Source organism: Siniperca chuatsi, linkage group LG13 (genome assembly GCF_020085105.1).
Source record: "Siniperca chuatsi isolate FFG_IHB_CAS linkage group LG13, ASM2008510v1, whole genome shotgun sequence".
Classification (NCBI taxonomy): Eukaryota; Metazoa; Chordata; class Actinopteri; order Centrarchiformes; family Sinipercidae; genus Siniperca; species Siniperca chuatsi.
The window spans coordinates 2,144,280-2,211,250 of record NC_058054.1 but is presented as its reverse complement, the minus strand read 5'-3'; the positions used below and the strand labels follow the sequence as shown (position 1 = coordinate 2,211,250).

Genomic DNA, 66,971 nt, shown 5'->3' with positions numbered 1-66,971 from the left:
TGGTGAACAGACATCCACTGAGAGATGTCAGCCAGACACACAGAGATTCGTGCTGCCAGCTGGATTTCAGATCAGGGAAAGACAGAATTAGTTGAGTGTCATCTGCAAAGCTGTGGTAGGAAAAGCCATGCGAGTGAATAACAGAGCCGAGTGACTTGGTGTGATGAGAGAAGTGAAGGGGACCCAGAACAGAACCCTGAGGTACCCCAGTAGTGAGGCTACAAGGTTCAGATACAGATGATCTCTAAGTTACTAACTACAGTCCTTGAGGCAAGATGTGAACAGGGAGAGTACAGAGCCTGAGACTCCCAGTTCTTGCAGGGTGGAGAGGAGGATCTGGTTGTTCACTGTGTCAAACGCTGTTGAAAGGTCCAGCAGGTTGATGACAGAGAAGAGGGAGGCAAGGAGGGCAGTCTCAGTTGAGTGGCCTGCCTTGAAACCAGACTGGTGGGGGTCAAGGAGGTTGTTGTGGTGGAGATATGCAGAAAGTTGAGTGAAGACAGCACGCTCAAGTTTTTTTAGAAAGAAATGGAAGAAGAGAGACCGGTCTGTAATTCTTTACATCAGAAGGGTTGGGTTTCTTTAAAAGAGGGTTCACTCTCGCTGCTTTTACAGTGATAGGAAAATGAGCAGTTGTCGGAGAGGTATTGAGGTGGGTGAGAAAAGGAAGGAGGTCAGGAGCAATAGATTGGAAAAGGTGAGAGGGTCAACAGGGCAGGTGGTTGGGCGGTGGGAGGTAACCAGGTTTAGTACCTTGTTGGGAGAGAGTGGTGAAAAGAAGGTTAGAGTAGGAGATGAAGAGGTTGAGGAGGGAGGTGGTGGAGTGGGGGGGATCAAGGAGCGTAGAGAAAATAGAAAAAAGGTTTTTGGGGTTGGAGAAGGAAGATTGGATTTTGGATTGAAAGAAGGAGCTTTCAGCTGCAGATAAGGAGGCGGAGAACGAGGAGGTCCTCGGAGCGCTTGGATTTCCACCATTTTTCTTTCAGCAGCCCATGTTCTGTCAGACAACCACGGAGCTGGAGCGGTCAGGACAGAGAGAAAGACCAGAGAGGAGGACGAAGTAGAGAAGAGAGTTTCTGTGGCAGAGTCAGGAGGCCTGAGTGAGAAGGAGTCAGGTGAGGAGAGAGCTGATAGGACAGATGAGGCAAGAGAGGAGGGAGACAGGGGAGCGAAGGCTGCAGCGGATAGGGACAGTATGTGTAGAAGAGGTTAGAGAGGTTTGAGAGTTTGAGAGAGGGGGAGAGAGCAGGAGATGAAGAAGTGGTCAGAGACATGAAGAGGAGTCACAGAGAGGTCAGTGGTAGAGCAGTTCCCGGTGAATATAAGGTCGAGATAGTTACCAGCTTTGTGAGTAGAGGGGGGAGAGAGTGAGAGAGTGTAAAAGTAGTAAGTCAGATGTTAACTTCTCTGTCTGGATGTTGACGTCACTGAGAAGTACGTTTTCAGGGATGTTCGACAGCAGGACGTCTAATTCCTCCAAGACGCTCAGTGCAAATTGTTGCTGATGTACAAAAAGAGATGGTCTGTTGATATTTGGCACAAATCTAAGTGACAAACATGTCGTCTGATTAAAAACAGCTAAAGTGTAGAGTCTTACTGTTGCAGCTACATTCAGGTATATATGGAAACATGATTTATGTTTTTATAAATAGTTAATTTCCTGTTGTATTGGTCATTATATGATGATTAAAGGGCGACTGTATTTAGTAAAATGTCCTTCATTTCTGATGAGTTCTGGATGAATGAGAATAAAAAACTTGAGTTGTGTTTTCGGAAGGAAACCTTTTTGTTTGATTTCATTAGTAGAGAACGAGACAGGAGGCAAAGTCATTTGTTTGTAAAGTGATGTAAGAAGTTCAGTTCATGTCCGACTAATGTTTCACCACAGCAACAGTGTCTCATAAGTCCATGTGGGCTGGGCGCTTGTGTATGTACAATAACTAACTAACTGACTAACTAACTAATATGATCCATTTTATTTTTATTCTCCTTTAAATTAAATCTATTCATTTCTTCACTGTCTTTTGTTTCTAATTTATTTTATAGTTAGTGTATGTAAGCACTTAAAAAACGAGCTCAGTGTGTGAACTGTGTTATATAAATGAATTTTCCTTGCCTTACTACTATTATTACTACTACTACACATTCCCACATTCTGCGTTGCCATTCTCCATCCATCCACCTGATGCCCTCAGACTTTCCCACCTGTCCCAGTCACACGACTCTCACATCCACCTGCTCACCTGTTTCCACTTTCACTCATCAGCCCAGCAGTATATAACCGGCCTGTTTCCTCTCATTTCCTGCTAAATTGTCCATGTTGCTATATTACTTATGGCCTTTGCATCCAGCCACCTGTACCTGTTCCTGTATTTTGACCTGTTGCAGGTTCCTGACCTGCTACCCAGTCGAGCCCTCTTGGATTTGTTTGACTGTTGATGTTTTGTACTCTACAAAAGTTCACTATGATGATTAGTATGTAGTATAATAGAATTAGTGTGTAGAATAATAGAATTAGTATATGGTATGGCTTTGGGAATACTGCTGCTCTCTAGTGGCAACAACAACACACTGCTTTACTTCCAAGGCCTTTTACTACTGCTGCTGCTTCAACTCCTGTTACCAAGCCCTTCCTGAAAGATCTCAGCGACTCTCAGATGGATTGTGATGAAATTTGTTTCTGTTTTCGGCACTGAAAAAGAAGCCATTTGTCATTTTTGTATGAGGACTTGTTGGCGCTCATCAACACCAAGTGTAAACTGTAAAGTGCACCTTTGACCGCTAAAATCCCCACAAATAAACTCCATGGACGTGACCTCCAGGTGGGTCGTCATTGTTGGTCTCTGGGCTCAGTTCAACTCTGTGTGGGTGGAGGGCTCAGTGGAAAAAGGCTGACAGACAACAAGAGAGAAGACAAACAGCTACAGAGAGGGAGAGGAGTTGATGAGTGTGTACAGCAGCAGATATGAATCTGTTCTCAGTGGTTATTAGGACTCATAAAAACTGTTGCCAGCGAATCAACACTTCCTTTCCTGCAGCAGACGGGCTGTGTGGGTTTCTGCTCTGCAGCCTCCTCACCGTTAGCTGCGCCTTTTCACATTAATAAAACAATGACAGTTTCAACTGTCGACTCTGGTTCAAGAATCATTCCAGGAAGTTCAGTTTGATTTCAGCGCTCAGTACTCACTGTCTCAGCTTCCATCTGTGTTATTAATCTGTGAGAGAAACAGCTCGAATCCTGAACTCAGAGCTGAGAAGCTGAAATAAAAGGAGAGATGTTCAACCTCCTGCAGTCTGCTCTGATCCCACATTATTACCTCACACTGATTCTAACAGTGCCGTCAGTCAGCAGAGTGTTCGCATGGGAATAATAACAACACAAAGCGTCAAAACGGCAGCAGGCAAAATCAAACTGTTGGATATTTGAGTGAGGTGATGGTGGACATAATATTAATAATAACAATAATAATTATCGATTAATTATACACAGAAAAGGCAGACGCAAAAAGTAAAAATTTTAAAAACAAGGCACAAAAGTGTAATACAGAAATAAAAATTGAATACCAACTTAAATCACAGTTGTTAAATATTTAGTGAAGACAATAACAAACACAAACAACCATGTGCTATATATACAACACAACACAAACACCTGATGTACATAAAACATCCTTCTGATTATTTTTAAGAATAGAGCAAAGTAATGTTTAAAAACTACTAAAACCCAAATAAATAACACTGCTGATATCACATATAATAATGTTTAGTAATATATCATTATTGTATACCTGAATATACATCCTATTTATGAATAATATTTTTATTACTTTCTTGATTTTAATTCTTGGCAATTTCTCACCTGAAATAGTTTTTGCAACTAAAGAAAAAACAATTCTCAAATGTTGGTGTTTCTGAAATCTTCCATCCTCTCATAAATTTCTCCTCTTTAAAAAATACAGTTTTAGAGAAATTTGAAGTTTCTGCCCTCAAAGTGTTTAAATGACCATGAGAGGATTTTAAGCAGCGACTCCTCGGCTGCAACATTTACAAAAATATGTCGTCCATCTGTTATCATTGATCAGACCAACAGAACACAAACCACTCAGACGGAAACACAAACCACGGAGACAAACAAGTCGTCTTGTTGTTTCACCCCCTCAAAAAAACAGATGCATCTCTTTTTGAAGCAGAACTAGAGCGCCCATGTTGGTTCACCTCATGTTGATCTCATAATTAGGTTACAGTTGATAAGAAACCTGCTGTCAGACCCGTCAGAGTCGTCTGTCCGTCTCAATCGGTGCTCAGTTTAAAATAGTTCACCTCGTTAACCCCACTGACCCACTGATCTCCTGCCAGTTACGTTCTAGCTTCACTTTTTATCAGTGTAGCTGTCTGTGCTTCACTCACACCGGCCGTTATGTGTCACATCACTGTGGCATGAAGCATGTTTTTAAGCTTCACGTCTCTTTTCCTCTGGCTTACAAACATAACTACACTGATGTATTGTGTAATGGTCTGTGAATGCTGTCAAAACACGCGCGCACGGCTGAATGATTCTGGTGTGAACGCTGATAAAAAACTGAAGATGTCGCTGTTTTTGCTTCTCAGTTGGTGTAGACAAGACCATAAAACTGCTTAAAGTTAAATTTAAAATAAAATACAGCTCAGGAGGTTTTGGTTAAGCTTTTGGTCAGGGTTTCTTTTGATGGAAAACAATGTCCTGGTTTTTTAATTATTATTTATAGAGATTACGCAATAATGACATCGCATCCAGACTTTTTATTGAATCTTTAAGGGCAACAGTTTAATGACAGTTTCTCCAGCCTGACCATACCTTGTAACATAATACAACATATTAGGACATGTGGGACAGGATCACGGCGCGCATACATTTTATGTATATTAAATGTTAATTAATATTTTAATTTATCTGTTCATTTCTTTCTTTTTTAACAGGTTTAGAATCAGAATTTGAGTGTAAATTATGTCATATATAACTTTTTGAAAATCAAAAGTATAACGTTTGTATTTTTTTTGTGAAGCATTTTGTGGTTCTGTCTTGATATGTGTTACATAAATATAAATCTTAGTTTACGTATAATCTGTAACTATACCAATCCATTAAATCTTGATAAAGCTGTAAGAGCTATTTGGCATTTTATTGGCTTTGAAAAAATAAACACAGCCGTCATGTTGCCAACATTCAGACTTCAGCCCGACCGATGAAGCCGCTGTCTGATCATTTTATAGCAGTTGTAGCTTCACAGCAGCTCGTTCTGCTGTTTGTTCATGTGTGGAAACAACAGTGTCATCAGCGTAGAGTTTTACATCCACACTGACACAATTATAAAAGGGGGTCTGCACTGAACCTGATGGCACACCCACACCTACTGACATGTGTATAATAGCTGTATGTTTGTGTTTGCTGATCTTTGTTTAGCTTTGTGGTCCTTGTTTAGCTGTATGCTTATATTCATATCTTCCTGTACATTTGTTCTTGCTGCTGTGTGACAGTATATTGAGTTACTTACAACCAGAGACACATTACTTGTAGGTGTCAACATACACGGCCAATGAGGTTGATTCTGTTTCTGATTATTTGCTATGAAATCCATAAAAACAAGGATGTTTATAAAACACAGACTGTGTGATTTTTCAGTTTATTGAGAATGTTACACTGAAAGACTTTGACAAACCTGCCACACTCTGCATAATGTATTAAAAAGAAACATTAGAACAGAAATATACTATAAACAATAAAATATCTACCGACAGCTAATGATTCTGCTTCATTTTCTATTATTATAGGTGTCACAATTAAAAGAGCAAATAAACTATTAAACAGTTTACCAAAGAATTTATACTTAGTAACTGACTGTATCTAACCTGTGCATAAAAAGATACATTTAAAAACCAACCACAACACGTCATAATTGACATTTCTGACAGCTGATCAAAGTGATAAATGAGATGAATTGATGGTGAGAAAAGGCGAGCAGAAAACAGTCAGTCAGCATGTGTGCAGCTGGTGGACGGTCCCTTGTTTCTGAGGATCATCAGCAGAGAGAGTCCACAGCAGTACACCAGACTCTTCACTATCAGCCCTGTGTACAGCAAACAGAGCAGCTTCACCCTGCACTGAGACTGGAAGGACACTGACAGACACACAGACACACAGACAGACAGACAGACAGAGAGACAGGTCATTCTTCTTTACACAGTTTCAGTCTGTTCAACTGTGTAAATTTAATCAGAATATCATCAGATTTTCATCAGTATAACAGACGGGACAACCAGCTGTACATGAAGACAGGGGTCGGCTACAATTTGAATGAAAGCTCAAAGGCCCTTATTAAATACAACAAGTCAGGGCCCAACCAAGCTTTTTAGGGGCCCTAAACAGGATCTGACTTCCTTTTTCAAGTTTAGAGCTACAATTAACTTTGTAATTCACAACTGACTACAATTTCTGACATTTAAAGTCACTCAAGGATCAAATGGAAAGTCCATAAATAAAAAGACACAGGTTATTATGAGTTGTAAATGGGATTAGTTGAGTTTTATATGCAGCCCTAACTTCAGCAGAACATTGGAGCTGTCCTTGCAGAGAGGCAGCAGGTGATCTTACAGTCAGCTTGCTGCAGAGCTTTCAGGTCTGCTGGCTCTCTCTCTGGAGGACAGGATGCTCGAGCTGGAACCTCTGAAACAGAAAAGGAGTCAAAAAGAAATGTCAGTCCTCTGCTCCTCTGCTCTCTTTGACAGCGTCTCCACATGAAGCTGAATCACTGCTGAACACAGTCACCAAGCCTTCATTACCTTGTTCTGTTTGGGCCTCCACTGTGCCCCCTCGTGCTGGACGTAGCAGCGGTATTTATATGTGTGGAGAGCGTCCCGGTCAATCACTCTGATGGCGGCGGTGCGTCCCGACTCTCTGAGCTCCAGCTGCTCTCCCTCAGCAGGGGCAGATCCTCCAGAGGACCGTTCTCCTTTCGTCTTTTCCAGGAGATCTGGACCAGAGGAGGAAACATGGCTGAGGCCAGACACAGCAGGGAGCTCTTCCCTCCAGGTGGCCTCTGGATGCTGCTGGGTACACGCTCACCACGGGCTTCACCACCTGATCATCTGAAGTTTGACAGCAGCAACAAGCAGCACAGACACACATTCACACAGTCAGCAGCAGCTTCCAGCACTGCACTGCATTCAGTCTGATCCTGGAAACTACATGGACTCTGATCACTAAACTACTCATCAACACAGCACAAAGTTCACTACATATTACACACTACAGATATATATTCACTTCATAGCAAACATAATTATCATGTCATGTCGTGATATGTTTTATGGGAAAAAGACAAATGTTAAGAATATATTATTTGACAGTTGGGATCATGCTTTTACTGTTTTAGCTCCAACAAACTGCCCCTCAACATCAGATCAGCTGAGTCAGCGCCTCAATTTAAAAAGCTTTGAAAAACTCACCTGTACAGACTGGCGTTTGTATAATATTTTTATGCCTATTCAAATTGTGCTTGTTTATATTTTATCTTTCTATGTTTAACTATTTGCACTTTTTAATGCTGTTCTTTTGCATTTTGTTTTATCTGTATGGTGTTGTATTCTGTGAAGCACCTTGCAACTCTGGTTTCTAAAGGCTCGATAGAAATAAACTTTATTATTATTTTAATGGATGAAGTCAAATTCATAATATTACAGCAAAGTAATGAATAATAATTATGTAATATAAAATACTAATGATATAATATAATAACAAATAATCATTGTAAATTTTGCCCTCATATAAAGGAAAACAGTTTCTTAGAAGATTGGAGTCTTCTGATATTATCTATTAATCAAACAAATCGGTCACAGATATGTTTTGTTGCCTCATATTCATTAGAAAAGTTGTATTAGAATATTCTAATGTTTTTTTCTTTATGTAATAATTCAGTTGTTTTTCAGCCTGTTATTCTGTGAACCTTGATTTTCATTTCCTGAACTTTCTGGCTGCAGCCTCAGGAAGAAATCACTCGTAGCTTCCACATTTTCTGCCCTCTGCCTTTGTAGAAGAAATACAACATGTTTGTATGAACACGTTATTGTCTTCGTGTTATTTCTTACTTCCACCCTTTTCCACTCGATACTTCACAAAATGCTGTTTAGGAATACAGATAAAAATGAAACCTGTGTTTTAACCTCATCAGTTATGCTTCTTTAGAGCTTCGTGCACATGCTTATATTTTTGAAGAAGTTATCTCGATTTAAAGGTGTTAAATAATCCCATTTATTGGAGTCTTTTCTGGCACTGCACCACATGTGGCTCTGCTTCCTGAAAGTATGTTCTCACCACAAACTGCAGCATTATACAAACTTCAGCTCCTCGTTTGATTCACCACAAACATGTCATCAGATATTACAAACAACAGAAATTCAAATCTTCAGAAATGGGAGGCTGTGAGGGTCAAAAGGCAGTACAGCGTTAATATATATATACACAATACAATACAAATTATTACAATATGTATAGTGTGTTATATTATATATTTACCACCATATACCCCGCTGTAATGAGTACAAAACTAATCAATAAATCAATTTTATAGGTTTTAACCTTGAAATGAAACACAATCACCATGATGTGTTCTGATTCTTACACGTGAAGGAAATAGTTATTATGATATAATATAATATAATATAATATAATATAATACTTTCCTGTTAAAACTACAATATATATACACATTATGTATTACAACAATAAAATGTAAGTACATCTTCATGTATGTATAATAACTAATACATTAAATTCACCACCAAAATATTTACTATTATATATTTGAAATCATGTTAAGTATCATACACTATTAAGGTTTATAGTAAATGTGTATTAAGATGTGTGTGTGTGCTATCATACATCATCATATATCCTATCTAATACAAATATATAAATTAGTGTACATGAATTCTATTTATTGTAAAATCATTTAAAATCTCTTTTTCTTCACGCATTAACATGTTTTGTGCTAAAGAACATATTTCCCATCATATTAAATATAATTACCATAACATCCATTTTACCTGCTAAAATATACAGTATAATTATTATCCTATACAATATAAAGTATTTAGCACTAAATGCATTTCAAAATACATTTGCAAACATATATTAAAATAGATTTCACGTCACAGATCATCTTGATTTTAAAGATTATTATTAAGAGGTTATAAAAACTCTATACTTTAGACTGTAATATTAACATTATCAGACTGTTTTCAGCTCTAAAATATAATTGTTTTTCTCATGCAGAAATAAAGACTAACTTCAGCTGTGCAGTGAGATTTCAACATCTTTTCAGGAATCATTAACCTTTTTTATGTAACAACAGCTGCATGGCTGCAAGAATTCTCTGCTAATTATGAAAAAACTAACATGTAAAGCCTGAAGCAGCAGAAACTCATTAAAACACATTTTCAACTTGTTCAATAAAACATCTGAAGGAAAATGAATGTTTATTCTTACCTGTTACATACAGTTTAGTTCCAGAGCCAAAGATGTAGTAGCCATAACTCCCCACAGTGAAACAGACTGATACAAAAACCTGTCTGCTGCTGAATGTGTCAGCTGAGGTGAACGAGTCCAAATTATGAGCCAGGATCATATTTCAGCTCCATGATGTGTTTCTCTGATGTTCACATCAACATGACTGTCTCTTCTTTTATTGTCTCTTTAGACACACTAGCAGTGCTGCTCTATGGATGCTAATGTCTGCCGGTCCACTGCTTTAGTCCAGATGGACTGGACCTGGACCAAAGGATGGACGAATGGATTGACATGAAATTTTGTTCAGACATTGTTGGTCCCCAGAGGATTAACTTCATTAATTCACTTTGTTGATTCTGACTCTTTATCTAGCGCCACCAGCAGGTCGATGTTTTAGGTTCAGACTGAAATATCTCAGCTACTGGATGGATTACCATTTAATTTGGTTCAGACATTCATGTTCCCCTCAGGATGAACTGTAATAACTTTGGTGACCCTCTGACTTTTCATCTAGCGCCACCAGCAGGTCAAACTTTAATCTGTCCAGTACTTTGGTTCATGACCAAATACCTGCAGAACTGATGACATTCTGACTTTCTGTCTGTTTGGTGGCACCTGGAAGTTGCTCAACGTCCTCCCTGATTCGTATTCTTCATATATGTTTACAGTCTATCTATAATATAGTCGTCCTGATTTTACATATTGTTATTTTGCTGTTTTGGTCTTTTCTGCACACACGACATTTATTGCATGTCTCGTCCTGGAAGAGGGATCCCTCCTCTGTTGCTCTTCCTGAGGTTTCTTCCTTCATTTGTCCCTGTTAAAGGGTTTTTTGGGGAGTTTGTCCTGATCTGATTCGAGGCTCTGAGGACAGAGGGAGTCGTACGCTGCACAGACTGTAAAGCCGCTTGAGGCAAACGTGTGATTTGTGATATTGGACTATATAAATAAAATTGACTTGACTTTCCCATCAGCCTCAGCTGTACTTTGTGTTGAGTGCTAATTAGCAAATGTTAGTGTACGACAGTAGCCTGACTTGGACCACTACGTGACGCAGTTGTGAGTCTGTTCCGCAGAGAATTCAGCACAATTCTAGCCAAAGATTGCTGAACACGCTTGTTGTCATGTTTGTTGCCACGGTTTGTTACTCATCAAGTTACTGAAGTCGGGTCCGTGCATCATCCGTTCATGTTTATGTTGTGGGTTTCTGACTCTGCACATGCGCTGAAAGTGACCGCTGCATCTGCATGAGCCTCTCAAGATCTTGCAGAGCGAAAACGTGGAATTCTATCAGTAATTTTAATGATTTGTGAGGAGATTTTGTGTTTATGACAGATATTAACCTTCACTATCCCACCTCCAGTGTTGACAGACAACCTGTAGCCTGCACGGTAATCATATAGGCATTGTTAGACCAGAAATATCCCGAGGTGTAGGCTACAGAAGGCCAAGCATTGTAAAGAGAAATACTGTAGATCAGACTGTGCAAAGTGTAGAAACAGTACAAAACAAAACAACAGGAAAACAATGAACGGATGAAACGACCCGACTTCATGAGTCACAAATCTTTTTAGTGTCCTCTGGAAACACTTCCGCTGTCGTCTTGTGTTTGCAGCGCGTTTTTGTATTTGGTGTCGTGTGTATTTGCAGCACATGTGTTGTCAAATTGATGAAGATGTTTTTTTAATTTGCTTGCGTTCTGTCTATTTGCATGTGCTTTTTAAGTTGCAGTGCGTTTGCCCTTGTCAGCCACCGTAGAAGAGTGCTACTTCACAAATGCAGGTATCAAAAACAGGTGCTCTTTGGATCCAAGGACATATTAAGAGACCAACAAAGAAATGAAATGAAACTACTAAGCATAACATATCCAAGAAAGAAAGGATTGCTCTGGATGATTTGGCAAAAAATGAGGATATTGTGATAAAACATGCTGAGAAATGAGGCTCTGTAGTAGTGTGGCAAAAAACACAGTATTTAACTGAGGCACAGCGCCAACTTGACAATGGCACATACTACAAAATAAAAAGAACATGCCGAATGGACAAATTCAACACCTTAAGTGTGTTAGATGTAACCACTGTGACACCACGCAACACACTAACAACTTAAAGGATGTACACTCAAATAAAACCTATACTTTAAAAGGATTCATTAACTGCAATACAACTCATGTAGTATACCAGCTACAATGCCCCTGTGGTTATTTCTATGTGGGAGAACAAAAAGAAACGAGAGAATCGCTGAGCACAAATATGCCATTTGCACAGGAAATGAAAACTACCCGATGGCCAAGCACTACAGACAGCAGCCTGGATGTAACCCGGACTCACTCGCAGTAGAAGGTATAGAGGCTGTAGAAACGTCTGAGAGGGGAGGAGGTAAATGAAAGAGAAACATTTTGGATGTTCAAGTTAAGCGCCTGAATATCATGGTACAGCTGTACCACTCCTAGTGTTGGCCTCCGAGGAACCTCCAATCAGGAACTGACACACCTGCTGCTCACCTGCTGTTAGCCACCTGCTCTCCATCCAACAATCAACACCTTGCAGTATATATACCCGGCTCTTCTCACCAGATCGTCCGTTTACGTGGAATTACGCCTCGGCCGCTGACTAGTGATCATTGAAAGATTCTCCTGCTTGTTTTTCTGAACCCCTGACTAGGTTTCTGAATTCCTGTGTCCAGGCTCACCCCGTCAACGGACACCTGCCTCCGACTCTTCACCGGCTCCTCCAGCAACTGCTTACCACGGGTTCTCCACCTCAGCCTGCTGTCATCGGCCAGTCCACCGGCTCCCGCTGGTTCCTTCTACACACCTGGTGTCTCTTCGCTTTTACAACAAACTGAAACTCATCACTTCATCTCTCTCTGTGTCAGTCGTGCTTTTGGGTCCAGAATCTCTGTGTATCATAACACTGAATGAAGAGCTGGACTATGTTCCACACCTGTGAATATACGTGTTGTCGAGGCTCACGCTATTGACTGTTATGTCCAGACACCGTAAGGTCAGCAGTGTTGACGGCGGCTTACATCATCATGAAATATCAGAACTAAAACCACCCATCCAGTTCATCTGTTCATTCTCTGTGTTTATTAAGACATGAAGTTGCACTTTGGCGTGGGTTTGAGTAATAAGCACTCGTGTTTGGTTCTAAAATATTGGCTGTAATTTTGGCTGCTTGCTGTGTCCCGGTCGAGCGTTTATTCTGTGGAAATAGTGCAGGATGAAGCTTCAGCTCTTTTGTTTACCAAATATTTCATTTGAATATTTTTTTCTCGCAGTAAATCATTTTCCAAGAGTTTAATTTAAATTGACAGAAATCAAAATTTTTAAAATATTTTTATCTAAATAACTTCCAAGAACGTAAGGCATTGTGCTGAAGTTTCGTTGTCCAGTTTCAGTGATAATGGCTAACATTATATCGATAAAAACAGGGTTCTGCACTGGGTTACACCAGCTGTGTGTAAGTTCTCTCCTAAGTCAGGGTGTAAAGTCGATACTCGAGGATTAGTAACGGCTATTTAGTCTGTAAGGTACTAAAATCAGTTGCATCACGATTACATGGGCAACTAGTTTGGACGTAAAGTCGTAACTGAGGCAAGTGGCCAATCAAACAGAGTTCCATCATCATGGTTACTTTGCACATTAGCTTTCTGGCTGGCATGAGCCAGTTGGCATCGTAGTAAGCTAGATCGATACTGAAATATCATATCAATAACTGTGGAGCCGGCCCTGAGCAGCAGAGACGAGAGCTGTTGTTGTTGTTAGCCAATAAAGTGCTACCAGGTCTCAACCCCGATCCAGAACCCTGCGTCCGATGCTTCCTTCCCTCCCCACGACACCCCACCACACATCAGAAACACAGCGCAGAGTCCCAGGGGGCGTAGAGAGATTCCTGCAGGCGGGGGGCGCAGAGGGAGTGGTTACATTAGCATGCTAACACGCTAAACTAAGATGGTGAACATGGTTAACACTATACCTGCATTAACATGTTACCTTTGTTTGTTCATTGCATCAGTTTGTGTAACAGCCACTGGGAAACCTCCTGGTCCTCCCAACGACCAGTCCGCCTCCATTCCACAAAGTCATTTCAGCCTTTGTTCATATGAAAATATTGATTTGTGCAGCTTTAAATGTCACAAAGTATTTCATTCTCCAGGGAGCCTTAAAGTTTTCAGTAAGTTTATTAAAAGTCAAGACTAGAGAAACTTTTGTCCTGATGGTGGCGCTAGAGGAAAGGTCAGGAGGTCACCATAAATGTTAGGATTCATCCTCTGGGAACCAGAAACATCCACAGGACATTTCTGGAAATCTGGCAACGAAAGCAGCGTCCTAATAACCCGCTGCTAGAAGGACAACATCCTGACCTGACATGTGTCCAAGATTTGTCTCTTAAAATGTAATAAAGTGAAATGATCTGGTGAAATCTGCTGAAAGGTGTTAAACAAGAAGTGCTGCTGGAAGAGTTTTCATTAAGAGCAGATTAGTATTGTGAGCGAGGAACGGACTTTATTCCAGCAGCAGAACAAAGAGGACGATTTTAACGACGATTAAAGTATTACTTTAAAAAATAAAACATGTTTGTTATTTCATCTGGATCATGTTTGTGTTCAGTTTGCACTTTTCTTGTTTTCTCTTGACCTTGTTTCATCATTGTGCTTCTGTGCTGCTAGTTTGTCCTCACTGTGTGGAACAACAGTGAAGCTGCTGGAATATCTGATGGAAATATAAATAAATCTAATATGAAATAAATCCCTCAGTTCAGTATGTTTGTGACTCTGGCTGAGATGGAGGTGAAATATGTGAACCTGGGCTGTGGTTTGCTGCTCTCTTCCTGTCACAAACACTGTTTGACATCTGTTGGTTTTTGTTCAGGCTGCAGGGATCATTTCTCACTGTGGGCAGACTTATAACAGGAGCAGTAGTAGGAGGCTGAATGAGAGAGTTTAACTTTCTGGATCTTCAACTCACAGCCGTTCTGTTTATTCACAGCTGAGAAATCATCTTTCTGAGGATGATTGTAGCCTGAATGTACATCACAGTTTTTCTTATTGATTTCCAGAATCTTTGTAAATGTTTCTGTGTCTTTCTTCTGGTACCAATGTACAAAATTAGTAGGACACCGGTCAGTTCCTCCACAGCTGAAGGAGACAGCTTCACCAACTCTCCTGGTCAATGTTAAATCATCCTGAATCAGCTCTGCTGCCATGGCAACCAGCGCTGTAGAGAAACAGACAGATGGATGAAGGTCAGTGTGACAGTGTTTGTTACAGGTTGAGTTTGCTGGCTCCTGATTGGCTGGAAACACTCACCTGAACACAGACAGCACAGAGCAGCAGCTGGGAGGGAAAGCATTGTGTGCAGTGCGTTTCCTCTGGTGAACCTGGGGAGAAGTGGCGCTCTGATGCAGCCGAGGCCAAACAAGGACGAGCTGCGAGATCAGACGAGGGCCATGTGGTTTCTAACAGGTCCTCAGACCTCCCATCAGCCCCTGCGGCGGACAGATAAGGCCGGTGCTGCCGATTGGCAGCTCAGCTGAAGCTGTCGTGTGGTTTCAAAGGGGAGAGGAGGCGGAGCCGAGGAGCAACAGGCAGCGCACGGTTACCATAGAGATGGAGGACTGCATCCTGTCTGTGCTGCACATCACCGACTGTCTCAGTCTGTTCCCTGCAGACGGATCTGATCTTTGTTTCTGTCTGATGTTTGTGTTAAAATAGATGTTTTCACTCTGTAAACTGCAATGAAACTACTGATAAAATACTAATAATCCCACTTCTGCTGCCAGTCTGATTTAAACTGTAACTTACACAAGTGCACTGAGAATCAACAACAACAGAAACCCTCTAAATGTTCTTTGAACACTTATTTGTCTGATACATTTTAGTTTGACAATATGAGGATTTAAGACATAGAATAAAATCATTTGAACAGTCCGATATGTTTTTACACTTCAAATATCATCAAATAATATATGATTTGGGACCAATCTGAACATTTTGTCACAGTTACAATATTTTCAGTTTACTGTGAATATTTCTGAATATTAAATATTTTCAATAAAATGTCAGTATTTTCTTGCTGAATGTCTGGGTATAATTTAAAGTTCAGGTCCACATGCTTTGATACACAAAAATAAAATCAAGTTTGAGTGTAAGTTCAGTTTAAATTATTATCCTATAATATTCAATTGTAATTCTAATATTACAAAATAAAAACAATCTGCACCTCATTTGAAACAAACTGAATGTTTATTCATAAATATTCAAAGAAAGGGTTTAACATTTGAGTCCTAAGCTGCACTAAACTAAAATATACAAGTCACAAGTTTTATTTTTTATTCTATATATATTTGATCTATATTTATATTTCATATATATTTTATATATATTTCTCTTTCCTATATAGAGCTGATATAAAGATAACCTGTACCTGTATCTACATGTTTTCAGGACACAACCACATGTCCTGACTGAGCGAAACCAAAACTAACTCTCTCCTATTTATTACATAATATTTGATATTATTACAGAACATTTTACATAATATATTGTGAATGATCTTTATGTTGATCCAAGAAGGTTTTTACACTCAAGCCGTCACTTTAAACCTGTAGTTATCACCTCGTACTACAGTTTATATGACAGTACTTCTATCTGTTCTGTGCTGCTGCTGTCAGGATTATAACTGTCACACTGCTGCCCTCTAGTGTCTGCAACAACACACTGCGCCTCCACCTGATACTACTACTACTACTGCTACTAATACTAATACTGCTCCAACTACTGTACTGCTGTTACTGTGTAGAACAGATCCTTCACACTGCTGCCCTCTAGTGTCTGCAGGTACACACTGACTCACACACAAGGCCTCTACTGCTACTACTACTACTACTGTGGCTGTTGCTGCTTCTACTGCTCCTAATAATACTAATAGTACTTCCACTTATGTGCTGCAACTAACTGACTTGACTTTAAATTAGTTAATAAAGTTAATCTGTTTCGATTAAGAATCAAACTAAAGATCCGCACACTGTACTAGTAGCTCTCATCAATTTTTATCAAGCAGCATTTCGATCTAACAGAGATCTTCGCCAGGCATTGTCAAATCACCGTCACCAAGCAGAGCGGACAATATATAGACACAAACACATTCATCACTCAGGTGACTGTGATCAGCATGATTGAGAGTCAATCTACTCAAGCTGGACCAATCAGAGCAGAGCTGGACAACACATGGGGGACAAAGCATGCCTCTGTGAAGAGTGCACGAACAACTAGAAACAACAGGATCAATATTATACAGGCACATACCAAATCCAACACATCAGAGTCCAATATATTTCATGAATCACATAAACCATCCCGAAAAAACAGTTATAAAGATTACTATGTAGGAAAATACATAGAAGAAAGTGATATTACTCGCCCCAAAAATCAATATTACATTATTTCCAATACATACAGGCACAAACTGAATCCAACACATTAGAAGTTGAGCCAAATATATTTCAGAAATCACCTGCAATATAGAGAAATACATGGAAAAAATATAAAAGTAGAAAACAGTAATACTCGTCCAAAAAATAGTTTTTTAGCAATACAAGCAAATTCAGCCTCGCAATCAACCAGAACCTATATTGATACCTATACAACAGGAAGAGGTTCAGTCTGAACAGATGAGTTTTCAGTTTCTGCTGTCCTGATGTCGATGGAGAGCTCGTTCCACCATTGTGGAGCCAGGACTGCAAACAGTGGTGATGTTGTTGAGCGGTAGCCGGACCCCCTCGTAGTGAGGGAGTTGCAAGCAGACCGGCAGTAGCAGAGCGTAGTGGACGGGCTGGGGTGTTTGGTTTGACCATGTCCTGGATGTAGGATGGGTCTGAGCCATTCGCAGCACGGTAGGCAAGTAACAGTGTCATGAATCGTATTCAAGCAGCCACCGGTAGCCAGTGCAGGGTGAGGAGGAGCGGTGTAGTGTGGGAGAACTTGGGGAGGCTGAAGACCAGCCGGCCTGCTGCATTCTGGATGAGCTGCAGAGGTCGGATGGCACATGCAGGCACACCAGCCAGGAGCAAGTTGCAGTATTCTGGGCGCGAGATGACAAGAGTCTGGTCCAGTACCTGCACCTCCTGGGTGAGGAACAGACGTATCCTCCTAATGTTGTGGAGGATAAATGTGAAGGAGCGGGTCGTCGCAGCGATGTTGGCAGCGAAAGACAGCTGGTCATCCAGTGTCACACCCAGGTTCCTTGCAGTCCGAGCCGAGGACACCACATAGTTCTCAATGGTCATAGAGAGTTCGTGAACGGCAGATGCCTTCCCTGGAAGGAGGAGCAGCTCAGTCTTGTTGAGGTTGAGCTTCAGGTGGTGAGCAGACATCCACTGAGAGATGTCAGCCAGATACACAGAGATTGCCAGCTGGGTTTCAGACCGGGGAAAAGACAGAATTAGTTGAGTGTCATCTGCAAAGCTGTGGTAGGAAAAGCCATGCGAGTGAATAACAGAGCCAAGTGACTTGGTGTGATAAGAGAAGTGGAGGGGACCCAGAACAGAACCCCGTAATATGAGCAGTTTTCTGAGAGGTATTGATGAGGTGGGTGAGGAAAGGAAGGAGGTCAGGAGCAATATAGTGGAAAAGGTGACAGCTGATAGGTTCAACAGGGCAGGTGGTTGGGCGGTGGGAGATAACCAGGTTTAGTATTTCGTTGGAAGAAAGTGGTGAAAAGAAGGTTAGAGTAGGAGATGAAGAGGCATAGGAGGGAGGTGGTGGAGTGGGGGGGATCAAGGAGTGCAGAGAAGAGGGGTAGGAGAAGGAAGATTGAACTTTGGATTGAAAGAAATTACTTTTAGCTGCAGATAAGGAGGCGGAGAAAAAGGAGAGAAGAGGCTGATAGTCAAGGAGGTCCTCGGAGCGCTTGGATTTCCACCATTTTTCTTTCAGCTGCCGATAGTGTTTCCTCTCATTTCCTGCTAAATTGTCCATGTTGCTATGTTACCTGTGACCTTTTCATCCAGCCATCTGTACCTGTTCCTGCTTTCTTGTTACCTGCTCCTGTGTCTTGACCTGTTGCAGGTTCCTGACCTGCTACCCAGTCGTGCCCTCTTGGATTTGTTTGACTGTTGATGCTTTGTACACTACAACAGTTCACTATGATGATTAGTATGTAGTATAATAGAATTAGTGCGTAGTATAATAGATTTAATATGTGGTATGGATTTGGGAATACTGCTGCTCTCTAGTGGCAACAACAACACACTGCTTTACTTCCAAGGCCTTTTACTACTGCTGCTGCTTCAACTCCTGTTACCAAGCCCTTCCTGAAAGATCTCAGCGACTCTCAGATGGATTGTGATGAAATTTGTTTCTGTTTTCGGCACTGAAAAAGAAGCCATTTGTCATTTTTGTATGAGGACTTGTTGGCGCTCATCAACACCAAGTGTAAACTGTAAAGTGCACCTTTGACCGCTAAAATCCCCACAAATAAACTCCATGGACGTGACCTCCAGGTGGGTCGTCATTGTTGGTCTCTGGGCTCAGTTCAACTCTGTGTGGGTGGAGGGCTCAGTGGAAAAAGGCTGACAGACAACAAGAGAGAAGACAAACAGCTACAGAGAGGGAGAGGAGTTGATGAGTGTGTACAGCAGCAGATATGAATCTGTTCTCAGTGGTTATTAGGACTCATAAAAACTGTTGCCAGCGAATCAACACTTCCTTTCCTGCAGCAGACGGGCTGTGTGGGTTTCTGCTCTGCAGCCTCCTCACCGTTAGCTGCGCCTTTTCACATTAATAAAACAATGACAGTTTCAACCGTCGACTCTGGTTCAAGAATCATTCCAGGAAGTTCAGTTTGATTTCAGCGCTCAGTACTCACTGTCTCAGCTTCCATCTGTGTTATTAATCTGTGAGAGAAACAGCTCGAATCCTGAACTCAGAGCTGAGAAGCTGAAATAAAAGGAGAGATGTTCAACCTCCTGCAGTCTGCTCTGATCCCACTTTATTACCTCACACTGATTCTAACAGTGCCGTCAGTCAGCAGAGTGTTCACATGGGAATAATAACAAGACAAAGCGTCAAAACGGCAGCAGGCAAAATCAAACTGTTGGAAATTTGAGTGAGGTGTTGGTGGAGTTAATATTAATAATAATAATAATAATAATAATAATAATCGATTAAATATACACAGAAAAGTCAAGCACAGGAAATGTTGTTTCTTTTTCAGGAAAAATAAAAGAGAAATTTAAAACAAAAGTGCACATATATATTTGCCAGTGTGCTTCAAGTTTATTTTCTCATATATTCCACTTTAATCATAATGAATTATTCATTAACTACTAAAACCCAAATAACACTGCTAATATCACATACAATAATGTGTAGTAATATATCACTATTATATATCATGAATAATAATTGTATTACTTTCTTGTTTTTAATGATTTTATTGTCAATTTCTCATTTGAAATAGTTTTTGCAACTAAAGAAAAAACAATTCTCAAATGTTGGTGTTTCTGAAATCTTCTATCCTCTCATAAATTCGTCCTCTTTAAAAAACACAGTTTTAGAGAAATTTTAAGTTTCTACCCCCAAAGTGCCTAAATGACCATGAGAGGATTTTAAGCAGCGACTCCTCAACTGCAACATTTACGAAAATATGTCGTCCATCTGTTATCATTGATCAGAACAGAACACAAACCACTCAGACGGAAACACAAACCACGGAGACAAACAAGTCGTCTTGTTGTTTCACCCCCTCAAAAAAACAGATGCATCTCTTTTCGAAGCAGAACTAGAGCGTCCATGTTGGTTCACCTCAGGGCTCATAATTAGGTTACAGTTGATAAGAAACCTGCTGTCAGACCCGTCAGAGTCGTCTGTCCATCTCAATCGGTGCTCAGTTTAAAGTAGTTCACCTCGTTAACCCCACTGACCCACTGATCTCCTGCCAGTTACGTTCTAGCTTCACTTTTTATCAGTGTAGCTGCCTGTGCTTCCATTATGTGTCACATCGTTGTGACATGAAGCATGTTTTTAAGCTTCACGTCTATTTTCTTCTGACTTACAAACATAACTACACTGATGTATTGTGTAATGATCTGTGAATGCTGTCAAAACACGCATGCAGAGCTGAATGATTCTGGTGTGAACACTGATAAAAAAACTGAAGATGTTGCTGTTTTTGCTTCTCAGTTGGTGTAGACAAGACGCAAAACTGCTTAAAGGTAAATTTAAAATAAAATACAGCTTAGGAGGTTCAGATTACGCTTTTGGTCAGGGTTTCTCTTGATGGAAAACAACGTCCTGGTTTTTTAATTATTATTTATAGAGATTACGCAAAAATGACATTGCATCCAAACTTTTTATTGATTCTTTTAAGTTTAATGACGAACGAAGTTTCTCCAGCCTGACCCCAACTTGTAACATAATAAATCATAGGACAGGTGGGAAAGGATCATTGCGTGCATACATTTTAATACAACTTCAATACAAAGACAAGTTCTAATTGTTCTAATTTATCTGTTCATTTCCTTCATTTTTAACATGTTTTGAATCAGAATTTGTCATATATAATGTTTTGAAAATAAAAAATATAACATTTGTATTTCTTTGTGAGGCATTTTGTGATTCTGTCTTGAAATGTGTTACATAAATGTAAATCATATTTTACATATGATCAGTAACTATACCAGTCTATTTCATCTTGATAAAGCTGTAAGAGTCAAGTGACATTTTATTGGTTAAAATAAAACAAAAATAAACACACCCATCATGTTGCCAACATTCAGACGTCAGCCTGACTGATGAAGCCACTGTGTGATCATTTTATAGCAGTTGTAGCTCCACAGCAGCTCGCTCTGCTGTTTGTTCATGTGTGGAAACAACTGTGTCATCAGCGTAGAGTTTTACATCCACACTGACACAATTATTAAAGGGGGTCAGCAGTGAACCTGGTGGCACACCCACACCTACTGACTTGTATATAATAGCTGTATGTTTGTGTTTGCTTATCTTTGTTGTCCTTGTTTAGCTATATGCTTATATTCATATCTTCCTGTACATTTGTTCTTGGCGCTGTGTGACAGTATATTGAGAGCTACTTACAACCAGAGTCACATTACTTGTAGGTGTCAACATACACGGCCAATGAAGTTGATTCTGTTTCTGATTATTTACTATGAAACTGAAATCCATAAAACAAGGATATTTATGAAACACAGACTGTGATTTTTCAGTTTATTGAGAATGTTACACAGAAAGACTTGACAAACCTGCCACACTCTGCATAATGTATTAAAAAGAAACACAAGAACAGAAAAATACTATAAACAATAAAATATTAAATTAAATAAATTCTGCTTTATTTTCTATTATTATACAACACGTCATAATTGACATTTCTGACAGCTGATCAAAGTGATAAATGAGATGAATTGATGAGATTTGATGGTCAGTCAGCATGTGTGCGGTCAGTGGACGGTCCCTTGTTTCTGAGGATCATCAGCAGAGAGAGTCCACAGCAGTACACCAGACTCTTCACTATCAGCACTGTGTACAGCAAACAGAGCAGCTTCAACCTGCACTGAGACTGGACAGAAGCTGCTGGTGGAGGTGCTGGTGGAGGTGACGGTGGAGGTATTGGTGTAAGTGATGGTGGAGGTGCTGGTAGAGGTGCTGGTGGAGGGGTTCGTGGAAGTGTTGGTGGAGGTGCTGGTGGAGGGGTTTGTGGAAGTGATGGTGGAGGTGTTGGTAGAGGAGCTGGTGGAGGGGTTCGTGGAAGTGATGGTGGAGGTGCTGGTTGAGGTGCTGGTGGAGATGTTGGTAGAGGTGCTGGTGGAGGGGTTCGTGGAAGTGATGGTGGGGGTGCTTGTAGAGGTGTAGGTAGAGGTACTGGTGGTGCAGAAATCACTGAAACAGAAAAAGGAGTCAAAAAGAAATGTCAGTCCTCTGCTCCTCTGCTCTCTTTGACAGCGTCTCCACATGAAGCTGAATCACTGCTGAACACAGTCACCAAGCCTTCATTACCTTGTTCTGTTTGGGCCTCCACTGTGCCCCCCTCGTGCTGGACGTAGCAGCGGTATTTATATGTGTGGAGAGCGTCCTGATCAATCACTCTGATGGCGGCGGTGCATCCCGACTCTCTGAGCTCCAGCTGCTCTCCCTCAGCAGGGGGCAGATCCTCCAGAGGACCATTCTCCTTTCGTCTTTTCCAGGAGAACTGGACCAGAGGAGGAAACATGGCTGAGGCCAGACACAGCAGGGAGCTCTTCCCCGCCAGGTGGGCTCTGGATACTGCTGGGTACACGCTCACCACAGGCTTCACCACCTGCTTATCTGAAGTTTGACAGCAGCAACAAGCAGCACAGACACACATTCACACAGTCAGCAGCAGCTTCCAGCACTGCACTGCATTCAGTCTGATCCTGGAAACTACATGGACTCTGATCACTAGACTACTCATCAATACAGCACAAAGTTCACTACATATTACACACTACAGATATATATTCACATCATATCAAACATAAATATCATGTCATGATATGTTTTATGGGAAAAAAAGTCAAATGTTAAGAATATATTATTTGACAGTTAGGATCATGCTTTTACTGTTTTAGCTCCAACAAACTGCCCCTCAACATCAGATCAGCTGAGTCAGCGCCTCAATTTAAAAAGCTTTGAAAAACTCACCTGTACAGACTGGCGTTTGTATAATATTTTTATGCCTATTCAAATGTTTTAATTGTGCTTGTTTATGTTTTATCTTTCTATGTTTAACTATTTGCACTTTTTAATGCTGTTCTTTTGCATTTTGTTTTATCTGTATGGTGTTGTATTTTGTGAAGCACCTTGTAACTCTGGTTTCTAAAGGCGCGAAGAAGTAAACTTTATTATTTATTTTAATGGATGAAGTCAAATTCTCATAATATTACAGCAAAATAATGAATAATAAATAATGTAATAAAGCATACTAATGATTTAATGTAATAACAAATAATCCCTTATTAAATCATTGTAAATGTTGCCCTCATATAAATATAATATAATATAATACTTTCCTGTTAAAACTACAATATATGTATATACACATTATGTATTACAACATTAAAATGTAAGTATATCTGCATATATGTATAATAATTAATACATTAAATTCACCACCAAAATATTTACTATTATATATTTGAAATCATGCTAAGTATCATACACTATTAAGGTTTATAGTAAATGTGTATTAAGATGTGTGTGCGTGCTATCATAAATTAACATATATCCTATTGAATACAAAAAATAAATTAGTGTACATGAATTCTATTTATTGTAAAATGATTTAAAATCTCTTTGTCTTCACGCATTAACATGTTTTGTGCTAAAAAACATATTTCCCATCATATTAAATATAATTACCATAACATCCATTTTACCTGCTAAAATATACAGTATAATTATTGTCTTATACAATATACAGTATTTAGCACTAAATGCATTTCAAAATACATTTGCAAACATATATTAAAATAGATTTCATATCACAGATCATCGTAAAGATTATTATTAAGGGGTTATAAAATAATATTAACATTATCAGACTTTTTTCAGCTCTAAAATACAATTATTTTTCTCATGCAGAAATAAAGACTAATTTCAGCTGTGCAGTGAGATTTAAACATCTTTTCAGGATTCATGAACCTTTTGTATGTAACAACAGCTGCATGGCTGCAAGAATTCTCTGCTAATTATGAAAAAACTAACATGTAAAGCCTGAAGCAGCAGAAACTCATTAAAACACATTTTCAACTTGTTCAATAAAACATCTGAAGGAAAATTAATGTTTATTCTTACCTGTTACATACAGTTTAGTTCCAGAGCCAAAGATGTCGTAGTAGTATCCTCCCACAGTGAAACAGACTGATACAAAAACCTGTCTGCTGCTGAATGTGTCAGCTGAGGTGAATGAGTCCAAATTATGAGCCAGGATCATATTTCAGCTCCATGATGTGTTTCTCTCATGTTCATATCAACATGACTGTCTCTTCTTTTATTGTCTCTTTAGACACACTAGCAGTGCTGCTCTATGGATGCTAATGTCTGTCGGTCCACTGCTTCAGTCCAGATGGACTGGACCTGGACCAAAGGAAGGACGGATGGATTGACATGAAATTTTGTTCAGACATTCTCGGTCCCCAGAGGATTAACTTAATTAATTCACTTTGTTGATTCTGACTCTTTATCTAGCGCCACCAGCAGGTCGATGTTTTAGGTTCAGACTGAAATATCTCAGCTATTGGATGGATTACCATTTAATTTCGTTCGACGAAACATTTCACCGGTGGGTTTAATGCAGGAAACCTTGCAGACCGTAGGAAATGCTATATATGTGCACTTGGTCAGTCCAACGTTCACAACAGGCTACAGTCCGTCTGTCATCGCTGATGAACCTGGTTATTATGAAAACAGCAGCTTTTCAACCAAATTCCTTCAAATGTAGGCTTCCTTCATTTTCAGTTTCAAAAATGCTTTGCAAACTTTTTCTTTGAATCTGCTGCTCCCGCGAGGTAATTCCAGTATCAGTGATAATGCATATAAATCCATAAAAACAGGGTTCTGCACTGGGTTGCACCAGCTGTGTGTAAGTTCTCTCCTAAGGCAGGGTGTAAAGTCGACACTCGAGATTTAGTAATGGCTAGTTAGTTTGTAAGGTACTAAAATTGGTTGCACCACGATTACATGGGCTACTAGTTTGGACGTAAAGTCGTAACTGAGGCAAGTGGCCAATCAAACAGAGAGTTCCATCGTCATGGTTACCTTGCGCATTAGCTTTCTGGCTGGCATGAGCCACTTGGCATCGTGGTAAGCTAGATCGATACTGAAATATCATATCATTAAGTGTGGAGCCGGCCCTGAGCAGCAGAGACGAGAGTTGTTGTTGTTAGCCAATAAAGTGCTACCAGGTCTCAACCCCAATCCAGAACCCTGCATCCGATGCTTCCTTCTCTCCCCACGACACCCCACCACACATCAGAAACACAGCGCAGAGTCCCAGGGGGCGTAGAGATTCCTGCAGGCGGGGGGCGCAAATGGAGTGGTTACATTAGCATGCTAACACGCTAAACTAAGATGGTGAACATCGTTAACACTATACCTGCATTAACATGTTACCTTTGTTTGTTCATTGCATCAGTTTGTGTAACAGCCACTGGGAAACCTCCTGGTACTCCCAACGACCAGTCCGCCTCCATTCCACAAAGTCATTTCAGCCTTTGTTCACATGAAAATATTGATTTGTGCAGCTTTAAATGTCACAAAGTATTTCATTCTCCAGGGAGCCTTAAAGTTTTCAGTAAGTTTATTAAAAGTCAAGACTAGAGAAACTTTTGTCCTGATGGTGGCGCTAGAGGAAAGGTCAGGAGGTCACCATAAATGTTAGGATTCATCCTCTGGGAACCAGAAACATCCACAGGACATTTCTGTAAATCTGGCAATGAAACCAGCTTCCTAATAACCCGCTGCTAGAAGGACAACATCCTGACCTGACATGTGTCCATGATTTGTCTCTTAAAATGTAATAAAGTGAAATGATCTGGTGAAATCTGCTGAAAGGTGTTAAAACAACAAGTGCTGCTGGAAGAGTTTTCATTAAGAGCAGATTAGTATTGTGAGTGAGGAATGGACTTTATTCCAGCAGCAGAACAAAGAGGACGATTTTAATCTTCATCTGGAACATTTGACTGGAAATTTGTTGTTACATTATACAAAAGTTTAATGCAACCGCAAGGGGGCACAAGCCAGTGTCTTTTTGTGCCAGTCCCAAGTCTGGATAAATGCAGAGGGTTGTGTCAGGAAGGGCATCCGACGTAAAACACATGCCAAATTAAAAATGCGAATCGTGAAAATGACTCCCATACCGGATCTGTCGGGGCCCGGGTTAACAACGACCACCACCGGTTCTGTTGACCTGCAGGGTACCGGTGGAAATCGGACTATATACTGTTGGTCGAAGATGAAGAAGGAGAGGTGGAAGGTGTGTTCGTGAGGCAGAGAGAGAAGAGGAAAGCTAAGAATGTAGAACTGACATTAGAGACTCTGAATGTTGGGACTATGACAGGGAAGGCTAGAGAGTTGATTGACATGATGCAGAGAAGGAAGGTGGACATACTGTGTGTCCAGGAGACCAGGTGGAAAGGTAGCAAGGCTAGAAGCTTAGGAGCAGGGTTCAAGTTGTTCTACCATGGGTCAGATAGGAAGAGAAACAGAGTAGGAGTTATCCTGAAAGAGGAGTTTGTGAGGAATGTTCTAGAGGCGAAAAGAGTATCAGACAGGTTGATGAGTCTGAAGTTGGAAATTGAAGGGGTGATGTTCAATGTTGTGAGTGGTTATGCCCCACAGGTAGGATGTGAGTTAGAAGAGAAGGAGAAATTCTGGAGTGAGTTAGATGAAGTGATGCAGAGCATCCCCAGAAGTGAGAGAGTGGTGATTGGTGCAGATTTCAATGGGCATGTAGGTGAAGGGATCAGAGGTGATGAGAATGTGATGGGCAGGTTTGGTCTTCAGGACAGGAACGCAGAAGGACAGATGGTGGTAGACTTTGCAAAGAGGATGGAAATGGCTGTAGTGAACACTTTCTTCCAGAAGAGGCAGGAACATAGGGTGACATATAAGAGCGGAGGTAGAAGCACTCAGGTGGACTACATCTTGCGTAGACGTTGTAATCTGAAAGAGACCAGTGACTGTAAAGTAGTGGTAGGGGAGAGTGTAGCCAGACAACACAGGATGGTAGTGTGTAAAATGACTCTGGTGGTGAGGAAGATGAAGAGGACAAAGGCAGAGCAGAGGACGAAGTGGTAGAAGTTAAAAAAGGAAGAATGTCGTGTAGTGTTCAGGGAGGAGCTGAGACAGACTCTGGGTGGTCAGGAAGTGCTCCCAGATGACTGGACCACTACAGCTAATGTGATCAGGGAGACATGTAGGAGGGTACGGTGTGTCATCTGGAAAGAGGAAAGCAGACAAGGAGACTTGGTGGTGGAACGAGGAAGTTCAGGAGTGTATACAGAGAAAGAGGTTAGCTAAGAAGAAGTGGGACACTGAGAGGACTGAAGAGAGTAGACAGGAGTACAGGGAGATGCAGCGTAAGGTGAAGGTAGAGGTGGCAAAGGCCAAACAAAGAGCATATGAGGACTTGTATGCTAGGTTGGACACTAAAGAGGGAGAGGTGGATTTGTACAGGTTGGCCAGACAAAGAGATAGAGATGGGAAGGATGTGCAGCAGGTTAGGGTGATTAAAGATAAGGATGGAAATGTATTGACAGGTGCCAGGAGTGTGATGGGAAGATGGAAGAAGTACTTGAAGAGTTGATGAATGAGGAAAATGAAAGGGAACGAAGAGTAGAAGAAGTGACTGGTGAGGAGCAGGAAGTAGCAAAGATTAGCAAGAGTGAAGTGAGGAGGACGTTGAAGAGGATGAAGAGTGGAAAGGCAGTTGGTCCTGATTACATACCTGTGGAGGTATGGAAGTGTCTAGGAGAGGTGGCAGTAGAGTTTCTGACTAGTTTGTTTAACAAGATCTTGGAGAGTGAGAGGATGCCCGAGGAATGGAGGGGAAGTGTACTGGTGCCAATTTTTAAGAACGAGGGAGATGTGCAGAGCTGTGGCAACTACAGAGGAATAAAGCTGATGAGCCATACAATGAAGTTGTGGGAAAGAGTAGTGGAAGCTAGGCTAAGGGCAGAGGTGAGCATTTGTGAGCAGCAATATGGTTTCATGCCTAGAAAGAGTACAACAGATGCAGTATTTGCTTTGAGGATGCTGATGGAGAAGTACAGAGAAGGTCATAGGGAGTTGCATTGTGTCTTCGTAGATTTAGAGAAAGCGTATGACAGGGTGCCGAGAGAGGAGCTGTGGTATTGTATGAGGAAGTCTGGAGTGGCAGAGAAGTATGTTAGAGTGGTGCAGGACACGTATGAGAGCTGTAAGACCGTGGTGAGGTGTGCTGTAGGTGTGACAGAGGAGTTCAAGGTGGAGGTGGGTTTGCATCAAGGATTGGCTCTGAGCCCCTTCTTGTTTGCTCTGGTGATGGACAGGCTGACAGATGAGGTTAGACTGGAATCTCCATGGACTGTGATGTTTGCGGATGACATTGTGATTTGTAGTGAGAGCAGGTGGAGTAAAATCTAGAGAGATGGAGGTCTGCTCTGGAAAACAGAGGAATGAAGCTTAGCCGCAGTAAGACAGAATACATGTGTGTCAATGAGAGGGACCCAGGAGGAACGGTGAGGTTACAGGGAGCAGAGGTGAAGAAGGTGCAGGACAAGTACTTAGGGTCAATGGTTCAGAGCAATGGAGACTGTGGAAAAGAGGTTAAGAGGCGAGTGCAAGCAGTTTGGAACAGGTGGAGAAAAGTGTCAGGTGTGTTGTGTGATAAAATCACACAAGGTGTTCAAGACGGTGGTGAGACCAGCGATGTTGTACAGCTTAGAGACAGCGGCGCTGAAGAAAAGACAAGAGGCAGAACTGGAGGTAGCAGATCTTAAGATGTTGAGGTTCTCTTTGGGAGAGACGAGGACGGACAGGATCAGGAACGAGGACATCAGAGGGACAGCTCATGTTAGATGTTTCGGAGATAAAGTCAGAGAGGCCAGACTGAGGTGGTTTGGACATGTTCAGAGGAGAGACTGTGAATATATTGGTAGAAGGATGCTGAGGTTGGAGCTGCCAGGCAGGAGGTCTAGAGGAAGACCAAAGAGGAGATTTATGGATGTAGTGAGAGAGGACATGAAGTTAACTGGTGTGAGTGAAGAGGATGCAGAGGACAGGGTTAGATGGAGGCACATGATTCGCTGTGGCGACCCCTGAAAGGGAACAGCCAAAAGGAAAAGAAGAAGATTATACAAAAGTTTGTTTAAGTATTACTTTAAAAAATAAAACATGTTTGTTATTTCATCTGGATCGTGTTTGTGGTCAGTTTGTTCTTTTCTTGTTTTCTCTTGACCTTGTTTCATCATTGTGCTTCTGTGCTGCTAGTTTGTCCTCACTGTGTGGAACAACAATGAAGCTGCTGGAATATCTGATGGAAATATAAATAAATCTAATATGAAATAAATCCCTCAGTTCAGAATGTTTGTGACTCTGGCTGAGATGGAGGTGAAATATGTGAACCTGGGCTGTGGTTTGCTGCTCTCTTCCTGTCACAAACACTGTTTGACATCTGTTGGTTTTTGTTCAGGCTGCAGGGATCATTTCTCACTGTGGGTACCAGCCTTAAAACAGGAGCAGTAGTAGGAGGCTGAATGAGAGAGTTTAACTCTCTTGATCTCTAACTCCCAGCCGTTCTGTTTATTCACAGCTGAGAAATCATTTATCTGAGGATGATTGTAGCCTGAAAAAACTCGACCATTACTCCTGGCAATAGCAATAATTCTTGTGAATGTTTCTTTCTTCTGGTACCAGTATACATAACTGTCATAACACTGGTCAGTTCCTCCACAGCTGAAGGAGACAGCTTCACCAACTCTCCTGGTCAATGTTAAATCATCCTGAATCAGCTCTGCTGCCATGGCAACCAGCGCTGTAGAGAAACAGACAGATGGATGAAGGTCAGTGTGACAGTGTTTGTTACAGGTTGAGTTTGCTGGCTCCTGATTGGCTGGAAACACTCACCTGAACACAGACAGCATAGAGCAGCAGCTGGGAGGGAAAGCATTGTGTGCAGTGGCGTTTCCTCTGGTGAACCTGGGGAGAAGTGGCGCTCTGATGCAGCCGAGGCCAAACAAGGACGAGCTGCGAGAGATCAGACGAGGGCCACGTGGTTTCTAACAGGTCCTCAGACCTCCCATCAGCCCCTGCGGCGGACAGATAAGGCCGCTGCTGCCGATTGACAGCTCAGCTGAAGCTGTCATGTGGTTTCAAAGGGGAGAGGAGGCGGAGCCGAGGAACAACATGCAGCACACGGTTACCATAGAGATGGAGGACTGCATCCTCATCACCGACTGTCTCAGTCTGTTCCCTGTAGAAGGATCTGATCTTTCTTTCTGTCTGACGTTTGTGTTAAAATAGATGTTTTCACATTGTAAACTGCAATGAAACTACTGATAAAATACTAATAATCCCACTTCTGCTGCCAGTCTGATTTAAACTGTAACTTACACAAGTGCACTGAGAATCAACAACAATAGAAACCCTCTAAATGTTCTTTGAACACTTATTATTTGTCTGAAACATTTTAGTTTGACAATATGAGGATTTAAGACATAGAATAAAATCATTTGAACAGTCCGATATGTTTTTACACTTCAAATATTATCAAATAATATATGATTTGGGACCAATCTAAATATTTTGTCACAGTAACAATATTTTCAGTTTACTGTGAATATTTCTGTATATTAAATATTTTCAATAAAATGTCAGTATTTTCCTGCTGAATGTCTGGGTATAATTTAAAGTTCAGGTCCACATGCTTTGATACACAAAAATAAATTCAAGTTTGCCTGTAAGTTCAGTTTCATTATTATCGATACTTGCTTGTAATTCAAATATCAACATTTTAATTTGTATAGGCCTATAATATTCAATTGTAATTCTAATATTACAAAATAAAAACAATCTGCAGCTCATTTGGAAAAAACAGAATATTTATTCATAAATATTCAAAGAAAGGGTTTAACATTTGACTCCTAAGCTGAAATAAACTAAAATATACAATTCACCAGTTATATTTTTCCTTTTATATATATATATATAAAAAACTTTGTCCTTCACCCTCCGCGGGTGGTCTCATCCTTCCAGCTCGGGTCCTCTACCAGAGGCCTGGGAGCTTGAGGGTTCTGCGCAGTATCTTTGCTGTTCCCAGTACTGCACTCTTCTGGACCGAGATGTCTGGTGTTCTTCCAGGGATCTGCTGTAGCCACTCCTCCAGTTTGGGGTCACTGCCCGAGTGCTCCAATGACCACGGGCACCACTGTTGCCTTCACCTTCCAGGCCTTCTCCAGCTCTTCTCTGAGCCCTTGGTACTTCTCTAGTTTTTCATGTTCCTTTTTCCTGATGTTGCCATCGCTTGGTATCGCCACGTCAACCACAACGGCTTTCCTCTGCTGTTTGTCAACCACCACGATGTCAGGCTGGTTCGCCATTACCATTCTGTCAGTCTGGATCTGGAAGTCCCACAGGATCTTGGCTCGGTCATTCTCTACCACCTTTGGAGGTGTTTCCCACTTTGACCTCGGGGTTTCCAGTCCATTCCAGTGCAGATGTTCCTGTACACTATGCCAGCTACTTGGTTATGGCGCTCCATGTATGCTTTTCCTGCCAGCATCTTACACCCTGCAGTTATGTGCTGGATTGTCTCAGGGGCCTCTTTGCACAGCCTACACCTTGGGTCTTGTCTGGTGTGGTAGATCTAGGCCTCTATTGCTCTGGTGCTCAGGGCCTGCTCCTGTGCAGCCATGATGAGTGCCTCTGTGCTGTCCTTCAATCCAGCTCGCTCTAGCCATTGGTAGGACTTCTTGATATCAGCCACTTCAGTTATGTTCCAGTGGTACATCCCATGTAGGGGTTTGTCCTTCCATGATGGTCCTTCCTCCAGCACGTCTTCCTCTGTTCCCCATTGCCTGAGACATTCCCTGAGCACGTCATCTGTTGGGGCCTTATCTTGGATGTACTTGTGGATCTTGGATGTTTCATCCTGGATAGTGGCTCTCACACTCTCTAGTCCACGGCCGCCTTCCTTACGGCTAGCGTACAGTCTCAGGGTGCTGGATTTGGGATGGAACCCTCCATGCATGGTGAGGAGCTTTCGCGTCTTAACGTCTGTGGTCTGTATCTCTTCCTTTGGCCACCTTATTATTCCCGCAGGGTATCTGATCACTGGCAGGGCGTAGCTGTTTATTGCCTGGGCCTTGTTCTTGCCACTGATCTGACTTCTTAGGACTTGCCTTACTCGTTGGAGGTATTTGGCCGTTGCCGTCTTCCTTGTTGCCTCTTCGAGGTTGCCATTTGCCTGTGGTATTCCAAGGTACTTGTACCCATCCTCAATGTCTGCTATTGTTCCTTCTGGGAGTGAGACCCCTTCTGTGTGGACTACCTTCCCTCTCTTTGTCACCATTCGACTGCACTTCTCAAGCCCGAATGACGGTATCCATAGCCAGTCTTGTTGATTATTTGGCGGGGGGGGGTTCAGTCCTATGCAGAACAGCAGTGGGGACATAGCATCTCCTTGGTATATGCCACATTTGATGGATACTTGTGCAAGTGGCTTGCCATTGGCCTCAAGGGTGGTTTTCCACAGCCTCATCGAGTTTGCAATGAAGTCTCTTAGAGTCCTGTTGATGTTGTACATCTCTAAGCATTCAGTGATCCATGTGTGCGGCATTGAGTCATATGCTTTCTTGTAATCAATCCAGGCAGTGCACAGGTTGGTGTGTCGGGCTCTGCAGTCTTGGGTGACTGTTCTGTCAACCAGGAGTTGGTGTTTGGCTCCTCTGGTTCCTCTGCCAATGCCCTTCTGTGCTTTGCTCATGTATTGATCCAGCCGCGATGATGCCTGACATGAGCCTGACACTACCTTCCCTCTCTTTGTCACCATTCGACTGCACTTCTCAAGCCCGAATGACGGTATCCATAGCCAGTCTTGTTTGATTATTATGAGCTTCCATGTTGTGGAGAGACAGGTTATTGGCCGATAGTTGGATGGGACTGTACCCTTTGCGGGATCCTTCAGGATCAGGATTGTGCGCCCTTCGGTAAGCCATTCAGGGTGCGTCCCATCTCTTAGCAGCTGGTTCATTTGTGCTGCTAGGCGCTCATGGAGTGCAGTGAGCTTCTTTATACGTTCTTCATACTTGAGACTCTTTCTTGGATGTCTGCCGCTGTGATGGTGACTGGAGACTGTTCAGGGAGGTTGCTGTGGTCCTTTCTCAGGGCGGCCAGCCACTGTGCATCGCTGTTGTGTGATGCCTCCCTTTCCCATATACTTTTCCAGTACATTTCCGTTTCCAGCCTTGGTGGGTCTGCTCTGCTGTTATTTGGCAGTTTCGAGTGCTTCAGGTATGGGCATCTGGTTGTACTTCTTGGGTACTTGCTTTCTCATTGCCTCTTTTGCCTCCAACCTTCGTTTCCATGGTGGGTACTGTCTCTCATGGCTCCCATGGTTGCTCTTGCAGCCAAGCATCTCTAGGATGCTGTGATGGTTGTGGTAGGGATCGCTCTCAATGCTGCATTCACATCTTCTAGGAGACTTTCTGATGGTACTTCACTTAGCCGTTGTAGTTGGCGTCGGGGTTGCCTTGTATTCATCCTCGCCATGATCTTATCTTTCAGGTCAGTCGCTGCCTCGTTCAGCAGCGGGGCTTCGTACCCAATCTCTGGTTGGGGAGCTGCTGGTTGCTCCCCTCTGACCTGTAGTCCTGGCTCCCCCTTGCCGTAGCATTTGTGTTGTACCTCGTCAATCTCAAGTTGTGATAGCAGTTGCCGCTTGTGGATGTTGGAACACTGAGCTACTAGTTGCTTCGCCGTAAGCCTTGATTGTGGGTTTGAAGTAACCATTCATCCCACATGCTGTGCATGTAACCCCTCTGACTAGGGTTACTGGAGTAGTAGCATTCCAACAGAGCCTTATTATCGCATCTCGCCCATCTCCGTCTTGTTCCAGTAGCCCATTTGTCGTCTCAATGCCCTGGTTCCCCAACACCTGACGCAGACCTTGTTTGGCCGGGCGATGTCTGAGCCGGCATGTCATATATTTCATTGTCACTCATCATCATCATGAGGTAGGCAGCAGCGTGAAGGGTCTTGCCTAAGGACCCACACTGGATGATGGGTCATTGCTCATTGCGCTCCGAGGGGGATTCAAACCCTTGTACCCCCGTGAATGTCCCGTGGCCTACCAAATCGAGCTATCCAGCCGTTCCACACTGGATGATGGTCATTGCTCAATGATATATATATAGAAGAGCGCAGTACTGGGAACAGCAAAAATACTGCGCAGAACCCTCAAGCTCCCAGGCCTCTGGTAGAGGACCCGAGCTCGAAGGATGAGACCACCCACGGAGGGTGAAGGACAAAGTTTTTTATATATATTTATATTTCATATATATTTATATTTCTCCTTCCTATATAGAGTTGATATAAAGATAACCTGTACCTGTATCTACATGTTTTCAGGACACAACCACATGTCCTGACTGAGCGAAACCAAAACTTACTCTCTCCTATTTATTACATAATATTTGATATTATTACAGAACATTTTACATAATATATTGTGAATGATCTTTATGTTGATCCAAGATGTTTTTTACACTCAAGCCATCACTTTAGACCTGTAGTTATCACCTCGTACTACAGTTTATATGACAGTACTTCTGTCAGGATTATAACTGTCACACTGCTGCCCTCTAGTGTTTGCAACAACACACTGCGCCTTCACCTGATACTACTACTACTGCTACTAATACTAATACTGCTCCAACTACTGTACTGCTGTTACTGTGTAGAACAGATCCTTCACACTGCTGCCCTCTAGTGTCTGCAGGTACACACTGACTCACACACAAGGCCTCTACTACTACTACTACTACTACTACTGCTACTATTACTACTATTACCACTATTACCAGGCGGTACTACTACTACTACTACTACTACTACTACTACTACTGTGGCTGTTGCTGCTTCTACTGCTCCTAATAATACTAATAGTACTTCCACTTATGTGCTGCAACTAACTGACTTGACTTTAAATATCAGTTCATCTGTTTCGATTAAGAATCAAACAAAAGATCTGCACACTGTACTAGTAGCTCCTATCAATTTTTATCAAGCAGCATTTCGATCTAACAGAGATCTTCGCCAGGCATTGTCAAATCACCGTCACGAAGCAGAGCGGACAATATATAGACACAAACACATTGATCACTCAGGTGACTGTGATCAGCATGATTGAGAGTCAATCTACTCAAGCTGGACCAATCAGAGTAGAGCTGGACAACACATGGGGGACAAAGCATGCTTCTGGGAAGAGGGCACGAGCAACTAGAAACAACAGGATCAATACTATACAGGCACAAAGCAAATCCAACACATCAGAGTCCAATGTATTTCATAAATCACGTAAACCATCCAGAAAAAACAGTTATCATAAAGATTACTATATAGGAAAATACATAGAAGAAAGTGAAATTACTCGCCCCAAAAATCAATATTACATTATTGCCAATATTATATAGGCACAAACTGAATCCAACACATTAGAAGTTGAGCCAAATATATTTCATAAATCAAATAAATCTGGGAAAAATACATAAAAACTGCAAATAGAGTATAATAATAAAATAGTAAAATATAAAAGTAGAAAACAGTAATATATTACTCGTCCAAAAAAATAGTTTTTTAACAATACAAGCAAATTCAGCCACGCAATCAACCAGAATCTATATTGATACCTATACAACAGGAAGAGGTTCAGTCTGAACAGATGAGTTTTCAGTTTCTGCTGTCCTGATGTCGATGGGGAGCTCGTTCCACCATTGTGGAGCCAGGACTGCAAACAGTGGTAATGTTGTTGAGCGGTAGCCGGGCCCCCCTCGTAGTGAGGAAGTAGCAAGCAGACCGGCAGTAGCAGAGCGTAGTGGATGGGCTGGGGTGTTTGGTTTGACCATGTCCTGGATGTAGGATGGGCCTGAGCCATTCGCAGCACGGTAGGCAAGTACCAGTGTCATGAATCGTATTCGAGCAGCCACTGGTAGCCAGTGCAGGGTGCGGAGGAGCGGTGCAGTGTGGGAGAACTTGGGGAGGCTGAAGACCAGCTGGCCTGCTGCATTCTGGCCTGCTGCAGAGGTCGGATGGCACATGCAGACAGACCAGCCAGGAGTGAGTAGCAGTAGTCTGTGTGTGAGATGACAAGAGTCTGGTCCAGTACCTGCACCTACTGGGTGAGGAACAGACGTATCCTCCTGATGTTGTGGAGGATAAATGTGAAGGAGCGGGTCGTCGCAGCGATGTTGGCAGCGAAAGACAGCTGGTCATCCAGTATCACATCCAGGTTCCTTGCAATCCGAGCCGAGGAAACCACAGAGTTCTCAATGGTCATAGAGAGTTCGTGAACGGCAGATGCTTTCCCTGGAAGGAGGAGCAGCTCAGTCTTGTCGAGGTTGAGCTTCAGGTGGTGAGCAGACATCCACTGAGAGATGTCAGCCAGACACGCAGAGATTGCCAGCTGGGTTTCAGACCGGAGAAAGACTTAGTTGAGTGTCATCTGCAAAGCTGTGGTAGGAAAAGCCATGCGAGTGAATAACAGAGCCGAGTGACTTGGTGTGATGAGAGAAGTGGAGGGGACCCAGAACAGAACCCCGAGGGACCCCAGTAGTGAGGCTACAAGGTTCAGATACAGATAATCTCTAAGTTACTAAGTACAGTCCTTGAGGCAGGATGTGAACAGGGAGAGTACAGAGCCTGAGACTCCCAGTTCTTGCAGGGTGGAGAGGAGGATCTGGTGGTTCACTGTGTCAAACGCTGCTGAAAGGTCCAGCAGGTTGATGACGGAGGAGAGGGAGGCAAGGAGGGCAGTCTCAGTTGAGTGGCCTGCCTTGAAACCAGACTGGTGGGGGTCAAGGAGGTTGTTGTGGTGGAGATATGCAGAAAGTTGAGTGCAGACAGCACGCTCAAGTGTTTTAGAAAGAAATAGAAACAGAGAGACCAGTCTGTAATTCTTTTCATTAGAAGGGTTGGGTTTCTTTAAAAGAGGGTTCACTCTCGCTGCTTTTACAGTGATAGGAAAATGAGCAGTTGTCGGAGAGGTATTGAGGTGGGTGAGAAAAGGAAGGAGGTCAGGAGCAATAGATTGGAAAAGGTGACAGGGGATAGGGTCAACAGGGCAGGTGGTTGGGCGGTGGGAGGTAACCAAGTTTAGTACCTTGTTGGGAGAGAGTGGTGAAAAGAAGGTTAGAGTAGGAGATGAAGAGGCTGAGGAGGGAGGTGGTGGAGTGGGGGGAGGGATCAAGGAGCGTAGAGAAATTAGAAAAAAGGTTTTTGGGGTTGGAGAAGGAAGATTGGATTTTGGATTGAAAGAAGGAGCTTTCAGCTGCAGATAAGGAGGCGGAGAAAGAGGAGGTCCTCGGAGCGCTTGGATTTCCACCATTTTTCTTTCAGCAGCCCATGTTCTGTCAGCACGCACTGAGTCAGACAACCACGGAGCAGGAGCGGTCGGGACAGAGAGAAAGTCCAGAGAGGAGGACGAAGTAGAGAAGAGAGTTTCTGTGGCAGAGTCAGGAGGCCTGAGTGAGAAGGAGTCAGGTGAGGAGAGAGCTGATAGGACAGATGAGGCAAGAGAGGAGGGAGATAGGGAGCGAAGGCTGCAGCGGATAGGGACAATATGTGTAGAAGAGGTTAGAGAGGTTTGAGAGTTTGAGAGAGGGGAAGAGAGCAGGAGATGAAGAAGTGGTCAGAGACATGAAGAGGAGTCACAGAGAGGTCAGTGGTAGAGCAGTTCCCGGTGAATATAAGGTCGAGATAGTTACCAGCTTTGTGAGTAGAGGGGGGAGAGAGTGAGAGAGTGTAAAAGTAGTAAGTCAGATGTTAACTTCTCTGTCTGGATGTTGACGTCACTGAGAAGTACGTTTTCAGGGATGTTCGACAGCAGGACGTCTAATTCCTCCAAGACGCTCAGTGCAAATTGTTGCTGATGTACAAAAAGAGATGGTCTGTTGATATTTGGCACAAATCTAAGTGACAAACATGTTGTCTGATTAAAAACAGCTAAAGTGTAGAGTCTTACTGTTGCAGCTACATTCAGGTATATATGGAAACATGATTTATGTTTTTATAAATAGTTAATTTCCTGTTGTATTGTCATTATATGATGATTAAAGGGCGACTGTATTTACTAAAATGCTCTTCTGGATGAATGAGAATAAAAAACTTGTGTTTTCGGAAGGAAACCTTTTTGTTTGATTTCATTAGTAGAGAACGAGACAGGAGGCGAAGTCGTTTGTTTGCAAAGTGATGCAAGAATTCAGTTCATGTCCGACTAATGTTTCACCACAGCAACAGTGTCTCATAAGTCCATGTGGGCTGGGCGCTTGTGTATGTACAATAACTAACTAACTGACTAACTAACTAATATGATCCATTTTATTTTTATTCTCCTTTAAATTAAATCTATTCATTTCTTCACTGTCTTTTGTTTCTAATTTATTTTATAGTTAGTGTATGTAAGCACTTTAAAACGAGCTCAGTGTGTGAACTGTGTTATATAAATGAATTTTCCTTGCCTTACTACTATTATTACTACTACTACACATTCCCACATTCTGCGTTGCCATTCCCCATCCATCCACCTGATGCCCTCAGACTTTCCCACCTGTCCCAGTCACACGATTCTCACATCCACCTGCTCACCTGTTTCCACTTTCACTCATCAGCCCAGCAGTATATAACCGGCCTGTTTCCTCTCATTTCCTGCTAAATTGTCCATGTTGCTATATTACTTATGGCCTTTGCATCCAGCCACCTGTATCTGCTCCTGTATTTTGACCTGTTGCAGGTTCCTGACCTGCTACCCAGTCGTGCCCTCTTGGATTTGTTTGACTGTTGATGTTTTGTACTCTACAACAGTTCACTATGATGATTAGTATGTAGTATAATAGAATTAGTGTGTAGTATAATAGAATTAGTATTTGGTATGGCTTTGGGAATACTGCTGCTCTCTAGTGGCAACAACAACACACTGCTTTACTTCCAAGGCCTTTTACTGCTGCTGCTGCTTCAACTCCTGTTACCAAGCCCTTCCTGAAAGATCTCAGCAACTCTCGGATGGATTGTGATGAAATTTGTTTCTGTTTTCGGCACTGACAAAGAAGCCTTTTGTCATTTTTGTATGAGGACTTGTTGGCGCTCATCAACACCAAGTGTAAACTGTACAGCTACAGAGAGGGAGAGGAGTTGATGAGTGTGTACAGCAGCAGATATGAATCTGTTCTCAGTGGTTATTAGGACTCATAAAAACTGTTGCCAGCGAATCAACACTTCCTTTCCTGCAGCAGACGGGCTGTGTGGGTTTCTGCTCTGCAGCCTCCTCACCGTTAGCTGCGCCTTTTCACATTAATAAAACAATGACAGTTTCAACCGTCGACTCTGGTTCAAGAATCATTCCAGGAAGTTCAGTTTGATTTCAGCGCTCAGTACTCACTGTCTCAGCTTCCATCTGTGTTATTAATCTGTGAGAGAAACAGCTCGAATCCTGAACTCAGAGCTGAGAAGCTGAAATAAAAGGAGAGATGTTCAACCTCCTGCAGTCTGCTCTGATCCCACATTATTACCTCACACTGATTCTAACAGTGCCGTCAGTCAGCAGAGTGTTCGCATGGGAATAATAACAACACAAAGCGTCAAAACGGCAGCAGGCAAAATCAAACTGTTGGATATTTGAGTGAGGTGATGGTGGACATAATATTAATAATAATCGATTAATTATACACAGAAAAGGCAGACACATAAAGTAAAAATGTTAAAAACATAGCACAAAAGTGTAATACAGAAATAAAAATACCAACTTAAATCACAGTTGTTAAATATTTAGTGAAGACAATAACAAACATAAACAACCATGTGCTATATATACAACACAACACAAACATCTGATGTACATAAAACATCCTTCTGATTATTTCTAAGAATAGAGCAAAGTAATGTTTCTTTTTCAGCAAAAATAAAAGAGAAATTAAAAACAAAAGTGCACATATATATTTGCTTGTGTGCTTCAAGTTTATTTTCTCATATATTCCACTTTAATCATAATTAATTATTAAAAACTACTAAAACCCAAAAAAATAACACTGCTGATATCACATATAATAACGTTTAGTAATATATCATTATTGTATACCTGAATATACATCCTATTTATGAATAATATTTTTATTACTTTCTTGATTTTAATTCTTGTCAATTTCTCACCTGAAATAGTTTTTGCAACTAAAGAAAAAACAATTCTCAAATGTTGGTGTTTCTGAAATCTTCCATCCTCTCATAAATTTCTCCTCTTTAAAAAATGCAGAAATTTGAAGTTTCTGTCCTCAAAGTGTTTAAATGACCATGAGAGGATTTTAAGCAGCGACTCCTCGACTGCAACATTTACAAAAATATGTCGTCCATCTGTTATCATTGATCAGACCAACAGAACACAAACCACTCAGACGGAAACACAAACCACGGAGACAAACAAGTCGTCTTGTTGTTTCACCCCCTCAAACAAACAGCTGCATCTCTTTTTGAAGCAGAACTAGAGCGTCCATGTTGGTTCACCTCATGTTGATCTCATAATTAGGTAACAGTTGATAAGAAACCTGCTGTCAGACCCGTCAGAGTCATCTGTCCGTCTCAATCGGTGCTTAGTTTAAAATAGTTCACCTCGTTAACCCCACTGACCCACTGATCTCCTGCCAGTTACGTTCTAGCTTCACTTTTTATCAGTGTAGCTGTCTGTGCTTCACTCACACCGGCCGTTATGTGTCATATCACTGTGGCATGAAGCATGTTTTTAAGCTTCACGTCTCTTTTCCTCTGGCTTACAAACATAACTACACTGATGTATTGTGTAATGGTCTGTGAATGCTGTCAAAACACGCGCGCACGGCTGAATGATTCTGGTGTGAACGCTGATAAAAAACTGAAGATGTCGCTGTTTTTGCTTCTCAGTTGGTGTAGACAAGACGCAAAACTGCTTAAAGTTAAATTTAAAAGAAAATACAGCTCAGGAGGTTCTGGTTAAGCTTTTGGTCAGGGTTTCTTTTGATGGAAAACAATGTCCTGGTTTTTTAATTATTATTAATAGAGATTACGCAATAATGACATCGCATCCAGACTTTTTATTGAATCTTTAAGGGCAACAGTTTAATGACAGTTTCTCCAGCCTGACCATACCTTGTAACATAATACAATATAGTAGGACATGTGGGACAGGATCACGGCGCGCATACATTTTATGTATATTAAATGTTAATTAATATTTTAATTTATCTGTTCATTTCTTTCTTTTTTAACAGGTTTAGAATCAGAATTTGAGTGTAAATTATGTCATATATAACTTTTTGAAAATCAAAAGTATAACGTTTGTATTTTTTTTGTGAAGCATTTTGTGGTTCTGTCTTGATATGTGTTACATAAATATAAATCTTAGTTTACGTATAATCTGTAACTATACCAATCCATTAAATCTTGATAAAGCTGTAAGAGTTATTTGGCATTTTATTGGCTTTGAAAAAATAAACACAGCCGTCATGTTGCCAACATTCAGACTTCAGCCCGACCGATGAAGCCGCTGTGTGATCATTTTATAGCAGCTGTAGCTTCACAGCAGTTCGCTCTGCTGTTTGTTCATGTGTGGAAACAACAGTGTCATCAGCGTAGAGTTTTACATCAACACTGACACAATTATAAAAGGGGGTCAGCACTGAACCTGGTGGCACACCCACACCTACTGACTTGTGTATAATAGCTGTATGTTTGTGTTTGCTGATCTTTGTTTAGCTTTGTTGTCCTTGTTTAGCTGTATGCTTATATTCATATCTTCCTGTACATTTGTTCTTGCTGCTGTGTGACAGTATATTGAGTTACTTACAACCAGAGTCACATTACTTGTAGGTGTCAACATACACGGCCAATGAGGTCGATTCTGTTTCTGATTATTTGCTATGAAATCTATAAAAACAAGGATGTTTATAAAACACAGACTGTGTGATTTTTCAGTTTATTGAGAATGTTACACTGAAATACTTTGACAAACCTGCCTCACTCTGCATAATGTATTAAAAAGAAACAAGAGAACAGAAAAATACTATAAACAATAAAATAACTACCAGACAGCTAATGATTCTGCTTCATTTTCTATTATTATAGGTGTCACAATTAAAAGAGCAAATAAACTATTAAACAGTTTACCAAAGAATTTATACTTAGTAACTGACTGTATCTAACCTATGCATAAAAAGATACATTTAAAAACCAACCACAACACGTCATAATTGACATTTCTGACAGCAGATCAAAGTGATAAATGAGATGAATTGATGAGATTTGATGGTGAGAAAAGGCGAGCAGAAAACAGTCAGTCAGCATGTGTGCAGCTGGTGGACGGTCCCTTGTTTCTGAGGATCATCAGCAGAGAGAGTCCACAGCAGTACACCAGACTCTTCACTATCAGCCCTGTGTACAGCAAACAGAGCAGCTTCACCCTGCACTGAGACTGGAAGGACACTGACAGACACACAGACACACAGACAGAGAGACAGGTCATTCTTCTTTCCACACTGTTTCAGTCTTTTCAACTGTGTAAATTTCATCAGAATATCATCAGATTTTCATCAGTATAACAGACGGGACAACCAGCTGTACATGAAGACAGGGGTCGGCTACAATTTGAATGAAAGCTCAAAGGCCCTTATTAAATACAACAAGAAAGGGCCCGACCAAGCTTTTCAGGGACCCTAAACAGGATCTGACTACCTTTTTCAAGTTTAGAGGTACAATTAATTTTGTAATTCACAACTTACTACAATTTATGACATTTAAAGTCACTCAAGGATCAAATGGAAAGTCCAAATATAAAAAGTCACAGGTTATTATGAGTTGTAAGTGGGATTAGTTGAGTTTTATATGCAGCCCTAACTTCAGCAGAACATTGGAGCTGTCCTTGCAGAGAGGCAGCAGGTGATCTTACAGTCAGCTTGCTGCAGAGCTCTCAGGTCTGCTGGCTCTCTCTCTGGAGGACAGGATGCTCGAGCTGGAACCTCTGAAACAGAAAAGGAGTCAAAAAGAAATGTCAGTCCTCTGCTCCTCTGCTCTCTTTGACAGCGTCTCCACATGAAGCTGAATCACTGCTGAACAGTCACCAAGCCTTCATTACCTTGTTCTGTTTGGGCCTCCACTGTGCCCCCTCATGCTGGACGTAGCAGCGGTATTTATATGTGTGGAGAGCGTCCCGATCAATCACTCTGATGGCGGCAAGCGTCCCGACTCTCTGAGCTCCAGCTGCTCTCCCTCACCAGGGGCAGATCCTCCAGAGGACCGTTCTCCTTTCGTCTTTTCCAGGAGATCTGGACCAGAGGAGGAAACATGGCTGAGGCCAGACACAGCAGGGAGCTCTTCCCCTCCAGGTGGGCTCTGGATGCTGCTGGGTACACGCTCACCACGGGCTTCACCACCTGATCATCTGAAGTTTGACAGCAGCAACAAGCAGCACAGACACACATTCACACAGTCAGCAGCAGCTTCCAGCACTGCACTGCATTCAGTCTGATCCTGGAAACTACATGGACTCTGATCACTAAACTACTCATCAACACAGCACAAAGTTCACTACATATTACACACTACATATATATATTCACTTCATATCAAACATAATTATCATGTCATGATGTTTTATGGGAAAAAAGACAAATGTTAAGAATATATTATTTGACAGTTAGGATCATGCTTTTACTGTTTTAGCTCCAACAAACTGCCCCTCAACATCAGATCAGCTGAGTCAGCGCCTCAATTTAAAAAGCTTTGAAAAACTTCCCTTTTCAGACTGGTGTTTGTATAATATTTTTATGCCTATTCAAATTGTGCTTGTTTATATTTTATCTTTCTATGTTTAACTATTTGCACTTTTTAATGCTGTTCTTTTGCATTTTGTGCATCTGTATGGTGTTGTATTCTGTGTTGTGTCTGTGTTGTATTCTGTGAAGCACCTTGCAACTCTGGTTTCTAAAGGCTCGATAGAAATAAACTTTATTATTATTGATTTTAATGGATGAAGTCAAATTCATAATATTACAGCAAAGTAATGAATAATAATTATGTAATATAAAATACTAATGATATAATATAATAACAAATAATCATTGTAAATTTTGCCCTCATATAAAGGAAAACAGTTTCTTAGAAGATTGGAGTCTTCTGATATTATCTATTAATCAAACAAATCGGTCACAGATATGTTTTGTTGCCTCATATTCATTAGAAAAGTTGTATTAGAATATTCTAATGTTTTTTTCTTTATGTAATAATTCAGTTGTTTTTCAGCCTGTTATTCTGTGAACCTTGATTTTCATTTCCTGAACTTTCTGGCTGCAGCCTCAGGAAGAAGTCGCTCGTAGCTTCCACATTTTCTGCCCTCTGCCTTTGTAGAAGAAATACAACATGTTTGTATGAACACATGTTATTGTCTTCGTGTTATTTCTTACTTCCACCCTTTTCCACTCGATACTTCACAAAATGCTGTTTAGGAATACAGATAAAAATGAAACCTGTGTTTTAACCTCATCAGTTATGCTTCTTTAGAGCTTCGTGCACATGCTTATATTTTTGAAGAAGTTATCTCGATTTAAAGGTGTTAAATAATCCCATTTATTGAGTCTTTTCTGGCACTGCACCACATGTGGCTCTGCTTCCTGAAAGTATGTTCTCACCACAAACTGCAGCATTATACAAACTTCAGCTCCTCGTTTGATTCACCACAAACATGTCATCAGATATTACAAACAACAGAAATTCAGATCTTCAGAAATGGGAGGCTGTGAGGGTCAAAAGGCAGTACAGCGTTAATATATATATACACAATACAATACAAATTATTACAATATGTATAGTGTGTTATATATTTACCACCATACATTCCGCTGTAATGAGTACAAAACTAATCAATAAATCAATTTTATAGGTTTTAACCTTGAAATGAAACACAATCACCATGATGTGTTCTGATTCTTACACGTGAAGGAAATAGTTATTATGATATAATATAATATAATATAATATAATACTTTCCTGTTAAAACTACAATATATATACACATTATGTATTACAACATTAAAATGTAAGTATATCTGCATGTATGTATAATAACTAATACATTAAATTCACCACCAAAATATTTACTATTATATATTTGAAATCATGTTAAGTATCATACACTATTAAGGTTTATAGTAAATGTGTATTAAGATGTGTGTGTGTGCTATCATACATCATCATATATCCTATCTAATACAAATATATAAATTAGTGTACATGAATTCTATTTATTGTAAAATCATTTAAAATCTCTTTTTCTTCACGCATCAACATGTTTTGTGCTAAAGAACATCATATTAAATATAATTACCATAACATCCATTTTACCTGCTAAAATATACAGTATAATTATTATCATATACAATATAAAGTATTTAGCACTAAATGCATTTCAAAATACATTTGCAAACATATATTAAAATAGATTTCACGTCACAGATCATCTTGATTTTAAAGATTATTATTAAGAGGTTATAAAAACTCTATACTTTAGACTGTAATATTAACATTATCAGACTGTTTTCAGCTCTAAAATACATTTTTTTTCTCATGCAGAAATAAAGACTAACTTCAGCTGTGCAGTGAGATTTCAACATCTTTTCAGGAATCATGAACCTTTTTTATGTAACAACAGCTGCATGGCTGCAAGAATTCTCTGCTAATTATGAAAAAACTAACATGTAAAGCCTGAAGCAGCAGAAACTCATTAAAACACATTTTCAACTTGTTCAATAAAACATCTGAAGGAAAATTAATGTTTATTCTTACCTGTTACATACAGTTTAGTTCCAGAGCCAAAGATGAAGTAGTATTTGTTTGCTCCCACAGTGAAACAGACTGATACAAAAACCTGTCTGCTGCTGAATGTGTCAGCTGAGGTGAATGAGTCCAAATTATGAACCAGGATCATATTTCAGCTCCATGATGTGTTTCTCTGATGTTCACATCAACATGACTGTCTCTTCTTTTATTGTCTCTTTAGACACACTAGCAGTGCTGCTCTATGGATGCTAATGTCTGCCGGTCCACTGCTTTAGTCCAGATGGACTGGACCTGGACCAAAGGAAGGACGGATGGATTGACATGAAATTTTGTTCAGACATTCTTGGTCCCCAGAGGATTAACTTCATTAATTCACTTTGTTGATTCTGACTCTTTATCTAGCGCCACCAGCAGGTCGATGTTTTAGGTTCAGACTGAAATATCTCAGCTACTGGATGGATTACCATTTAATTTGGTTCATCGTTCATGTTCCCCTCAGGATGAACTGTAATAACTTTGGTGACCCTCTGACTTTTCATCTAGCGCCACCAGCAGGTCAAACTTTAATCTGTCCAGTACTTTGGTTCATGACCAAATACCTGCAGAACTGATGACGTTCTGACTTTCTGTCTGTTTGGTGGCACCTGGAAGTTGCTCGACGTCCTCCCTGATTCATATTCTTCATATATGTTTACAGTCTATCTATAATATAGTCGTCCTGATTTTACATATTGTTATTTTGCTGTTTTGGTCTTTTCTGCACACACGACATTTATTGCATGTCTCGTCCTGGAAGAGGGATCCCTCCTCTGTTGCTCTTCCTGAGGTTTCTTCCTTCATTTGTCCCTGTTAAAGGGTTTTTTGGGGAGTTTTTCCTGATCTGAATCGAGGCTCTGAGGACAGAGGGAGTAAATGACGCTGCACAGACTGTAAAGCCGCTTGAGGCAAACGTGTGATTTGTGATATTGGACTATATAAATAAAATTGACTTGACTTTCCCATCAGCCTCAGCTGTACTTTGTGTTGAGTGCTAATTAGTAAATGTTAGTGTACGACAGTAGCCTGAATGGACCACTAAGTGACGCAGTTGTGAGTCTGTTCCGCAGAGAATTCAGCACAATTCTAGCCAAAAATTGCTGAACACGCTTGTTGTCATGTTTGTTGCCACGGTTTGTTACTCATCAAGTTACTGAAGTCGGGTCCGTGCATCATCCGTTCATGTTTATGTTGTGGGTTTCTGACTCTGCACATGCGCTGAAAGTGACCGCTGCATCTGCATGAGCCTCGCAAGATCTTGCAGAGCGAAAATGTGGAATTCTATCAGTAATTTTAATGATTTGTGAGGAGATTTTGTGTTTATGACAGATATTTCCTTCACTATCCCACCTCCAGTGTTGACAGACAACCTGTAGCCTGCATGGTAATCATATAGGCATTGTTAGACCAGAAATATCCCGAGGTATAGGCTACAGAAGGCCAAGCATTGTAATGACAAATACTGTAGATAAGAAAGTGGAGAAACAGTACAAAAAAAATAACAGGAAAACAATGAACGGATGAAACGACCCGACTTCATGAGTCACAAACCTTTTTAGTGTCCTCTGGAAACACTTCCGTTGTCCTCTTGTGTTTGCAGCGTGTTTCTGTATTTGGTGTTATGTGTATTTGCAGCACATGTGTTGTCAAATTGATGAAGATGTTTTGTTAATTTTCTTGTGTTCTGTCTATTTGCATGTGCTTTTTAAGTTGCAGTGCGTTTGCCCTTGTCAGCCACCGTAGAAGAGTGCTACTTCACAAATGCAGGTATCAAAAACAGGTGCTCTTTGGATCCAAGGACATGTTAAGAGACCAACAAAGAAATGAAATGAAACGACTAAGCATAACTTATCTAAGAAAGAAAGGATTGCTCTGGATGATTTGGCAAAAAATGAGGATATTGTGATTAAACGTGCTGACGAATGAGGCTCTGTAGTAGTGTGGTATTTATCTGAGGCACAGCGCCAACTTGACAATGGCACATGCTACAAAATAAAAAGAACATGCCGAATGGACAAATTCAACACCTTAAGTGTGTTAGATGTAACCACTGTGACACCATGCAACACACTAACAACTTAAAGGATGTACACTCAAATAAAACCTATACTTTAAAAGGATTCATTAACTGCAATACAACTCATGTAGTATACCAGCTACAATGCCCCTGTGGTTATTTCTATGTGGGAGAACAAGAAGAAAACTGAACGAGAGAATCGCTGAGCACAAATATGCCATTCGCACAGGAAATGAAAACTACCCGATGGCCAAGCACTACAGACAGCAGCCTGTCTGTAACCCGGACTCACTCGCAGTAGAAGGTATAGAGGCTGTAGAAACGTCTGAGAGGGGAGGAGGTAAATGAAAGAGAAACATTTTGGATGTTCAAGTTAAGCGCCTGAATGTCCTGGTACAGCTGTACCACTCCTAGTGTTGGCCTCCAAGGAACCTCCAATCAGGAACTGACACACCTGCTGCTCACCTGCTGTTAGCCACCTGCTCTCCATCCACCAATCAACACCTTGCAGTATATATACCCGGCTCTTCTCACCAGATCGTCCGTTTACGTGGAATTACGCCTCGGCCGCTGACTAGTGATCATTGAAAGATTCTCCTGCTTGTTTTTCTGAACCCCTGACTAACTTTCTGAATTCCTGTGTCCAGGCTCACCCCGTCAACGGACACCTGCCTCCGACTCTTCACCGGCTCCTCCAGCAACTGCTTACCACGGGTTCTCCACCTCAGCCTGCTGTCATCGGCCAGTCCACCGGCTCCCGCTGGTTCCTTCTACACACCTGGTGTCTCTTCGCTTTTACAACAAACTGAAACTCATCACTTCATCTCTCTCTGTGTCAGTCGTGCTTTTGGGTCCAGAATCTCTGTGTATCATAACACTGAATGAAGAGCTGGACTATGTTCCACACCTGTGAATATACGTGTTGTCGAGGCTCACGCTATTGACTGTTATGTCCAGACTCCGTAAGGTCAGCAGTGCTGACGGCAGCTTACATCATCATGAAATATCAGAACTAAAACCGCCCATCCAGTTCATCTGTTCATTCTGTGTTTATTAAGACATGAAGCTGTACTTTGGCGTGGGTTTGAGTAATAAGCACTCATGTTTTGCTCTGAAATATTGGCTGTAATTTTGGCTGCTTGCTGTGTCCCGGTCGAGCATTTATTCTGTAGCTTCAGCTCTTTTGTTTACTAAATATTTCATTTGACAAGTTATTTTTATGCTCACAGCAGTAAATCATATGCTGAGAGTTCAATTTCAATTTACAGAAATCTTAATTTTAACATATTATTTTCAGTGACTTATTCATTTTTTTTGCTCTTGAATATATTTCTGTAAAAACAGCTGACTTTGCACTACCCCGTAAGGTTATGGAGCCAGGAGCCACTGTGGTGAATAGCAGCAGCAGGGCCGGCTAAAGGCATAGGCCATGCAGGCGGTCGCCTAGAGCGCCACCTTCTGGTGGGCGCCGGTCGCTCGGCAACAGAGAAGAAGCTGCTGGTGTGCATGTGGCTGCAGGAGGCGGAGCTCCAGAGTGCTCCACGACGGACGCACTCTGCAGCTGACACGCAGTTAAAAAGGTCCCATCTACCCTCATCAGTCAGTGATTCAATGCACCACCCGGTGGCGCTAAGTGAACAAATCAAACACACCCAAGATGCTGAGTGACCAACAGGTGCATGCTGGGTCTGGAAAAATGCTAAATGCTAAAATTCTCACGGTGGATCCTCCAGCGGTGATTTCTACATTTGCTACATTGCTGGAACTTCTACCTTCAGTGAGGTGTGTGAGGCCTTTCTGCTGCTTCTGACCATTTCTGCCACAGTTGTGACTGCAGAGCCTCATCCAGCCCAAAGTGTTTAAAACTTTGAGGAGCGCAGGAGGACTGGTTACAGTGGGACAGACAGACCGAGTGGACTGGTTACAGTGGGACAGACAGACCGAGTGGACTGGTTGTATTGGGACAGACAGACCGAGTGGACCGGTTACAGTGGGACAGACGGACCGAGTGGACTGGTTACATTGGGACAGACAGGCCGAGTGGACCGGTTGTATTGGGACAGACAGACCGAGTGGACCGGTTACAGTGGGACAGACGGACCGAGTGGACCGGCTGTATTGGGACAGACAGGCTGAGTGGACCGGTTGTATTGGGACAGACAGACCGAGTGGACCGGTTACAGTGGGACAGACGGACCGAGTGGACCGGTTACAGTGGGACAGACAGACCGAGTGGACTGGTTACAGTGGGACAGACAGGCTGAGTGGACTGGTTGTATTGGGACAGGCAGAGTGGACTGGTTACAGTGGGACAGACAGACCGAGTGGACTGGTTGTATTGGGACAGGCTGAGTGGACTGGTTACAGTGGGACAGACAGACTGAGTGGACTGGTTACAGTTGGACAGACAGACTGAGTGGACTGGTTACAGTGGGACAGACAGGCTGAGTGGACTGGTTATAATGTGCACTGAGGATGGTCAGGCAAAGAAGAAGAACTTGGAGCAGATTGTGGAGGACTTTGCGGTGCACAAGGCTCACAGACTGACGTTCAGACAGGTGAGTACAACAACTACAGACAGGGACATGAACAACCTCTGTGTTGCATAGCAACGTAGCGTTGTGTGAATGGGCTAATTTGTGTGAGCGGTGTGTAGAAACTGTGTGTCTCTTTAATATGTGTTTGTGGCTGCAGCTGCGGTGGAGTTTTTCTTGTTCATACGTCTCTGTGTTATCGCTTTGGTGATGTTTTATTCTGCTGTTGTGTGGCAGTTATTTCATTTCTGTAGCCTTAGTTGTAGCGAGGCTGCACAGAGGAAGGCCGGCGTATATTAATAACTGATAATCAGCGGTATGCACAGGCTGCAACATCTGTCTGTACAGATGGAATTTACTGCTGGTTCTGACATAAGGGCTCGGTGGCCGTGATGTCGTTCCCTCGTGTTGTTGGATTGACGTTTAATGCAGTTGTAGTCTAAAGGTGTTCTTCAGTTTAACAGCAGCTTCATACGTCACCAATAATTTCCAAACTAACGCAGAACCTAACGTTTACTCAGAGTCCAGTTTTGACTTTGGCCAGTAGCTCTCTAAATAACTGCTCCTTCCTAGAACGTAAGGCATTGTGCTGAAGTTTGGCTGACCAGTATCAGTGATAATGGCTAACGCTGTATCCATAAAAACAGGGTTCCGCACTGGGTTGCACCAGCTGTGTGTAAGTTCTCTCCTAAGTCCGGGTGGAAAGTCGACACTCGAGGCTGAGTAACGGCTAGTTAGTCTGTAAGGTACTAAAACTGGTCGCACCACGATTACATGGACAACTAGTTTGGACGTAAAGTCGTAACTGAGGCAAGTGGCCAATCAAACAGAGAGTTCCATCGTCATGGTTACCTTGCGCATTAGCTTTCTGGCTGGCATGAGCCGCTTGGCATCGTAGTAAGCTAGATCGATACTGAAATATCATATCAATAACTGTGGAGCCGGCCCTGAGCAGCAAAGACGAGAGCTGTTGTTGTTAGCCAATAAAGTGCTACCAGGTCTCAACCCCGATCCAGAACCCTGCGTCTGATGCTTCCTTCTCTCCCCACGACACCCCACCACACATCAGAAACACAGCGCAGAGTCCCAGGGGGCGTAGAGAGATTCCTGCAGGCGGGGGGCGCAGAGGGAGTGGTTACATTAGCATGCTAACACGCTAAACTAAGATGGTGAACATGGTTAACACTATACCTGCATTAACATGTTGCCTTTGTTTGTTCATTGCATCAGTTTGTGTAACAGCTGCTGGGAAACCTCCTGGTCCTCCCAACGACCAGTCCGCCTCCATTCCACAGTCATTTCAGCCTTTGTTCATATGAAAATATTGATTTGTGCAGCTTTAAATGTCACAAAGTGTTTCATTCTCCGGGGAGCCTTAAAGTTTTCAGTAAGTTTATTAAAAGTCAAGACATTAACTTTCAAGACGCTGAAGTGTTGGTCTAGAGAAACTTTTGTCCTGATGGTGGCGCTAGAGGAAAGGTCAGGAGGTCACCATAAATGTTAGGATTCATCCTCTGGGAACCAGAAACATCCACAGGACATTTCTGGAAATCTGGCAACGAAACCAGCGTCCTAATAACCCGCTGCTAGAAGGACAACATCCTGACCTGACGTGTGTCCAAGATTTGTCTCTTAAAATGTAATAAAGTGAAATGATCTGGTGAAATCTGCTGAAAGGTGTTAAACAACAAGTGCTGCTGGAAGAGTTTTCATTAAGAGCAGATTAGTATTGTGAGCGAGGAACGGACTTTATTCCAGCAGCAGAACAAAGAGGACGATTTTAATCTTCATCTGGAACATTTGACTGGAAATTTGTTGTTAAATGATACAAAAGTTTATTTAAGTATTACTTTAAAAATAAAACATGTTTGTTTTTTCATCTGGATCATGTTTGTGTTCAGTTTGCACTTTTCTTGTTTTCTCTTGACCTTGTTTCATCATTGTGCTTCTGTGTTGCTAGTTTGTCCTCACTGTGTGGAACAACAGTGAAGCTGCTGGAATATCTGATGGAAATATAAATAAATCTAACATGAAATAAATCCCTCAGTTCAGTATGTTTGTGACTCTGGCTGAGATGGAGGTGAAATATGTGAACCTGGGCTGTGGTTTGCTGCTCTCTTCCTGTCACAAACACTGTTTGACATCTTTTGGTTTTTGTTCAGGCTGCAGGGATCATTTCTCACTGTGGGTAGCAGCCTTCACACAGGTGCAGTAGTAGGAGGCTGAATGAAAGAGTTTAACCTTCTGGATCTCCAACTCCCAGCCCTTCTGTTTTTTTACAGCTGAGAAATCATTTATTTGAGGATGATTGTACCTGTAATCTATGGCACCATAAGTCCTATCAATAGCAAGAATCCTTGTTAATGTTTCTGTTTCTTTCTTCTGGTACCAGAATACATATTTACCACACTGGTCAGTTCCTACACAGCTGAAGGAGACAGCTTCACCAACTCTCCTGGTCAATGTTAAATCATCCTGAATCAGCTCTGCTGCCATGGCAACCAGCGCTGTAGAGAAACAGACAGATGGATGAAGGTCAGTGTGACAGTGTTTGTTACAGGTTGAGTTTGCTGGCTCCTGATTGGCTGGAAACACTCACCTGAACACAGACAGCACAGAGCAGCAGCTGGGAGGGAAAGCATTGTGTGCAGTGGCGTTTCCTCTGGTGAACCTGGGGAGAAGTGGCGCTCTGATGCAGCCGAGGCCAAACAAGGACGAGCTGCGAGATCAGACGAGGGCCACGTGGTTTCTAACAGGTCCTCAGACCTCCCATCAGCCCCTGCGGCGGACAGATAAGGCCGCTGCTGCCGATTGACAGCTCAGCTGAAGCTGTCGTGTGGTTTCAAAGGGGAGAGGAGGCGGAGCCGAGGAGCAACAGGCAGCGCACGGTTACCATAGAGATGGAGGACTGCATCCTGTCTGCTGCTGCACATCACCGACACATCACTGTTTGTACACAGGTGTTAATGTGACAGCAGAGCTCATTCTGCTTTCATCACACTTCATCACCTCTGCTAAAGTATTTCAAATCACTACAGCTACATTAGAAAGAAGGAAAACGACAAACTCGGCTGATTTTAACAGTGAAAATGATCAATTCAAGGCAGCAACATGTAGTTGTATATCTCTAGTATAAAACGTAGAAAGAGCTTCTTGTTTTTCATTATGTGGTTCGTCAAACTGAGACCTTCATTCTCCAAAACTCGGTTTGTGTTCAATCTTCAAGTGTCTGTTGTTGAAAGAGAAGAGGAAGGTTACTATCAGCCAGCAGAGGGGATTCATTTATTATTCACACTATTTATCTTTCTTTTATTCTCGTTATTTTAACGTTGTTTCTAAACGATTCTTTTTTCCCAGACTTCTCTGTTTCTCTGAACTGATTCAGTGAGAAGTTTCTTCGTCTTGGTTTGAATCTGACAGCAGATCAAAAATCTGGGTCATGATGAAGCAGAAATACAAAACAACATTCATGTCACCACAGACACATTCAGGCTGGTGGTGAATTTAGTAACACAGACTGTTATCTGTTGTTGAACAGCTGTGATGAAAACATAAAACTACAAATCCACCAAAATCCTGAGCTGTGATTTGTCCCCTTACATTTCTGTCCTTTCATTTCATTTCTATGACACATGAAACCTAAAATATATTTTCCCACTCTTAACTACAGTGGCTGACAAAGGCAAACGCACTGCAACATAAGAAGACACAAGCAAATCAAGAAAACATCTTCATTCATTTGACAACACGTGCAGCATTTAGAAAACACGCTGCAAATACACACAACGAAAACAGAAGTGTGTACAGAGGACACTAAGAAAGTGTGTGTAGTTGCAGCGTGTTTTCGAAATGCTGCACGTGTTGTCAAATTAATGAAAGATATGTTTTTTAATTTGCTTGTGTTTGCCACCGTAGTAAACTGCAATGAAACTACTGATAAAATACTAATAATCCCACTTCTGCTGCCAGTCTGATTTAAACTGTAACTTACACAAGTGCACTGAGAATCAACAACAACAGAAACCCTCTAAATGTTCTTTGAACACTTATTATTTGTCTGATACATTTTAGTTTGACAATATGAGGATTTAAGACATAGAATAAAATCATTTTAACAGTCCGATATGTTTTTACACTTCAAATATTATCAAATAATATATGATTTGAGACCAATCTGAATATTTTGTCACAGTTACAATATTTTCAGTTTACTGTGAATATTTCTGAATATTAAATATTTTCAATAAAATGTCAGTATTTTCCTGCTGAATGTCTGGGTATAATTTAAAGTTCAGGTCCACATGCTTTGATACAGAAAAATAAAATCAACTTTGTTACATAACATACATAATATTTGATATTATTACAGAACATTTTACATAATATATTGTGAATGATCTTAATGTTGATTCAAAAAATCAACCTAAAGATCTTATGTTGATTCAAAATGCAACCACAAGGGGGCACAAGCCAGTGTCTTCTTGTGCCAGTCCCAAGTCTGGATAGATGCAGAGGGTTGTGTCAGGAAGGGCATCCGACGTAAAACACATGCCAAATTAAAAATGCGAATCGTGAAAATGACTTCCATACCGGATCGGACGGGGCCCGGGTTAACAACGACCGCCACCGGTGCTGTTGACCTACAGGGTACTGGTGGAAATTGGACTACTGTTGGTCAAAGATGAAGAAGGAGAGGAGGAAGGTGTGTTCGTAGGCAGAGAGAGAAGAGGAAAGCTAAGAATGTAGGACTGACAGTAGGGACTCTGAATGTTGGGACTCTGACAGGGAAGGCTAGAGAGTTGATTGACATGATGCAGAGAAGGAAGGTGGACATACTGTGTGTCCAGGACACCAGGTGGAAAGGTAGCAAGGCTAGGAGCTTAGGAGCAGGGTTCAAGTTGTTCTACCATGGGTCAGATAGGAAGAGAAACGGAGTAGGAGTTATCCTGAAAGAGGAGTTTGTGAGGAATGTTCTAGAGGTGAAAAGAGTATCAGACAGGTTGATGAGTCTGAAGCTGGAAATTGAAGGGGTGATGTTCAATGTTGTGAGTGGTTATGCCCCACAGGTAGGATGTGAGTTAGAAGAGAAGGAGAAATTCTGGAGTGAGTTAGATGAAGTGATGCAGAGCATCCCCAGAGGTGAGAGAGTGGTGATTGGTGCAGATTTCAATGGGCATGTAGGTGAAGGGAACAGAGGTGATGAGAATGTGATGGGCAGGTTTGGTCTTCAGGACAGGAACGCAGAAGGACAGATGGTGGTAGACTTTGCAAAGAGGATGGAAATGGCTGTAGTGAACACTTTCTTTCAGAAGAGGCAGGAACATAGGATGATATTTAAGAGCGGAGGTAGAAGCACTCAGGTGGACTACATCTTGTGTAGACGTTGTAATTTGAAGAGACCAGGGACTGTAAAGTAGTGGTAGGGGAGAGTGTAGCCAGACAACACAGGATGGTAGTGTGTAAAATGACTCTGGTGGTGAGGAAGATGAAGAGGACAAAGGCAGAGCAGAGGACGAAGTGGTGGAAGTTGAAAAAGGAAGAATGTCGTGTAGTTTTCAGGGAGGAGCTGAGACAGACTCTGGGTGGTCAGGAAGTGCTCCCAGATGACTGGACCACTACAGCTAATGTGATCAGGGAGACAGGTAGGAGGGTACTCGGTATGTCATCTGGAAAGAGGAAAGCGGACAAGGAGACTTGGTGGTGGAACGAGGAACTGCAGGAGTGTATACAGAGAAAGAGGTTAGCTAAGAAGAAGTGGGACACTGAGAGGACTGAAGAGAGTAGACAGGAGTACAGGGAGATGCAGCGTAAGGTGAAGGTAGAGGTGGCAAAGGCCAAACAAAGAGCATATGAGGACTTGTATGCTAAGTTGGACACTTAAGAGGGAGAGGTGGATTTGTACAGGTTGGCTAGACAAAGAGATAGAGATGGGAAGGATGTGCCGCAGGTTAGGGTGATTAAAGATAAGGATGGAAAGGTATTGACAGGTGCCAGGAGTGTGATGGGAAGATGGAAGGAGTACTTTGAAGAGTTGATGAATGAGGAAAATGAAAGGAACGAAGAGTAGAAGAAGTGACTGGTGAGGAGCAGGAAGTATCAAAGATTAGCAAGAGTGAAGTGAGGAGGACGTTGAAGAGGATGAAAGAGTGGAAAGGCAGTTGGTCCTGATGACATACCTGTGGAGGTATGGAAGTGTCTAGAGAGAGGTGGCAGTAGAGTTTCTGACTAGTTTGTTTAACAAGATCTTGGAGAGTGAGAGGATGCCCGAGGAATGGAGGGAAGTGTACTGGTGCCAATTTTTAAGAACGAGGGAGATGTGCAGAGCTGTGGCAACTACAGAGGAATAAAGCTGATGAGCCATACAATGAAGTTGTGGGAAAGAGTAGTGGAAGCTAGGCTAAGGGCAGAGGTGAGCATTTGTGAGCAGCAATATGGTTTCATGCCTAGAAAGAGTACAACAGATGCAGTATTTGCTTTGAGGATGCTGATGGAGAAGTACAGAGAAGGTCATAGGGAGTTGCATTGTGTCTTCGTAGATTTAGAGAAAGCGTATGACAGGGTGCCGAGAGAGGAGCTGTGGTATTGCATGAGGAAGTCTGGAGTGGCAGAGAAGTATGTTAGAGTGGTGCAGGATATGTATGAGAGCTGTAAGACCATGGTGAGGTGTGCTGTAGGTGTGACAGAGGAGTTCAAGGTGGAGTTGGGTCTGCATCAAGGATCGGCCCTGAGCCCCTTCTTGTTTGCTCTGGTGATGGACAGGCTGACAGATGAGGTTAGACAGGAATCTCCATGGACTATGATGTTTGCGGATGACATTGTGATTTGTGGTGAGTGCAGGGAGCAGGTGGAGTAAAATCTAGAGAGATGGAGGTCTGCTCTGGAAAACAGAGGAATGAAGCTTAGCCGCAGTAAGACAGAATACATGTGTGTCAATGAGAGGGACCCAGGAGGAACGGTGAGGTTACAGGGAGCAGAGGTGAAGAAGGTGCAGGACAAGTACTTAGGGTCAATGGTTCAGAGCAATGGAGACTGTGGAAAAGAGGTTAAGAGGCGAGTGCAAGCAGGTTGGAACGGGTGGAGAAAAGTGTCAGGTGTGTTGTGTGATAAAAGAGTATCAGCAAGAATGAAAGGAAAGGTGTTCAAGACGGTGGTGAGACCAGCGATGTTGTACAGCTTAGAGACAGCGGCACTGAAGAAAAGACAAGAGGCAGAGCTGGAGGTAGCAGAGCTTAAGATGCTGAGGTTCTCTTTGGGAGAGACGAGGACGGACAGGATCAGGAATGAGTACATCAGAGGGACAGCTCATGTTAGATGTTTCAGAGATAAAGTCAGAGAGGCCAGATTGAGGTGGTTTGGACGTGTTCAGAGGAGAGACTGTGAATATATTGATAGAAGGATGCTGAGGTTGGAGCTGCCAGGCAGGAGGTCTAGAGGAAGACCAAAGAGGAGATTTATGGATGTAGTGAGAGAGGACATGAAGCTAATTGGTGTGAGTGAAGAGGATGCAGAGGACAGGGTTAGATGGAGGCACATGATTCGCTGTGGTGACCCCTGAAAGGGAACAGCCGAAAGGAAAAGAATAAGAAGATTAGTTACAGTAGAAATAGTATTTGGATTATTTTTAGGAGTAACAACAACAATGCCAGTAATAATAGTAATTTACTGTTTATGACCAGTTAGAGTTAAGAGCATCATCATGTCGTCATGGCAACCATTGTTAGCATCATCTGGATATCCCTGCACCTTCTCTGACTAACCACAGGGTGGTGGTGTTTCTCTGCGATGTTTAATGTCAGCACCAGCAACAGATGCAGACATCCACCATATATGATAAACTTTAATTTGAAATCTATCACACAGCCGTGGTGGAAGAGCTGATTTACTGGTGTGACACCTTTCTAACACCGTAAAGAGACTTGTAATGTCAGACATGTCTTGTCTGGTGATACAGCTGCGATATGTTGTCATTCTTCCAACAGTTTTTCATGCTGAAGATAATCAAACTCTTCAGAGTTATATCATACATAATAGAACAAACATCCCTTAAAATAATATTAAATGTATCCTTAAGCGTCTTAAAGGAACAGACTGATATTGGTCTGGTTTGGTTTGACAGTGTTATTCCATTTAAAGGGGATTTGAAAAAACAGGAAACATTAAATAAGCTAGAAAGCTGCTGAACTTCACTTCAAGCATTCATATTGTACCAAAACTAAAATATTTAGATTGTACACTAGCTTTAAACTGTTTAAAATATGTAATTATACCAAAAATATAGCAAAAAATCAGATCGTAGTAAAATTACTTATACAGTGTATAAAAATGGTGACAATAAACAATTGTCACTATAATAAGCGTTTTTCACAGAAGACATTTTGACATGTCACAGGTGTAAATAAAAAATAATAATGGCTGAATTCCATTTAGCTGCTTCAGTTTCAGGGTGCTGGTATTGTTCCTGTTGGCTTAATGATACACCGTCATGGCTTACTGGGACATTTGAATATCGTTCATGTTATTAGTAACACCTTTGCTTTTCTTACTATGACAAGTTAAAATGTCTGCTGTGAAAAAGGTCTTTTGTCAGACAGCGGCCTTATCTGTCCGCTGCAGGGGCTGATGGGAGGTCTGAGGACCTGTTAGAAACCACGTGGCCCTCGTTTGATCTCGCAGCTCGTCCTTGTTTGGCCTCGGCTGCATCAGAGCGCCACTTCTCCCCAGGTTCACCAGAGGAAACACCACTGCACATAATGCTTTTCCTCCCAGCTGCTGCTCTGTGCTGTCTGTGTTCAGGTGAGTGTTTCCAGCCAATCAGGAGCCAGCAAACTCAACCTGTAACAAACACTGTCACACTGACCGTCATCCATCTGTCTGTTTCTCTACAGCGCTGGTTGCCATGGCAGCAGAGCTGATTCAGGATGATTTAACATTGACCAGGAGAGTTGGTGAAGCTGTCTCCTTCAGCTGTGGAGGAACTGACCAGTGTGACAGAGATTATGTATACTGGTACCAGAAGAAAGACACAGAAACATTCACAGTGATTCTTGATATTAATAGGCGTAGTGGTGCCATAGATTCAGGCTACAATCATCCTCAGATAAATGATTTCTCAGCTGTGAATAAACAGAACGGCTGTGAGTTGAAGATCAAGAAAGCTAACGTCTATCATTCAGCCTCCTACTACTGCTCCTGTTGGTATGTTACCCACAGTGAGAAATGATCCCTGCAGCCTGAACAAAAACCAACAGATGTCAAACAGTGTTTGTGACAGGAAGAGAGCAGCAAACCACAGCCCAGGTTCACATATTTCACCTCCATCTCAGCCAGAGTCACAAACATACTGAACTGAGGGATTTATTTCATGTTAGATTTATTTATATTTCCATCAGATATTCCAGCAGCTTCATTGTTGTTCCACACAGTGAGGACAAACTAGCAGCACAGAAGCACAATGATGAAACAAGGTCAAGAGAAAACAAGAAAAGTGCAAACTGAACACAAACATGATCCAGATGAAATAACAAACATGTTTTATTTTTTAAAGTAATACTTAAACAATCTTTTGTATAATGTAACAACAAATGTCCAGTCAAATGTTCCAGATGAAGATTAAAATCGTCCTCTTTGTTCTGCTGCTGGAATAAAGTCCGTTCCTCGCTCACAATACTAATCTGCTCTTAATGAAAACTCTTCCAGCAGCACTTGTTGATGAAACAAGGTCAAGGGAAAACAAGAAAAGTACAAACTGAACACCATCTTAGTTTAGCGTGTTAGCATGCTAATGTAACCACTCCCTCTGCGCCCCCTGCCTGCAGGAATCTCTCTACACCCCCTGGGACTCTGCGCTGTGTTTCTGATGTGTGGTGGGGTGTCGTGGGGAGAGAAGGAGCATCGGACGCAGGGTTCTGGATTGGGGTTGAGACCTGAGGGCTGTAGCTACTACGAAGTGAGATTAATGGGTTAGCGAGGTACGCTGAGCCTAAAGCTTTTTCCCGTTTGCTTCTGCTGATATTAACACTTTAACTTTTCCACAGCATTCCCCACACTCTGAAAGAATGTTTAAATCTGCTGTAGGCCTATCAAGTTTAAAGTTTAAGAGCTCTAATGTGCAGCTGCCATGTTAGAAATAAACGGGAGGCATCGAGACAAGTGTGAAGAGGGCCGTTAGCCTGATGGGTAGGGGTAGGGGGGAGCAGTGGACTCAGAGGAGCATGAGGGCCGACAGCAGCTGAGTTAAATGGGGGATGAGCAGGAGCCGGTGTGTTGAATCTGTTAAAGAACAGATTAAGTTCGTTGGCCCTGTCCAAGCTGCCTTCAACTCCTCTGCTGCCAGTCAGTCTGAAGCCAGTGATGCTCTTCACACCGCTCCAGACCTCTCTCATGTTGTTACCATCAGTAAAGGCCCTCCTCTTGGCATTCAGGATGTCTTTGATGTCCTTTGTTACCCACGGTTTGGTATTTGGTAGTCCACACAGAAGTTAATGTAGCCAGTGATGCACTCAGTGAGCAAATCAATGTCCTCTCTATGAGGCTCACAGAGTACATCCACACATACATAACACACCCTCTATCCTTAGAGCCTCAATTCTGATCTGAAACCTACCCAAAAAACCCTTTAACGGGGAAAAATGAAGGAAGAAACCTCAGGAAGAGCAACAGAGGAGGGTTCCCTCTTCCATGACGGGACATGCAATAAATGTCGTGTGTGCAGAAAAGACCAAAACAGCAAAATAACAATATGTAAAATCAGGACGACTACATTATAGATAGACTGTAAACATATATGAAGAATATGAATCAGGGAGGACGTCGAGCAACTTCCAGGTGCCATCAAACAGACAGAAAGTCAGAATGTCATCAGTTCTGCAGGTATTTCATCATGAACCAAAGTACTGGACGGATTAAAGTTTGACCTGCTGGTGGCGCTAGATGAAAAGTCAGAGGGTCACCAAAGTTATTACAGTTCATCCTGAGGGGAACATGAATGTCTGAACCAAATTAAATGGTAATCCATCCAGTAGCTGAAATATTTCAGTCTGAACCTAAAACATCGACCTGCTGGTGGCGCTAGATAAAGAGTCAGAATCAACAAAGTGAATTAATGAAGTTAATCCTCTGGGGACCGAGAATGTCTGAACAAAATTTCATGTCAATCCATCCGTCCATCCTTTGGTCCAGGTCCAGTCCATCTGGACTAAAGCAGTGGACCGACAGACATTAGCATCCATAGAGTGTGTCTAAAGAGACAATAAAAGAAGAGACAGTCATGTTGATATGAACATCAGAGAAACACATCATGGAGCTGAAATATGATCCTGGTTCATAATTTGGACTCGTTCACCTCAGCTGACACATTCAGCAGCAGACAGGTTTTTGTATCAGTCTGTTTCACTGTGGGAGGAAATATCTACTTCATCTTTGGCTCTGGAACTAAACTGTATGTAACAGGTAAGAATAAACATTCATTTTCCTTCAGTTGTTTTATTGAACAAGTTGAAAATGTGTTTTAATGAGTTTCTGCTGCTTCAGGCGATACATGTTAGTTTTTTCATAGTTAGCAGAGAATTCTTGCAGCCATGCAGCTGGTGGTACATAAAAAAGGTTCACAATTCCTGAAAAGATGTTGAAATCTCACTGCACAGCTGAAGTTAGTCTTTATTTCTGCATGAGAAAAAACTGATTTATATAGAAAAAGTATGATATTGGCAAAGTTACAGATACACAGTATTGATCATCTCAGTAATTCAGCACCATCTCTTGTTTTTATAAAACAATATAATATATGATGTTAAACCATAACTTAATATTTGCTTGTAAGTGTATTTTAAAAAGCATATGACTTTAAATATGTTTTATATAATAAATAAACAGCGTTTAAATTTCAAAATTTACATCATGACAGTAATATTTTTTATGATGCTGCATGTGTCTTTTAGTGGAAGATATATTTATACATGAAGGAAAACACACTGAATGTATTACAATAAATTAAATGTATGAATACTAACTTATATATTTCTATATACAATATAGAATCATATACAATAGCACACACATATTTGTTTCTTAACACGTTTAATATAAATGTAAATAGTAAATGATGCTTAACGTAATTTAAAATATACAACAGTAAATATATTTAGGAAAGTATATGGTGTCAGATAGGGCACATATTACAATTTTCACAACACATTATTAAATATTTTATTCTATTATTGTTTTATAATTTATTAAATTATATGTGAATTTCCCATCAGGGATCAATAAAGTCTTGGCTTTTTTTACATTATATTACATAGCTGTCTTTATTCGCATTTGAACACTCACAACATATCACTGTAGTTGTGTATATAAGTTAAGATTTTAGAAAAAGTTATGAAGAAATTATTAATGTATTGATTTGTTTCTTCAGTATATGGTGGTAATTATATAATATACTTCACATATTGTAATCATTAAAATGACATTTCTATTTTATGTACAGGTAAATATGTAACTTCTAATAATATTTCCGCCGCAGCCTGAAGTAATGTTGGCGAATTGAACAGCGAGTGGGATGTGAGTTGATCGCTTATGTGGTACAAAGTATCAGTGAGTTCACAGGGGCAGTGTCGGCTACTTCTTGCAGCTCGTAATACTGTGAAAGTCTTGATATTGATTTGGAGACAATGACATGGCTGGACAGCTAGCTAGTCTTGTTGTTAAACATACCGTCAAATTATATTTACTGTTTGTCAACCGAACGCAATGTTGCTGACTTTGAATCTCGCTAGAATAACGTTAGCTTTCTGGCTCATAGCTGAGCCAAAGCGTTCTATGAGCTGAGCGGACTAGAAATATCTCCCGTTGCCAAGTCGTATCTAAAGTTCTTCCTCTTCACTTGCGAACAACGTTTACATTGCAAAGGAACCTTATGGGATGGTAATGACTATGGTATGATGGTAATGAATGTTCCAGGTATTAGTCAAACCCTCAGGTGTTACTAGGGAAACCTGAGTTATAGCTCTTGAAAAACTTTATATTTTTATTACAAAACGCATGAAAATATAAATAAATGGTCTTTTTTTTTTAACAAGTGACCATGGTACAAGCGGGATAATGCCCTTTGCGATGTCCAAAATCAGGAATTAATGGAGTCCGCAGGAGCCCAGTTTCTTCTCACGGAGTCCATTAATTCCTGATCATGGACACCTCGTCGGGCATTATCCCTTACATACGTTAACCCCAATATAGATGTATAGGAGTTTCATGTGACGCTAAATTTCACAATTATATTTTATTATATTTTTAGGAATGATAATTAATGTGAAGTTATAGTGAATGGACTTCATGACATGCCATGATAACTGTTCGATATGAAGGTGAATACAGTACATATAGTGAACTTTGTGCTGTATTGATGAGTAGTTTAGTGATCAGAGTCCATGTAGTTTCCAGGATCAGACTGAATGCAGTGCAGTGCTGGAAGCTGCTGCTGACTGTGTGAATGTGTGTCTGTGCTGCTTGTTGCTGCTGTCAAACTTCAGATGAGCAGGTGGTGAAGCCCGTGGTGAGCGTGTACCCAGCAGCATCCAGAGCCCACCTGGAGGGGAAGAGCTCCCTGCTGTGTCTGGCCTCAGCCATGTTTCCTCCTCTGGTCCAGTTCTCTTGGAAAAGACAAAAGGAGAACGGTCCTCTGGAGGATCTGCCCCCTGCTGAGGGAGAGCAGCTGGAGTTCAAAGAGTTGGGATGCACCGCCGCCATCAGAGTGATTGATCGGGATGCTCTCCCCACATATAAATACCGCTGCTACGTCCAGCACGAGGGGGGCACAGTGGACCAAACAGAACAAGGTAATGAAGGCTTGGTGACTGTGTTCAGCAGTGATTCAGCTTCATGTGGAGACGCTGTCAAAGAGATCAGAGGACTGACATTTCTTTTTGACTCCTTTTCTGTTTCAGGGGTTTCTGCACCAACATCACCTCCAACATCACCTCCAACATCACTTCCAGCATCACCTCCACCATCAACTCCACCATCACCTCCACCATCAATTCCAACATCACCTCCACCAGCAGCTTCAGTCCAGTCTCAGTGCAGGGTGAAGCTGCTCTGTCTGCTGTACACAGTGCTGATAGTGAAGAGTCTGGTGTACTGCTGTGGACTCTCGCTGCTGATGATCCTCAGAAACAAGGGACCGTCCACCAACTGCACACAAGCTGACTGACTGTTTTCTGCTCGCCTTTTCTCACCATCAAATATCATCAATTCATCTCATTTATCACTTTGATCAGCTGTCGGAAATGTCAATTATGACGTGTTGTGGTTGGTTGTAAAATCTTTCTTTTTACGAATAGATTAGATACAGTCATGCTAAAAATAAATACACAAATATATTTGCAGTTACTAAGTACAAATTCTGTGGTATAGTGATATTTTAATAGTTTATTTCCACTTTTTGTGACTCATAATAATAGAAAATGAAGCTGAATCATTAGCTGTCTGGTAGATATTTTGTTGTTTATAGTATTTTTCTGTTCTCTTGTTTCTTTTTAATACATTATGCAGAGTGTGGCAGGTTTGTCAAAGTCTTTCAGTGTAACATTCTCAATAAACTGAAAAATCACACTGTGTTTTATAAACATCCTTGTTTTTATGGATTTCATAGCAAATAATCAGAAACAGAATCAACTTCATTGGCCCTGTATGTTGACACCTACAAGTAATGTGACTCTGGTTGTAAGTAGCTCTCAATATACTGTCACACAGCGCCAAGAACAAATGTACAGGAAGATATGAATATAAGCATACTGCTAAACAAGGACAACAAAGCTAAACAAAAATAAGCAAACACAAACATACAGCTATTATATACAAGTCAGTAGGTGTGGGTGTGCAACCATGTTCAGTTCTGACCCACTTTTATAACTGTGTCAGTGTGGATGTAAAACTCTACGCTGATGACACTGTTGTTTCCACACATGAACAAACAGCAGAGCGAGCTGCTGTAGAGCTACAGCTGCTATAAAAAGATCACACAGCGGCTTCATCAGTCGGGCTGAAGTCTGAATGTTGGCAACATGACGGGTGTGTTTATTTTTTGTAAACCAATAAAATGCCACTTTACTCGGATTGGCTTGGTATGGTTACTGATCATACGTAAACTAAGATTTATATTTATGTAACACATTTCAAGACAGAATCACAAAATGCTTCACAAAGAAATACAAATGTTATACTTTTTATTTTCATAAAGTTATATATGACATAATTTACACTCAAATTCTGATGCGAAACCTGTTAAAAATGTATGAAATGAACAGATAAATTAGAACTTGTCTTTGTATTGAAGTTGAATAAAATGTATGCACGCTATGATCCTTTCCCACATGTCCTAATATATTGTATTATGTTACAAGTTGGGGTCAGGCTGGTCATTAAACTTTAAAGAATCAATAAAAAGTCTGGATAAGATGTCATTATTGCGTAATCTCTATAAAGCTGTGCATGCGTGTTTTGAAAGCATGAACAGATCACTACACAATACATCAGTGTAGTTATGTTTGTAAGTCAGAGGGAAAATAGACGTGAAGCTTACAAACATGCTTCATGCAACATGATGTGACACATAACGGCCGGTGTGAGTGAAGCACAGACAGCTACACTGATAAAAAGTGAAGCTAGAACGTAACTGGCAGGAGATCAGTGGGTCAGTGGGGTTAACGAGGTGAACTATTTTAAACTGAGCACCGATTGAGACGGACAGACGACTCTGACGGGTCTGACAGCAGGTTTCTTATCAACTGTAACCTAATTATGAGACCAACATGAGGTGAACCAACATGGACACTCTAGTTCTGCTTCGAAAAAAGATGCAGCTGTTTTTTTGAGGGGGTGAAACAACAAGACGACTTGTTTGTCTCCATGGTTTGTGTTTCCGTCTGAGTGGTTTGTGTTCTGTTGGTCTGATCAATGATAACAGATGGACGACATATTTTATGTTGCAGTCGAGGAGTCGCTGCTTAAAATCCTCTCATGGTCATTTAAGCACTTTGAGGAGAGAAACTTCAAATTTCTCTAAAACTGCATTTTTTAAAGAGGAGAAATTTATGAGAGGATGGAAGATTTCAGAAACACCAACATTTAAGAATTGTTTTTTCTTTAGTTGCAAAAACTATTTCAGGTGAGAAATTGACAATTAAAAATAAAAACAAGAAAGTAATAAAAATATTATTCATGATACATATAAAATGCTTTATTACTAAACGTTATTGTAAGT

At 41.5% G+C, this 66,971-nt stretch overlaps 2 protein-coding genes, 1 long non-coding RNA gene and 2 pseudogenes across 4 annotated transcripts; 1 reads left to right on the top strand and 4 right to left on the bottom strand.

Annotated features, from left to right (window-relative positions):
- Positions 1-5,574: 5,574 nt before the first annotated feature.
- Positions 5,575-15,326, bottom strand: LOC122886988 (annotated as a pseudogene).
- Positions 15,327-20,996: 5,670 nt separating this feature from the next.
- Positions 20,997-24,747, bottom strand: LOC122886978 (protein TsetseEP-like). Of its 2 annotated transcripts, XM_044219766.1 has the most exons (4): positions 24,380-24,404; positions 24,227-24,298; positions 22,562-22,870; positions 20,998-22,444 (listed from the first exon to the last, which is right to left on the bottom strand). In XM_044219766.1, the coding sequence occupies exons 2-4, from the start codon at positions 24,249-24,251 to the stop codon at positions 21,987-21,989; spliced, it is 792 nt and encodes a 263-aa protein (XP_044075701.1). In that variant the 5' UTR covers positions 24,252-24,298; positions 24,380-24,404; the 3' UTR covers positions 20,998-21,986. The 2 variants fall into 2 exon arrangements, with proteins under 2 accessions (XP_044075700.1, XP_044075701.1); XM_044219765.1 differs by lacking the exon at positions 24,227-24,298 and having other exon boundaries at positions 20,997-22,444; positions 24,380-24,747.
- A 5,213-nt stretch (positions 24,748-29,960) lies between these two features.
- On the bottom strand, positions 29,961-30,304 carry LOC122886993. The gene is made up of 2 exons (XR_006380450.1): positions 30,191-30,304; positions 29,961-30,098 (listed from the first exon to the last, which is right to left on the bottom strand). It is a non-coding gene; the product is annotated as an uncharacterized LOC122886993 (long non-coding RNA).
- An 11,329-nt stretch (positions 30,305-41,633) lies between these two features.
- Positions 41,634-53,745, bottom strand: LOC122886975 (annotated as a pseudogene).
- Positions 53,746-59,455: 5,710 nt separating this feature from the next.
- Positions 59,456-65,320, top strand: LOC122886987 (immunoglobulin lambda-1 light chain-like). Its single transcript, XM_044219781.1, has 5 exons — positions 59,456-59,506; positions 59,599-59,922; positions 62,114-62,161; positions 64,240-64,545; positions 64,654-65,320. The coding sequence occupies exons 1-5, from the start codon at positions 59,464-59,466 to the stop codon at positions 64,917-64,919; spliced, it is 987 nt and encodes a 328-aa protein (XP_044075716.1). The 5' UTR covers positions 59,456-59,463; the 3' UTR covers positions 64,920-65,320.
- Positions 65,321-66,971: the final 1,651 nt, after the last annotated feature.

Coding starts and splice junctions, on each gene's coding strand:
- LOC122886978 (XM_044219765.1), bottom strand. CDS start 24,518: ATGATCCTGGCTCATAATTTGGACTCATTCACCTCAGCTGACACATTC. Junction 22,871..24,379: donor AACTAAACTGTATGTAACAG/GTAAGAATAAAC, acceptor GTCAAACTTCAG/ATAAGCAGGTGGTGAAGCCT. Junction 22,445..22,561: donor GGAGGCCCAAACAGAACAAG/GTAATGAAGGCT, acceptor TTTCTGTTTCAG/TGATTTCTGCACCACCAGTA.
- LOC122886987 (XM_044219781.1), top strand. CDS start 59,464: ATGCTTTTCCTCCCAGCTGCTGCTCTGTGCTGTCTGTGTTCAG. Junction 59,507..59,598: donor TCTGTGCTGTCTGTGTTCAG/GTGAGTGTTTCC, acceptor GTTTCTCTACAG/CGCTGGTTGCCATGGCAGCA. Junction 64,546..64,653: donor AGTGGACCAAACAGAACAAG/GTAATGAAGGCT, acceptor TTTCTGTTTCAG/GGGTTTCTGCACCAACATCA.